The 68,464-nt window shown below is 45.2% G+C and overlaps 2 protein-coding genes across 2 annotated transcripts; one reads left to right on the forward strand and one right to left on the reverse strand.

Annotated features, from left to right (window-relative positions):
- Window positions 1-25,490: 25,490 nt before the first annotated feature.
- LOC101870259 (zinc finger protein 70-like) lies at window positions 25,491-31,265 on the forward strand. The gene is made up of 4 exons (XM_005144499.4): window positions 25,491-25,554; window positions 26,301-26,484; window positions 29,537-29,623; window positions 30,002-31,265. Exons 3-4 carry the CDS (start codon window positions 29,572-29,574, stop codon window positions 30,919-30,921), a joined length of 972 nt encoding a protein of 323 aa, XP_005144556.3. The 5' UTR covers window positions 25,491-25,554; window positions 26,301-26,484; window positions 29,537-29,571; the 3' UTR covers window positions 30,922-31,265.
- Window positions 31,266-41,934: 10,669 nt separating this feature from the next.
- Window positions 41,935-60,700, reverse strand: LOC101880691 (immunoglobulin-like domain-containing receptor 2; the record flags this gene model as incomplete). The annotated part of the gene is given in 10 exon segments (XM_034073938.1): window positions 41,935-45,333; window positions 46,147-46,837; window positions 47,744-47,936; window positions 47,939-47,953; window positions 50,057-50,135; window positions 50,137-50,177; window positions 55,268-55,361; window positions 55,363-55,445; window positions 56,184-56,330; window positions 60,644-60,700. Coding segments are annotated over 10 exon segments (1,436 nt in total), but the record flags the coding sequence as incomplete, so codon positions are not given.
- Between the last annotated feature and the right edge of the window lie 7,764 nt (window positions 60,701-68,464).

The raw sequence follows: 68,464 nt of genomic DNA on the forward strand, positions 1-68,464 counted from the left end.
CAAAACCCTTGGCTAGCTAGAAAATTCACTTCCCTTTTCTATATAAAGACATAAAGTTTCATGTGATTGTTGCAGATAGAAAACACCTTGTGAGGCTTAACAGAAACTACTAGTAGAAGGGGGGGGTGAAATAAGAAAGGCATGGTAGAGGGAGGTGATTCTGCCCCTCTACTCTGCTCTCTGAGACCCCACCTGCAGTACTGCATCCAGCTCTGGAGCCCCCAGCACAAGAGGGATGTGTTGCTGCTTGATTGAGTTCAGAGGAGGGCCACAAAGCTAGAACAGTTATCTATGGATACAGGCTGAGAGACTTAGGGTTGTTCAGCCTGAAGAAGAGACTTTATAGCAGCCTTCCAGTACCTAAAGGGGGGACTACAAGAAATCTGGAGAGGGACTTTTTACAAGGGCAAGTAGTGATAGGAGAAGGGGGAATGGCTTTAAACTGAAAGAGGGGAGGTATAGATCAGACATTAGAAAGGAATTCTTCCCTGTGAGGCCGCTGAGGTGCTGGCACAGGTGCCCAGAGAAGCTGTGGCTGCCCCATCCCTGGCAGTGTTCAAGACCAGGTTGGAAGGAGCTTTGAGTGACCTGGTATAGAGGAAGGTGGCCCTGCCCATAGCAGGGGATTGAAACTGGATAAGCTTTAAGGTCCCTTCCAATCTAATCCATTCTATATGTTTTTATAAGAACTTGTAGCTGGAAGGTGAACTAAAAATCTTTTACAGGTGAGTTGCAAGCTCACAGGATTATTTTGTTCACGTAGCCTCCAACAGCATCACAAAAGGAGAACAGAGATTCATTCCTTACATGACATGAGGCATTGATACAACACAGGAGATTGGAAAACCTGAGCTAGCAAGTAAAGCAGGAAGTGAGCTGCGAAGTATTACAGAGAAATTTGTACACACTAACTCTACACATCTTCATTTAAATAGGCTGGTGTTAGTAGCGTACCTGTTTTTACTGTAGTTAATGCATGTCAGTATTACACAGGCCTGGCTTAACATGATGAGCCAGATGCTAGAAACTCAATGTGTGGAAACAGAAAATGAGCCCACAGCTCCAGCAATGCATGGAGTCAGCTCTGCAGGCTGCTGAAGTCTCCCTGGCCCAGCACCGGCATGGCCATGGCTACACCACAGGCTGCCAGGGCAGGTACAACCTGGTTTCTGCAGCACTAGGAGGAGGGAGAGGCTTGCAGTCACGCTAACTTACCTGTCCAATCCACGCCTACAGCTATTCATGCATGAGACTGCTTTTAATTAAACATGTTTTGGGTGGCTCTGAGGAGGGTTTATCTGTGTAGCCACAACGCACGAATGGGGGTCAAGCCTTCAAGATGCTTCTGTATGGGGGCAGCAGGACCCCAGAGGCTGAACTTGCAGAGACTGATAGAGATTTATGTTCATAAGAATATGAATTTTTTGCTAAATGGAACTAGGCAGAGAGCTATTCTTGAACTCTGAACTCTTTCTTGATCAAAGAAACAGTAATAACAAGCAAAAAATAGAACAGTATACATAAAAATGTATACACTTACATGGTGATAAAGAGATTGTCAGGCACTTTTTTTCTCTAACAGTGAAGTTGGGATATTACAGTTACTTTACAGCCTACTTAGGAATCAGACACACATAATTAGAGTACTCCTGTAAATCATGCTCATGTAAATCATGTTCAGAGCAAGTTACTTTTGGACAAAATATGTTGTACTGGCATAGTAAGAAGAGTGACGAGTACTTCTGATCATAGAGGAAGGCCCTTTTGAGCCAGGGACTCTACAGCCCCACATAGATCTGTAAAATGGAAATAAACCTGCAGACTGCCAGCTACAGACAACAAGGACATGGACATAAATAGATTTTCCAGGTAGCCCCACAGTACAGGCTTGCCAAATACCATATGATCTGCACGAGACCTGCTCCACTGGCCCTTGTCTCATAAGCTGTCCTCTAGAACTTTCAGTTCATGCGTTTGTGATACAGTACCACAGCACTGCTGCCTGGGACCCAACACACCAGGAGGAGCCTGTCAGTCTGGATGTTCAGCCAGCTGCAGGTGGCTTGCATGGCCCTAGAGGGGCAGAAAAAACAAGAGGCTGCATTGCAGCTGTGGATAGACATAATTGTACCAACAGCAGTTCATTCTCCAAGCTAACCCACTTGCCACTCACCTCAATGGATGTAAACAGCACTGTCTACCGGCATGTCTGACAGAGGAGAGGCTCTTCCTCACCACAAGGACCAGAGCAGAGAGGTCTCCTGTCAAGTCTTAAGAAAACAGAAAGGCCAGACACAGGTCATGAATGTTTCTCTCTGCCTCCTGAAATCTCCTATTTGCCATGGTTTCCACAGAAAGTTGCACGTGGGGCATTTCTCCTGACCAGCTCTCACACGGATGCTGAATAAGGCAAATCAGGAAGAGAGAAGGGAACTGGATTTTTATTCTCATTCCTCTTACCTCTGCCTCAAGAGATAAACTGCAGGTAATCCCCTTGCCAGCTCAATCCATCCAACTTCCATGGCGCCAGTCATCTTCCCCAAGACACCCCACACCCACTAACCAACTGCACGACATGAGATTTAATCAGGCCACTGTGAGTGAAGGAGAGAGTGAAGGAGACACATTGCCACACTGTTTTTCCAGATTCCAGTACAAAGAGACCATAAAAAAGACTGTTCTAATTCAGATTAAAAGTTCACCTCAGCCATTAGCCTTTCTCCAAACACAGCTGATGTCAGAGCCTCAATGAGAGATGCTATCTCTGTGACAAAGACATTTAAAATAACCCACAAATTATAAAAAGCATGTTGCAGAAACGTGCTGATATCAGGGAGTGCTTCAGAAAGGCTCTGGGCCCAGGACAAAGTACCTATGGTTTCTCCAGCCTGTAGTACCTCAGGGATGGAATGATACAACACTTGCAGGAGTCAGGGCCAGGATTTCTGGAGCTCCTGTGACAGGGCCCATGGGCATGCCCTCTCTTTCTTCAGAACATCCATGGATACTTTAAGCTTTCTCTTGCCAAGAGGTGGAAGGAACATCTGAGAACCTTCAAACATGGATGAGGACACAGATGAGTTATGTTGGGGGCCTAGCAACGGGGCTGATACAAAGAAAACTTGTGTGGATACCCACTCTGATGCAGAGAAAGCAGAACCCAAGAGACCTCCCAGATGAGGTATATTGTGCCTCAGACACCTCTCTGGTGAGACACACACCACTGGTCCTCGACTCATGCTTCCTGCCCCAGCCCTTGCTTTTGCTGTGTGATGCTGAAGTTATCTGGGACCAGGTGCTGCTGTTCCCTACCTGTAGTACTGTGTTCAGCTCTGGGGCCCCCAACATAACACTGTTGAAGCAAGTCCAGTGTACAAGAATGTAAAGATCCCAGCTGTCCAGGGCAAGCATACCAATCACATACAGTTTCTGTGATATAGCTCTCCTAGCTTGGCCTATGATGACAAGAGAAAAAGAAGAGTTCATATATGGAATAACTGCTAGAAACCACACAACTTATATTTTGCACCACTGTAAAAAAAAACCAAAAAAACAAAAACCTGCCTTATTATTACAGAGCTATTCAGATTTATGGGTTAAATCATGCTGTTACCTGAACAGAGCTTAATTGAAGGACGACATCGAGGACAGCAAGCACAATGCCTACAGCCTACAGGCTTTGGCCAGGAAAATCTGCTTGTGTGAGTGGACAATGCAAGGAGAAGCCAAGTTAAGATTCAATCAGCCACAGGTTGGTGCAGGTCAACCATGCTTTTTTTGCTTTCATTTCTAATGAATGTCTCAAATTAATTTCAGCCCCAATCAGTTTCACCTCAGAGCCTGCCACTATATAAGTTTGCCACTAGTGCTCCCAGCTCACTGTCCTTGGCCTAGCCTGCTAAAACTGAGACACAAACAGACAAAATTGTCAGAGATTTTCAGCTCCTTCCAACCCGGATTTTTCTGCAGCCACCCACCCACCCAACTCCTCAAGCACCAAACCATCTTGCTCATCTTGTGGTTTCTCATTGCTGTGCCTTTGGTGAGGGAAAATCAGCTTGGAGAAATCCCCCTTGTCACAATTTAGCACTATGGACAACCTAATGTGACAATTAAAAGACTTTAAAAAGCAGCAGAAAACACGTTTCCTTTTGCTGAAGCTTTGTTACCAGAGACAAGAAACTGCAACTGCTGGTTCCTGCAGCAAATTAGAGCATTCAAGAGCTTTAAGAAGCTTCTTTTAAGGAGCACAGACATACTGTTTGATCAGGGAGAAAAGAAAAAAAACACAGTTCATCTAACTTTGTATTGCTTACTAGAAGTACTTAGCAAACACAGACTAAGGTATTCAGAAAACCAGTTGTCTTGTCAGCAGACAAGACATTCATTGTACGGGGATCATAACTCCATTAAAAAAAAGAAAATAGAGGTCCACAAACTGGAAAAGGCTGAAAAGCAGTGTTTTATAGGATCAAAAACAGAAACACAGCTTCAAAATGCCAGCTAGAACTTAAAAGGCAGGTTGAAAAGACCTTGGTCACAGCACTCTTTAACAAGTAGTGCTGGCTGAGGCCAAGGCAACAAATCAATATGGGATTTTCAGACTAAACACTTAGATACCCTGAAAATCTGAAACAAGCTTTTATTCTGTGTGTTTCTCCTATGTGTTTGACAATGCCAGAATGCTGGTAACTGTTTCTCCCACACTCAATGGGAGCAGATGTGGTCTCCTGATCTGAAGGCTCTGTTCATGGCAATAAGGATGGGGTCAGGTCTGCATGGGGGCAGAATGGAATGTCCCATTTCCAAATTAAAGGAATTATGTACAATTACAGAAATCCAACTCATCACCACCTCACCTCTTTCTGGTTGGTCCCAGGGCACTCCCCCAACAGAAACAAATGAAGTCAGCTAGTCTGTGGATCAGAACATCCCAAAGAGGCACCGGAGTTGACCAGTAGAAGAGAGGGTCCCCTCTGGGCTAAAAATTATGTTGTAAAAATTATTTGGGATATTTATCAATCAGAGAAGAAAGGGATGGGGTAAAACTACAAAAGGTTTATTTCACGATCCTAAGATGCCTCCTCCATAGAGAAGGAAGGTGTCCAAAAGAATTTTCAAGGAATTTATATACAACTTAAAATGAAGGGCTAAGCATAATCATCCAATAACACACAGACACATATTTGCCCTTTCCCATCATGTTCAGGACCTTTGAAGTACTCTCAGACATCCAATATTGTGCTGCGTCTGTCAACTGACTATTAACACAGGTGTCATGGTTTAAGCCCAGTCAGCCATGCAGCCTCCCCTCTCGCTCACTTCCCCCCTTTCCTCCCACTCACTCCTGAAGGGATGGGGAGAAGAATAGAAAGAATGTAACTCCTACAGGTTGAGATAAGAACAGTCCAGTAACTAAGGTATAACACAAAACCACTGCTGCTACCACCAATAATAATAATGATAAGGGAAATAACAAGGGAAGAGAATACAACTGTTCACCACCCACGACTGATACCCAGCCCAACTAAACAGTGATCTAACCCTTCTTGGTAACTGCCCCCAGTTTATATACTGGACATAACGTACTGTGGTATGGAATACCTCTTTGGTTAGTTTGGGTCAGGTGTCCTGTCTCTGCTTTCTCCCGGCTTCCCCTCCTCCCTGGAAGAGCATGAGACTGAGAAAGTCCTTGGTCAGAGTAAACATTACTGAGCAGCAACTAAAAACATTGGTGTTATCAGTGCTGTTCCCAGGCTGAAGGTCAAAACACAGCACTGCACCAGCTACTAAGAAGGAGAAAAATTACTGCTACTGCTGAACACAGGACAATATCCACCCCTTATTCCATACCATTCACATCATGCTCAGATCCCACATTTTCAATATACCATCACCCTTATCTCATATATATACATACATATACATCCACAGAGAGAGAGAGAGAAAGAGAGAGATCATTCCTTAGTGCATGGACTGATCCCTATGAAGCTGCTGAGTCCATCTGGTCCATGATGTTGGGCTCCATCTGTTGTAACAGTCTTTTAGAGCAGGAGAGGCTGTGTGTAGTGTTGGATCATTACCTGCTGATGCTGATTGTTCCTTTACTGCAGGACTCTTCTGGTTTCATCAAAGTTCATTCTTTATTGGGATAATGGTGGGAGGGAAGTCAGGGCCAGTTGCTGGTGACCTGAAGACATCTAGTTGGTGGGCTATAAAAGTGCTACATAGCAGGCAGCAGCATACAAATGAGTTCATTGGCTGTTTTCCCCTAAAATCAAATCCCTTTGAGATACACATCGGACTTCCCCATCTCCCCATGTTACCCAGCAAGCACATCCAGGTCCCTGAGAAAAAGCAATCCCATGAGTCGGTTTGCCTTTACCTGAAGGAGGAATAACCCAGACTGTCTTCCCCAACATATTCTTTATGTGCATCACAGGAACTTTATCCCCTTCTCCAGTATGTAAAAGTTCTGACTGGGCTGGACCAGCCCTGTTGGCAGAGCCTCTGGTGATGACCACCCAGGTGACTTTTGGTAAATGTGTACCCCAGTGTTTGAAAGTCCCACCCCCCATTGCTCTCAGTGTAGTTTTTAACAGCCCATTGCACCATTTGATTTTCCCAGAGGCTCATGCATGGTAGGGGATGTGATATACCCACTCAATGCCATGCTCTTTGGCCCAAGTGTCTATAAGGTTGTTTCGGAATTGAGTCCCATTGTCTGACTCAATTCCCTCTGGGGTGCCACGTCGCCACAAAATCTGTTTCTCAAGACTGAGGATAGTGTTTTGGGCAGTGGCATGGGGCACAGTGTACGTTTCCAGTCATCTGGTTGTTGCTTTCACCACGGTAAGCACATAGTGCCTGCCTTTGCACGTTAGTGGGAGTGTGATATAATCGATCTGCCAGGCCTCCCTGCATTTGTACTTCAGCCATTGTCCTCCATACCAAAGAGGCTTTAACTGCTTGGCTTGCTTAATTGCAGAACATGTTTCACACTCATGAGCACACACACAACCTGGGCAAAGGCTTGTTGTTTCTCAGGGCCCCATTTGAAGTCATTCTTTTTCTGGGTCACATGATAGAGAGGTCTTACAATTGAACTGTAATTTGGGATGTGCATTCTCCAGAACCCCACAGCACCCAGGAAAGCTTGTGTTTCTTTCTTACCGATTGGTGGAGACATTGCTGTTATCTTGTTGGTCACTTCTGTGGGGATCTGGTGACACCCATCTTGCCATTTTATTCACCAAAATTGAATCTCTTGTGCAGGTCCCTTGACCTTACTCCTTTTTATGGTAAAACCGCTTTCAGCAGGGTTTGGATTATTTTCCTCCTTTTCTCAAAGACTTCTTCTACTGTGTAACCCCCACGATAATGTCATCGATGTATTGCAGGTGTTCTGCAGCTTCCCCTGTTCCAGTGCAGTCTGGATCAGTCCATGGCAGATGGTAGGGCTGTGTTTCCACCCCTGGGGCAGTCGGTTCCAAGTGTGCTGGATTCCCCCCCAAGTAAAAGTGAACTGTGGCCTGCACTCTGCTGCCAAAGGAATTGAGAAAAATGCATTGGCAATATCAGTCATGGCATAGCACTTGGCTGCCTCTGATTCCAGTTCATATTGAAGTTCTAGCATGTCCAGTACGGCAGCACTCAAGGGTGGTGTGACTTCATGCAGGCCACAACAGTCTGCTGTTAGTCTCCACCCTCTGTTAGACTTTTGCACTGGCCATATGGGGCTATCAAAGGGTGAGAGGGTCCTGCTGATCACTCCTTAACTCTCCAGTCTACGGAGCAGCTTATGGATGGGAATCACGGAGTCTCGGTTGGTGTGATATTGGCAATGGTGCACTATTGTGGTCATGATTGGCACTTGCTGTTCTTGGACCTTCAGCAACCCCACAACAGAAGGATCTTCTGAGAGACCAGGCAAGGTAGACAGCTGCTCAGTTTCCTCCATCTCCAAAAGCAGCAATACCAAATGCCTATCTGTATCCTTTTCGGACTTTGAGGGACCTTCTTCTGAGGTAGTCTATGCCAAGGATTCATGGAGCCTCTGGAACATTCACAATGGGGTGTTTTTGCCATTTCCTCCCAGTCAGGCTGATTTCAGCCTCCAGTACAGTCAACTCTTGGGATCCTCCTGTCACTCCAGAAATACAAATGGGTTCCACCCCATAACAGCTTGATGGCATCAGGGTACACTATGCACTGGTATCTACTAGAGCCTTATAGTTCTGTGGGACTGATGTACCAGGTCATCTGATCCACACAGTCCAGTAAATCTGATTGTCCCCTACCTTCACCTGGCTGGAGGCAGGGCCCCTCTAATAGTCATCACAATATTGGACACTTAAGTCTTGTAGAAAAGGATTATTCTTCTTTATTACAGCAGGTGGAGTCAAATCAGCTCTTTCACTCCATCTGGGAACCTACTCACCAGAGACTGAAGCAGCAGCTTTCATGGGATGATCACCCACCAACAGATACGCCTGAACGAGCAGTGACTTAGCCCTTCGAGTAACTGCCCCCAGTTTATATGCTGGGCATGATGTGCTATGGTATAGAATACTTCTTTGGCTAGTTTGGGTCAGGTGTCCTCTCTCTGCTTCCTCCCAGCTTCCCCTCCTCCCTCGCAAAGCATGAGACTGAGAAAGTCCTTGGTCAGAGTAAACATTACTGAGCATCAACTAAAAACATCAGTGTTACCAGTGCTGTTCCCAGGCTGAAGGTCAAAACACAGCATTGCACCAGCTACTAAGGAAGAGAAAAATGACTGCTACTGCTGAGCCCAGGACAACAGGATATTCTGATGCTCCCCTTCGATTGTCGAACAAGTTATTGTGCATTACTCTTCTCCTTTTGGCAATCTCTAAATTTCCTTCTCACAAATGTTATCTGGCATGCTAAAGCTCAGCAGCTACCCCTTTAATCACAGAAACCAGCAAAAGCATCTACCCCCAGGTAGACAGAGTAGGCATATCTATGCAGGCCAGTGTGCAAGACCACCTGGACATCAACCATGAAAGAGCAATGCTCCCTGCCAAACCAAGACATAGCTTTGCTGTCCCACACCACATACCCTTGTGTGCAGCTCCAGTTGCGGGGCTGGTGTTCAGCTGTGCAAGAAAGGATGCAACCGAAGCCCTGAGGAAGTTTGCATGCTTCTTGTTGATTGCTCTTAAAAGCATGAAGAAGTCAGTTGCAAACCCAGAACATAGAACATTTTAGTGATAAACATGTAACTTTATCATTTTAGAGTAATGACACACATGAAAAGGTGAGGAATTTCAACCATTAACACTCTTTCCATCAGAGACGTGGTTTCCATTTACTTACACCAGTTGCATCCTCTTACCTGAATGATAGACACCTGTAAGCTATCCTTTCCTAATCCAAGTCACCTGGTTAGTGCAGCACACATTGTCGTGGTTTAAACCAAGTCCCCCAACTCCCGGAGAGTTAGGAAGGAGAATCCAAGGAATGTAGCCCCCACGGATTGAGATAAGAACGGTTTAATAGCTAAGGTATAACACAATAATAATGATACAGCCAATAACAAGCAAAAAGAGTACAACACCTCACCAGCCACCGACCCATAACTCACTCCACCCTGCCCGGCCGAGCACCGCGTGCTCCCTCCTCCATTTTCTTCCAGAGCTCTACCCCTCCAGCTCTCTCTCTCCCAGTATGCATCCTGGGCATCATGTGCTACGGTATGGAATACCCCATTGGCTAGCCTGGGTCAGGTGTCCTGTCTCTCTTTCCTCCCAGCCTCCCCTCCTCCACCTGGCTGGAGCACATGCTCAGAAAAGACCCTGAACAAAAACACCCCCAAAACATGCCCACCACCAAGCAACCACTCCCAGCCCAGAAGTCAAAAGCACCAGCTACAAGAAGGAGAAACATGACTGCCATGGCTGAACCCGTGACACACATCTACAGTTCCCACAGCTCAGCACTTTGTGAACTGAAGCAAATCTGTAGTAGTCAGGGATTTTACTGTTTCTCAGTCTAAGCCTATGCTCACTGAATTCTCACAGATCAACAGCACAACCAGCTTCCCCACCCCCCCATAAACTTAAACCCAATAACAGTTTAAAAAGCTCTCTCACCTTGAAGACTCATAAGCTTACGCCATAGACTAGAAGGTAAACCTGGATTTTGTCTTCAGACAGATTTTTTCCATGATAAGCCTGAATGTGAGATAGCAGGTGATTCCCTTCAATGAAACATTTCTTTTCTGAGCAAAGTAGGAGGAGCAGGAGCTATGAAGACAGGGAGTTATTACCCCGACTACTTTGAAATTCAACAAGAATATTGTGATCGGTTTAAAAAACCAAAAGAAGGATGGGACACATTGTAGACTCCACAGCAAAGCAAGAATGACCCTGCCAGAACAAGATGAGAAAGGGGCTGGGTTTGGGTTTTTTCCCAATGAGGAAGGGCCATCAGTAAGTGGGACTGTAATCACAGTCATCTGTTTGCTCTGAAGAGACATCCACAATGTGTCTTGCACACAGCAGGGTTAGAATACAAAGCCACAGATTTTACCAACAGAAAGAACATGTATTAAGATACAGTCAAACAGCAAAACAGATAACACAAACAACCCCAGTTCATAATGACATCAAGGAACACCTTTTTAGTAATAACACCAGCCTTTTATTCAACAATCTGTAAGAAAAGATATTTCATGAAACATACAAGCATCATCTTATAACCAAGATAAAGCCATCTTAAAATTACTAACACACCATTTAAGATAAAATTTAGCACAGGCATTGCAGAAAATACGTTTAATTACCAAGGCTGTTCATTAATGGCAATTACATATATTGCTATACCCACATGCTAGCAATGCTCTGTTTTCTTTACTTTTCTTTTTTCCTTCTAAAACAACAGTTCTGAAATTAAACTGCTACATGTTCCCATTCCCTAACACAGCTTGAAAGAGCTTCTACCTAAGCAACACATTCCTTTAAGCAAACAACAGAAGTAAAATCATGCTTAAACCTACCAATTTAAATGTTTTCATTCACATTAAACGTTTTATTCACATTATACGCATTAAATGAAGGGTGACACAAACTACTCATGTCCACTGAGCTGTTGTTTGCCCCATTCCCCTGTCCATTCAGTCAGATGTGTGGACCACCCAAGGAGAGGTGGGGACTAAGGCCAGAGCCCTAATCTGGCCTCCAGAAATCCATGAAGTCCTTCTCTTTACACAGTGACAACTCTTTGTGGAAGCAAAGAGAAGCCGGGGGTGAATTCTCTTCAGGGTTCCAATGTCTGCTTTCCAAGGAGTTCCTCATGGTTTCTCTTAGAAGACTTTCAGCAGAGAAAACAGAAGAGAAGGGCATCAGCTCTGGAAAACAAACTGATTCGCAGAGAGGTTTCTCTTCAGGATTCCACCAATCCTTCAAAGTGAACAAAGAGTCAGATTTATGTGAGGAACAGCAGAATTGCAATATTATCTCAAAGCCAGCTGGAGAAATGAGGAGTTCCCCCTAAGCCCCAGTCACACTCTGTCATTGTGTACACACATGTCTGGTTTACCCATGGCCAGGTCTTCAAGAGGTATATGGAAATGGGGGAGATGACAGAACAGCACCAATGGATGTGAGCGCTTGCAGCAGCTCCTCCATATCAGCCACCCCTTCCTGCCTGCACAAAGCAGGATGCGTGTAGTCACAGCAGGGCTCAAGTGCAGCAGAAGCTGCCCGCAAGACCTGCAGGACCTCCTTCAGCCCCCACCACCACCCTGGGCAGAGGGGCACAGCCCCAGCAGATGCTGGGTCTTGCTCAGAGCTTCAGAGCTCCAGAGCTCAGGGCTTTCCCACAGGTCCCAGGAAAAGATGTGGGTCTAAGTGTGAAAGACATGGTGGCATCCACAAGTACAGCCTGAGCAGCCTCTTGTAGGAAGTGGCACAACAGGGAATGCTTCTACCTGGACAGCCAAGCACTTTGGGACACCAGGGCATCACTGCCACTCTTTCTCCTCTGTGTTCAGCTGATGGGAGCAGGGCTTCAGACCAACAGTTCACTCCTGTGCTGGCATCTGCCAGGAACACTGGGAAGAACCACTCAAGCATTCTGGGTAGAGCTAAATGCAGCTTTGCATGACCAGAGGTACAGAAGGATCTGAGCTTTAGCTCCACTAGCAGCTCAGTTCCTGAGCACAGCACAGGGGAGCACAGAAGAAACACACTGCCCTAAGCCTGAGCACAGAAGCCCTGTGTGGGCAGTAGCACATCCCCAGCCTCAACCTGAACTTTGCTTCCCATTCACTGAACAACTCAATGGGGAAATCTGTTAAAGCTCTTCTTTATTGCAGGAATTTCTTCCTAATGTTTAATCTAAATCTACTCTCTTTCAGTTAATTAATGCTTTTACAGAAACTGAAATTATGAGCAAACTTCCCTTTATGTTACACAAAAACGCTGTATTGCTCTTAACATTTTAACCATCTCTAAAGTGGAAAAGATTAAATTATTATTCTCCCTCCATCCAATTCCAGCTATTAAGAGAGAGCTCCCTCCTGTGAAGCACTTCATGTTTGCACTTCCAAACACAGTACTAGGGAATCTTGGAAAAATTGCTTAATTCACTTACGACTTTAAGAGGCCCTTTGACCTGTAGTATGAAAGCAAATACATTTTTAATTGGCTGAATATAGAAATAAGGTCATGGCAGGGGGATGGAACTAGATGGTCTTTAAGGTCCCTTCCAACCCAAACCACTCTGTGATAATACAACAGTTTACTCTCACTCAGGTTTTGCTTTGTTTACTTGCTTTTGCTTCTGATTATCTTGGAATCTGGAGACAGAAAAATATGTCAGCTCGTCAGCTGTTGATGAGTTAGCTTCTTTGCTGCTTCTCAGCAGATCTTTCTTCCTTTGCTCAGTAGGGTTTGCACCACCTAGTCCCTCCACAAGATTTTAATAATTTTCTTGAAAGAAACCTCCCCCACATTTAATTGAAAACAAACTCAGAGTGTGGGCAACAACAAAGAGGGAGTTCAGATGACAGCTCCTGGGCTGACTTCTGCCTGCCTTCCTTTAGACACTTTTTAAACTATGTCCCACCTCCAGATCACAAGACTTCTCAGCAGACACACAGACAAGGAAAAGGGTAGCTGCTGGGACCTCCTAAGGCCACAAGTCCACCCTGCAGACAGACAGGACCAGCTCTGACACTCCCAGCACATGGCCTTGGCAGCAGGTAGGGCTGAAAGTCCTCACATCAATGTCAAAAAGCCTCAAGCAGTCAGTCCCTGCTGAGCCACATGCTGCCTCTGGCACTTACCACAGTGTAAAGCTGCAGCCTGCTCATCTTAACCTAACTCATAAGAGAAGCTGCACTGTCAAATACTCCCTGAAATATAAAGAACTGGATCTACATGTGACTGGCTATTTAAATAGGGTTTCTGTATTTTGAAAGTGTTGACTAGGATATCTTACCTGACCTTTCTTTGTGCTTCTGAAAACGCCATATCAGCACAATCGAGACAGTAGTAATTACAGCTCCTATTGATACTGTGAGAATATAGAACAGTACATAAACAGCATCTCTTCTGAATTCTCCTTTTGTTCTACAAGGAACATTCAGTTATAAGAAAACACTGTGCCTTCATCCTGCTGTACTATGTTAGCTTTACTGATCTTTATTTTTATAACATCCTGTAAGGAGGATGTTGTCAGAAGCCAATTTCTAAAGTTAAAGGTTGCCTCCTTCATTTTCTCTAAGGATTTTACAACCAAAGGGCCTCTTTCCATAAAGCAAATAAGAAGCCTGTAACACATGACACTGGGACAGACTTCAGCCAACAGCCTGGATCACTGGCTGCTCTTTCTGCCTCACACCAGTGAGACACTTGTAAGGTGTGACAAGAATAGGTGGTGAGATATGCTCACACATTTTAGTATCACTGTGTGATACTCAGGTACTCTTGTAAGCCTCTCTGTATTACAGAAAAATCCAAAGGGTACATCAGTCTTGGGTTCCAAGGTAGCAGCGCTCACACCATTTCACTGGGAAGCTATGATTTCACTACCCAGAGCTGCACTGGCCCATGAACACAAGAGCAGTTGCCATTAAAAGAAGAGCAAGCAGGAAATGTGACTTATTTAACTGTTTTTCTCTCTCAAATGTGGCCCATGCACAGTAAAAAGACTAATATTAGCCCAACCCCAAAAGACACCATTTGCAAGACCACCTACTGAACATACATCATCACACATGCATTGCACACTCAGACTTACTGTTCAGTTTCAGGTTAAAAGTTTCCTGATACAAACACATGCCATCCTAATCAAACACTTCTGCCACACACTCTCTCTCATCTCCCATTGCATGGGGCAATGGCTCAAGCTGCCACTGGGGAACACATGGGCTCTGCTGCAGTAGATGACAGAGACGTTTACTTCCTGTCTTATCTTGGCCACTTGCAGGTTGTCTTTCCTCCATGTGACCTTGATGTACCTGGCTGATTGCAGGCAGTTCTGATCAAAAGTAACGTAGTCACCTACAAGCCCTCTGACAAGGTGTCCTGTTGAAAGGCAGCATGTGCATTTACTTACGGGATGTACAGGATATCATATGTATTTCCTCTTTGAAATCGCTTACTACCTTGGAAGCATTTCCACACAGGCTTATGAGATATCTACCAGGAACCTACATATCACAGAATCACAGAATCCCATGTGTTGAAAGGGACCTCGAAAGATCATCTAGTCCAACCCCCCTGCAAGAGCAGGGAAACCTAGAGTACATCACACAGGAACTTGTCCAGGTGGGCCAATGTGGGAGACTCCACAACCCCCCTGGGCAACCTGTTCCAGTGCTCTGTCACTCTTACAGTAAAGAAGTTCTTCCTGATGTTAACGTGGAACCTCCTATGCTCCAGTTAAAATCCCCCATGAGGACCAAGGCATGTAGTCGCAAGGCTACTTTCAGTTGTTGCCTGTAGAAAGCCTCCTCAACTCCTTCGTCCTGATCAGGATGTCTATAATAGACCCCCACAACTGTATCACCCATACCAGTCTGTCCCTTAATTCGTACCCACAGACATTCCACTTTCTCCTCATCTGCCCCTGGACAGAACTCAATACATTCTAGTCACTCTCTCACACAAAGAGCAACTCCACCACCTCACTTTGCTGATCTATCTTTCTTAAAAAGGACATAGCCATCCATGACTACATTCCAGTCATGTGAACTGTCCCACCATGTCTCTGTAATTGCCACTAGATCACAACCTTTAGACCGCACACAGACTTCTAACTCCTCCTGTTTATTCCCCATGCTGCGTGCATTGGCATACAGGCATTTCAGGGAGTGAGCAGAGCACGCTGATGGCACCCTTGGGAGGCAGGAGGCCTTCTGGTCTTCATTTATACTAGAACAATGCCCCACTAGTTCAAACCCAGCTACAATCCCCTCACACTTTGAATCTAACCTGAAGCTCTGTGAGTCAGCTCTGCTAACTCTCACCCTAATACCCTTTTTCCCCTGCGGGACAGGGTCTAAACAACTATCCTTTCCCACAAATTAAACAATAGATTGATAGTCCTCCCTAGTCTGCCATCCTTCAAGCCCTAGCATGTTTCTCTTAGGTTTGTCCCTAACACGCCCAGTTAAATCCCCTCCCCCCTTCATATCTAGTTTAAAGCCCTGTCAATAAGCCCTGCTAACTCCTGCCCCAAAAACCTTTTCCCCCTCTGGGACTGGTGTATCCCACCTACCACCAGCAAACCAGGTATCTCATATAGCAGCCCATGACTGAAAAACCCAAAATCCTGCCTTTGGCACCAGTCACGTAGCCATACATTAATCTGCATATAGCCAGAATTTACTTTTAAGAAGGCAGATTCCTAATTAAGTCCCTGAACAGCTCCTTGAGACCCATGAGAAGGTCCACTTCTTTGTCATGCTGGGAAGCATTTTACTTGGATTTGATTTAGGAAGGGAGAATCCTACTGGAAGGCCACACAACATAGCAAGAATGTGTTAAGAATCAGCATTCATCATATATATTAATGCCTAGGAACACATCTAGAATATTGTCTTTGATGCTAACCAACCAGATAGGATGTTTTAACAGTTTCCCTACAAAACTGGATCTTGACATTTGAAACAGGTGCTGTGTCAGAAGCAGAATCAAATCCTATGTCTTTTGTCATAAGTTGAATTTGGCATGTCCAATTTAGAAAATTACTGTAGTCTGAATGAAAATAACTCCCACACAAATTATAACTGCTTGCTTCTAAAAAGCTAACTGCTTCTGGGCAAAGACTGTTTTGCCTTGACGAGCAAAGATTCTACCAATATTGAAACCACCTGCTATAACATAGTTCAGTCAACTAGTTATTTCAAAATAAGATAGGATGCATCTCAAACAGCCTAAAACCTCTTGTTTGTCCATTCTAATGGACAAGAAGGGAAAAAAAATCTTCATTTCCTACCTGACAGATGTACACTAACTAAAAGGTACAAAAAATGGGTGGCTTCAAACAGCAGTGTCATCAGAGCCTGGTTGCTATTCCATGTTCTTGTATTGCTCTGGCTCAAGTCAGAGCTGGCACGTTCAAGTCACTGAAGCACAACAGATGAAATTGTCTTCAACACTGAGGGCTCTCTAGCAAGAAGGCAAGGCAGCCAGGCAGCCAAAGTGCTTTGTTGGGTACTGATAATATCAAGGGAGCACTGTAAGGAGAAAACTCACTCTCGTCCTCTACTCCAGGCTACAAAATAAAGGAACTAGAATGAAAGGTGACAGGGGCTTATTCAGAAGAGAGAGCAAGTACTTATTTCAGTGCATGCTCTGGCAGCCATGAAACCAAAAGCAGAGGGTGGTGTTGAGAGTAAAGAAAGCAGGAAAGCAGAACAATGCATAACTCTTGACTAACCTTCTGTGCCATGGTACTCCTGAAGAACTGCAATATCTCTAGGGCTGTGATGCTCAGAACAGGGAGGAGAGTCCTCATCAGCACTGTGGGTCAGACTTCCTGAAGGATAAATCCAGCTTTCAGTAAACTTTGCTGGACTGGTTTGACTTCAATGGCTATGTTAACACAGATTCCAAAATAAAGGTTTAATTTTTCTAGCTGGTAAATTCAAGCACTAGATGAAGAGATAGAAAAAACAAGATCTGAAACTGAGTCTAAAATTAGCACCCAATAACTAAACAAGGAAGGTCAATAAGTGCTCAGCACATTTAGGAGCTTAAATGATTGGGTATAAGTCAAACTGTAACATCTTGGCTTTAAACTTGCAACACAAGTGTAGATGCTAACTGCAAGTATAACAAACCTTTAATCAAAAGTATAACCTGCAAGTGTTCTCATCTAGATCATCACATGAACTCAAAGAGAAAGGCAGAAGCTGCTAACTGTGAATACATAATCTATGCATCATAACATAATCAAGTAAATTTCTGATCCAGGCAGCCCAACACAGAAAGACAAGGACTTAAAAGTAAGAATTTACATCCACCATGCACATGTAGCTGAAATTTCCTTTGGCAGAGACAAGGCTGAAAGCTGTTGCACACTATGGCTATGTACTACCCTGTATCCTCTTCCTCAACCACGTGAAGTACCAATGTCCCATTAGGAAAGACACAAATACGCTGGCCATGCCCAGTGTTGCCATGCATCCAGCACTGCAAAGATGCATTTCACTTGTGCCAGCTGATCTGAAAAGGCTGCTCCAATTGGGGATAGTCAATGTCAAAAATAACAGTCACACACTCTCCCATCTGTTGTTGTAACATCATTGTGATCTGAAAGCACAGTGCACACAGAAAAAAGTTGTTACCAAACAGTTCAATATAATTACAGTCTTCAGGCTTCACCAGGGAGCTGCAATTTAAGAGTGAAAATCTGGATTCACTTCCAAATCCAGCAAATGAAATGTTTGGTCTCAAACTAATCACTAAACTCTTGCTTGTCCAAGTGCTATAGTTTACACAAAGGTGGTTTTGTACTTGTCTTCCTTCTGAGCAGTTTCACAAAGCTTAAGTAAGAAATATCTTTTAAACCCTGTATAAGATTTTTGATGAGATAAAGGCACAAATGTCACAACCTGATACATGTCAAAAAGTATTCCTGACAGCTAATGAATCAGCCATTTTTATTCTTTGTAAATACAAAGACACAACTCACAGCTGATGCTCAATAATATCTAATAAGCCAGCCCTGTCAAATTATATTTGTTTTATTAGTATTATCTTGCTAGAGTTTATTACAGCACTCAGTCAAACACTAAGAGGAAACTGTAAGCTTAATTAATTAATATTCCATTTTTAATAGCTTGGCTTTTTCATATTCCAAATATACTGAAGTAATTCCATTAACTGAGGTATTTTATTTTGCAGTAGAATTAATTTCAAGCAGAAGCTACTCAACAGCAGCAAGTGCAGCAAACTGAAACACTTTGGCAACATGATTTTGTTTCAGCCCAACACTCAAATGTTGTGCTGGTAATGCAGCTAATAAACCTCTAAGAATACATCTCCAGCAAAACAGATTTACCATCCCAGTTTAGCATTAGAGCATGCTACTACTAGGGAATTATGAAGCATTAACTAGATTTTCTTACCTTCAAGAATAACAAGGACATGCAATGCAGCCTGGAAGGTGAAAATAGGTAACATTTCAGAAGTGACCTTTTTTTGCTATTAGGTACACACTTCTTAATGGGCTTGTTCACCAGGAAACCTTTAAAACCCACTGAGATCCCTAGTGAATGATATGGCTTGAAGTAAGAAGGTGAGGAGAAATATTCAGCTTGGACCCAAACTCAGCAAGTACAGGGTCATAGAAGAGCATACAAGAGCCTGAAAATGAAACTAATACCAGCTGACTGTCCTGGGCTCAGCAGTAGCAGACATTTTTTCTCCTTCTTGGTAGCTGGTGCAGTGCTGTGTTTTGACTTTTGGCCTGGGAACGGTTGCTGATAGCAAGTATGTTTTGAGTTACTGCTCAAACGTTTGGTCTGGCCAAGGACTTTCTGAGCCTCATGCTCTGCCAGGGAGGAGGAGGAGCTGGGAGGAAGCAGAGACAGGACACCTGACCCAAACTAGCCAAAGAGGTATTCCATACCATAGCACATTATGCCCAGGATGTAATGGAGAGTTACCAGGAAGGGCTAGTTCTCTGGAGTTGGTTGGAGGAGGTATTGGTCAGTGCTCCATCAGGCAGGGTGGGGTGAGTTATCAGTTGGCGGGTGGTGAGGTGTTGTATTTTCTTCACTTGTTATTTCCTTTATCATTATTATTATTATTGGTAGTAGCCGTAGTGATTTGTGTTATACCTTAGTTATTAAACCGTTCTTATCTCAACCCGTGGGAGCTACATTCTTTGGATTCTCCTCCCCAGCTCTCTGGGAGTTGGGGGAGCAAGGGGAGGGGTGTGAGTTAGAGAGCTGCATGGCTGGGTTTAAACCATGACACTGACTCACACTGACTATCCAAATAACTGCTTGTTGTGGTTTGTACTTTTATAGAAATGAGAGAGATACCTCAAAGGTGATAATCTGAAAGACCTCAGCCTCACTAAAAACATGTGCTGCCATACAGTCAACAAGCCAAGCACTCGTGTGCAGACTTCACCAGAGAGCCTCTATAATCTTCATTGCTACCTTCCCTGGATATGTGTTTGACTAAAAAATATGGCTTTGTGGGTCATTTTTACTGCCTTGTTTCAGCAAATACGAAGACTATAAAAACAACAGCACTCTGAAAATAACCAACCTATGATTACACATTCTAAAGAAAAGGGAGGAAAAACTGCAAACTAGCTTCTTTCATCACAAAAAGCATTCAAATTAATAGCAAAAAACAAGCACAAAATCTAGGAAATAAGCCTAAAGCATGCACAGTCCTGCAGCAGCTCCAAATTAACAGGGTGATTTAATGAAGCTAGGTTCATAGCCAGATGTCTGTCAGTGCAGAACATCAAACATCACTCAGCATCAGAAGATCTCTGAAGGAGAGCAGCCACAACAAGGGTTACCATCTTCTGCTGTAACAAAGATGGACAGTGCATTGTCTCAGATGCACCCACTCCGGTATCAATCCTTGCATGGTGGTCTGTAGCTAGAGTGATTAAATGAGCTCCACAAATAACTGCAGTCCCCAAAGACATCATTTGACCTACTGCATATCCAGCAGTGATGGCACAGGCCCTCTTCCTGCCTGCCACATCAAACTGGTGATGGTCCTTGTTATGCAGAAAAATGGCAGCATGTTTAGTAGGTAGTAAGTGGCTGAGTCTTTACACAGCCCAGAACAGCAGCAAGGCTTGATGAATAGTGGTACTTCGTGGTTTAGCTATAGACTTATCCTGGGTTCAAAGTGGAAAGATGTTGACTTGCACCAGATCAATACAGCTCAATTTCTGGATCACCATTACCTCTGGGCAGATAAAGCATGTGCATGCAACTTCATGAACACAGTTTCACTTAGAACTCATCAGCCAATCGGTTCCAATTGAAATTGAAATCGGTGTCCCTGCCCATGGCAGGGGGGTTGGAACTAGATGATCTTGAGGTCCTTTCCTATCCTAACTATTCTATGATTCTATGAAATGAAGCTGCAATGGGACTGGAGGCTGCTCACTGTTACTTTGCATAACACAGTTAACCTGATAAAGCTGATAAAATACACATTTAATCAAATAACCACATCAATATAGCTCAATTTCTGGATCAACCATCCCCTAAAATGAAGTAAAATGAAGTAATTCAACAAGCCTGGGGAAAAACATGGGGAAAGACTGACCCCTTCAGTACACAAATATCTTATTCCCCAAGTATAGGAGAGCAAAATCTAGAAGACACATATGATTTAAACAGTTTGCTAGTTAAACAGTCTAAATCTTTTAATTTCCCTGTGCAGCCTGTTATATCACAGAAAGGGAGAATGCCTTTCGCAAGATGGTGGCAGGCAGATACTTCTTTGTGCTGATAGAGTGGCGCCAAGGACTCATTTGACCCTTTGAGCCACCATTTCATGGCTGTGGCCAGTTCTGTGCTCTTTTGCTTAGTCTTCCCTTAATATATCTGTAATTGAAGGACAGGGAGTAATTGATGACCCCTCCGACCCCTGTATCTGGGAATAACAGAGAATTTCCAAGTTGGTAGTACAAAGGACATCTCAAGAGCCGTTAGCCACACAACTTGGTCATGTGTTTGCAATAGCTCTGATGGCTGTTTTAGTCCCAGTCAGGTGTTCTTGAGTATCCTGGCAGAAAGCTCTTCTTTCTGCATCCATCTTTAAGGCTGCTCACAGACTTGATTCAATGCAAGGAGCTCAAAGCAGCAGTTACTAATGAGACACCAATATGAATATCGTAAGCTGGAATCCTCCCTGAGAACTGGCAAATATAGTAGTCTGCCGAATCCTTAAACACAATGAAGTTGCCCTGAACTACTGAAAAATGGAACAGGACAGAATGATGTTGCTAAGCTGCTTAGCAGTTTGCTTGTTTTTGCCATAAGCACATGCCTAGACTGGGGCAGATGCATTTTAGCGTTGATACAGCAACTGCTTGCTTTCCAGTTTTTCAATCAATCTAGTGTTAGTTTGCCTGCTTTCACTTTTTTTTCCCCTGAAATGTAATGGAGACATGGAGATACTCAGAACCTGACTATTCATAGCCCCGGTCAGCCTGCTCTGGCTGACCCTGCTTGAACAGCGGGTTGGACTAGATGATATCCCAGAATGCCTTCCGACTTCAACCACTCTATGATTCTGTAATTCACATATCAGAAACTATTGGGGGGAGAGGTGGGAAAGTGTTTCAATACCTCACATTAAATCCAAGGGCTGTCAGTATCTTCTTGGAAAGCACTGCACTTAACTGTGCAGTGTAAACAAGCAATCTTATCTAGGCTACAGAAGACTGTGTTGATAGAGCTGAAATACTTGGAACAGAGTTTCCTGTCAAATGGGCTTGAAAAACAGTAAGACATCAAACTATACTCTATTTCTGTTTTAGCAGCTGTGTGGCATGTCAGTGCTCTACATAGGAGTGATTCATCTATCACTCTGCACCAAAAGCTCTTTCAGTGCAAGTAATCAATGGTTGATCAATACGGAAGTTTAAGAAAAAATCTTCAGTGGGCAGCCACAATCCTTCAACTGGAGTAAACTTCCTTCCATTCAGGTGGCACTTCTGCTGAGTGTAAATGAATTACTGTAAAGGCTATTGGGTAGGCATGGCATTCCTTTTGGCACAAAAGTCCCAAAATACCTGTAAAGCTGAAAGTTAAGCATTGTGGGCTTTTTTAAAGACAGGATAATTTTAACATTAAAAGCACAGAACCTTTTAAAAACTGATACATTGGCTTTGCGAAAACAAAAACTTCAGCTAGGTGAAGTTCTGAGTTATCAAACACTGAGATTGCTCTGAAGTAGTAAAAAACTGGAGCCAAAGCCTGACATGGTGGTGTTTCTGAATTAATGCAGCTATTTTGAAATGCAAGAACTTTGTTAATAATATCTATCTAGATTCAGACAGTTGTATTTGAATAGTGATCCAGTTGGCTTACCACTGTTATCAACCCGGAGACATTTTGTTTCTTCCCATTTTTCCTGAAATAAGGTCACGAGCCATTTTGTGCACTTTCTTACTTTGTGCATTTTTAAGATAGCCAAACTCTTTTCTGAAGATTTCTCCCAGATTACCAATTTTCAACTATTGAATTGTCCCACAGTTACCCACATCTTCGTCACACAACCACAGAGATGCCAATTGGAAGAGGCCTCTGGAGTCCAGCCTCCTCCTCAGAGAATGACTATTGCAGCAGCAGATCAGGTCACCCACAGCTTTGCCTCACCACTCTTCAAAAACCTGCAAGGATGGAGATCCAGCAAGGAGGGTTACTTTCCTCTTTCAGTCTTCTGTATACATTTGTTCTTTGGTTGTGAACATAACTGATCTTCAACCCACCACACTTCTAAGAAAATGCTGTCTGCTACAGGCATGACAAGGACACAGCAACGTGCCTCTCAGTTGTGCCCTTTCATGCCCATCTTACTTTGTGGAAGACCATTTCTCCATCTGTCCACAGCCAGTGAAATTACAGACTGACAATGTAATGAGCCTGTAGCAGTCATCAGTTCTCCAGAAGAGTCTTTAATGCCAGTTGATGCTTAAACCTACAAACAAAGCCTCAGCATCGCACATCAAACCCCCTTCATTTCTCTTACTGCAATTCCCATTCCCTTTAGGACAGTCACTAAGGTTTCTGACTAACACTAATCACTTGTGCCTTGCTAATGATGGCTTTAAGTGGAAAGAGAATCAGGTGGCTCTGAGGGCATTTTTCCACTTTGTTAGCAGGAAAGATTTCTAGGTTCCTGGAAACCCACTCCTTTCTGTGCCCTCACTGAGTCCTGATCTCACAGCCAGACTGTTTTGTACCACTACTAAGCACATACTATGTTTGGGTGTTTTAGCTCCTAGAAAAGCTGTGTAACTTATATTATCACCTTGGAGTAAGTGGTGGTGTGGAAAAAAAAACACCACCAAAAAAGGCAGTGCATCTATCAGTTGGGACACAGGGGCTAAGGTGAAAAGCTGGTTGGGATCTGTGGCCTTGTGCAGCATTACCTGCTGTCTCCTCCCTGCATCTGTAACCACACGGCTTCTCTGTGTTCAAACCCACTCCCATCAGTTCCCTGTTAAGGCGGCAGGAAAACACAGATGTCACCATGATGAGAAAACAGCAAACATCCAGGTCCCCTACTGCATAGGAAGAAATATCAGTGAGGGAAGAACTCATTTACACACCTGAGGTCTCACATTTCCTAACATGTTTCATGAAAACACATGTACTCATCTACCTCCTTCCCTCCAGGTATCAATTACATGGAGAAATTAAGGGGAACAGGCATCACATTGTAAAGCACCAGGTACATATCTTTCCCCTAGGGAAACTCCAAATGAGGGAGTAATTCCAAAACAAAGTGACTTCCTATCTCCTCTCCCATCTTGCACAGACAGCATGATGTCCTCACATGGAGCTGCTCCAGGCCCTGTTTCCTACCAAAGACAAGCCCTACACATCCCATTTCATCTGCTTTCCTTCTGCCCTATAAGTTAAGCTTGACAATGTGATGTCAAAGAACCTTACTGCATATGGAATCATAGAATAGTTAGGGTTGGAAAGGACCTGAAGATCATCCAGTTCCAACCCCCCTTCCATGGGCAGGGACACCTCACACTAAACCATATCACCCAAGGCTTCATCCAACCTGGCCTTGAACACTGCCAGAGACGGAGCATTCACAACCTCCCTGGGCAACCCATTCCAGTACCTCACCACCCTAACAGGAATGAATTTCTTCCTTATATCCAATCTAAACCTCTGCTCTTTAAGTTTCAACCCATTATTCCTTGTCCTATCACTACAGTCCCTAAGGAATAGTCCCTCACCAGCATCCTTATAGGCCCCCTTCAGATACTGGAAGGCTGCTATGAGGTCTCCACGCAGCCTTCTCTTCTCCAGGCTGAACAGACCCAACTTTCTCAGCCTGTCTTCATATGGGAGGTGCTCCAGTCCTCTGATCATCCTCGTGGCCCTCCTCTGGACTTGTTCCAACAGTTCCATGTCCTTTTTATGTTGAGGACACCAGAACTGCACACAATACTCCAAGTGAGGTCTCACAAGAGCAGAGTAGAAGGGCAGGATCACCTCCTTTGACCTGCTGGTCACGCTTCTTTTGATGCAGCCCAGGATATGGTTGGCTTCTTGGGCTGTAAGCGCACACTGAAGCTGGCTCATGTTCATTTTCTCATCGACCAACACTCCCAAGTCCTTCTCTGCAGGGCTGCACTGAATTTCCTTTTTGCCCAACCTGTAGCTGTTCCTGGGATTGCTCCAACCCCAGGTGTAGGACCTTGCACTTGGCATGGTTAAACTTCATGAGGTTGGCATCAGCCCACCTCACAAGTGTGTCAAGGTCCCTCTGGATGGCATTCCTTTCCTCCAGCGTGTCAACCGAACCACACAGCTTGGTGTCATCGGCAAACTTGCTGAGGGTGCACTCACAGAACAATTTGGTTTAGAAGGAACCTTAAAAAGATCAGCGAGTTCCAACCCCTGCCACAGGCAGGTACACCTTCCACTAGAGCAGGGTGATTAAAGCCCCCACCAACCTGGCCACCTGATCTAGGTTAACCTAAATAGGGACCACAGAACAACTCCGCTGTTTGAAAACCCTGCGGCGGACGAGAATTCACTTCTGGACAACATCTTGCTGTGAGCTACTGGATATTAGGCTTCGGAGAGGTTGTAACGGCGAGTAAGTCACGCCTCCTCCTGCCAGGCCTCGTTTCCCCGGGAAAGCAGGATCGGGACATCCCGACAAGCGGCCCATGGCAGTGCAGCCCTCCTCCGCGCAGAGCAGGACACTGTACCAGCGGCGCTGCGGCTGCCTCCTCAGTCCCGGCACCGCCCGCCCCGCCCAGGAAGCGCCCTTTGCCCGCGGAGCAGGAAGCCGCTGCCGGCGCACGGCGGGCGGGAGCGGGCGGCTGCAGGTAGGCACGGTACGGCGGGGCTGGGACGTGGCCGGCTCTCCCGGTACCCGCTGCGCTGGGGGACGGTGCGGAACCGGTGAGCCGGGATGAGGTGCCCCAGCCCACGTGGGGCTGTGCCGCACAGCTCCCGGGGGGAGGCCAGCCGCACCGGGAGCCGGGAGTGAGGCCCGCGTCAGTCCTTGTCTCTGTGCAGGAAGGAGATAGCCAGTGGAGAAGCAAAAATGCAGCTCGAAGAAGGGCCGGCCCGCCCCTGTCTCAGGGGGGCGCTGATGTAGCGGCCACCCTTGTCTGCTCGCTTCCCTTACCTGTTATGCAGCTCCTCCTCTCCATCCTCCTGCCAGCGAGCAAACGCCGGTCCCTCCCTATTTTCCACCCAGTGCTTTTTATGGCAGACAGGAAGCTTTACACCCCTGCCACTGCCTTGTTCCCCGAAAACTACACCATACTTGCTCTCCACACACCGTTGGGGGTGCCCCAGCAGTGCACCCCCCAGAGGCGCTCCCCTGTCTGTGCTTCAGCACCCCTGGCTATGCTCAGGGCTGAGCAGGCACAGGCAAGCACTGCAGGTTATGAGTACGTCTGATGGTACAGGGAAGGGGGCTCTAGTCAAACCCAAAAGAAATGCAGGCAGCTACATGAGTAACTGTTGTCTGTGATGATATCTTCACTTTTTGCTTTTTACTGCAAGCACATCCCAGATAATAGCTGGAAAGAGAAAGATCTGAACACCTTATTCTGGATTGCAGGTTTCTGCTGTCATGCCTGGAGTGACTGTGTGGAGAGTGCGTAGCCACCGAGAGCACTGCAGGAGCATGAGAAGCTGAAAGTACGGAGATCTGCACCAGGATGAGTCCCATAACCTCCACAGCTTGGTACAGCCATGGGAGGAATGTAGAGCTGAGTGGTCACAAGGGAAAATAAGTAGGCAAGGTAAAGAACATAAATTGTATGAGCCAGCTATAAAATCTAGGTAATAATATTGCAGTACTAAAGCCAAGGGAGCAGGAACAGCACAGGGGATTTGCAGTTTCCTTGCTGGAGGCCCAAATTAGATACCCTTCTGATCCTGTTTTAGTAAAGCAGTGGATGGTGCCTGCAAGAGCCCCACACACCCACATACACAGACGTTCTTCCCATCTTGGTACCCACATTCAAGCAGAAATGCAGTACACCCAGAGATATGCTCCTGCTAATAAAGGATGAAATCCCTGAAAGAAGAATGTTCCATTTGTTGATAAGATTTGTCCTTCCTTCCACAGGGACATGACTGTTCATGGGAAAGGACAAAACTTCCTTGCTCCATACCAGCTTGTTAATTGTATTTGGGGTTATCTGCTTTCTGCTAAGCTGCTGTAGCAAACCTGAGCATAGCAGCAACCCAAGCCAGGAAATCTTTCCAGGGTCACAAAGGAACTCTTCTTCTTACCTTGTCTGCTTGCTTAGATGTTTCCCTGGGTGGCAGATGTTGGGCATTTGTTAGATCTTGGAATGCTGAGGGCTTTGGGTTCCCGAAGTTCAGGTTTGCTGCCAGCTTTTGGAAGGAAGCTCTGCTCTTTGAGGTCAGGTGCCTGGAGGGAAAGTCTGTGTGTGGAGATGGTTTTGACTCCTCCAGCTTTGGAGTGAGGCTGTCTTGGTACATATCACATAAGACAGCTTGGTCTGGCTTCTAGTGCCGGGCTGTTGGAGCAAGGAGTCTTGATAGTGGCAAAGTCCCGAGAGCTGTAGGGCTGCAGAAAGCAGTCTCCTTTCAGGTATTGGCTTGGAACTGCTGGAAGTGATCCATCTGCAGGGGTGGTCCACTCAGCATTCAGCAGATATTTACAGTAGGAACTTAGATTATTAACTTTTAATAAGGTTTTAAGAAGGCCTCTCTTCTTTAGCTAAGGCTTCATTTTTGTGTGTCTGATTTTTTATTTTTTTGCTTTATGGTTCTTCAGTTCAAGATTGCAGTCTTTCTCTTTTGCTTGGTCCCTTTCTTTCTGTTCAGCTTTGCCACATAGAATAAAAGACTTAAAGAGTGGTGGTTTTGTAATTGTAGGCATCCAAGGTCTCAAACTGTTCCCTTCATCTGAGTTGTCTCCTTGATTCTGGCACTATCTAATCCCTTATCACTCACTACCTATTGTAAAGTAGCTGTTGGTGAAGGTCCAGGAGCAGGTACCCATCAGTTTGCACCAGTGGCCATCTGTCCAGTTAGTCCATCTTGTCTGGAGCTTGACTAGCTGTCCAGAGATACCAGTTGTCCAGACAGATTGGTAGCTTGAAGCAGAGTTCAGGGATTGTGCTTTTGACGTGATGCAAACTAGTAAGAACCTATAAAGACTAAAAGGGGTGGGGGAAAGGAGTATCTTTAATGCTTTAAAAATATTCCCATAAGTGATCTCAGCTTTAGCTGTGATGCTGTCGGCCTCTGGTCCTAGATACACCCACATGGTATCCTTTCCGTGCCATCTTTGATTCCTACCTCTTAATAGAAAATTACTATTTTCTCTGTTCTTCTGCATTTTTTTTCCTGCAGCAACTGCTAATGCCTGTCCTCTTGATACTAACTGCTGTTGCTTACTGTTTGGCTGGCTTTGGCCTTAAAATAGGAAATCATGAAGGGAAAGTTCTCATCTTTGGTGCTGACAGTGTTTGTAAGAGCACCCTGCCCAACAGTTGCAACCATGGCAGTTGCTGGAGCTCAGTAGGGATGCCAGGCTGGGAATCAACAGAATCATAGAACCATAGAATAGTTAAGGTTGGAAAGGACCTGAAGATCATCCAGTTCCAACCCCCCTGCCATGGGCAGGGACACCTCACACTAAACCATATCACCCAAGGCTTCATCCAGCCTGGCCTTGAACACTGCCAGAGACGGAGCATTCACAACCTCCCTGGGCAACCCATTCCAGTACCTCACCACCCTAACAGTAAAGAATTTCTTCCTTATATCCAACCTAAACCTCTGCTCTTTAAGTTTGAACCTGTTACCCCTTGTCCTATCACTACAGTCCCTAAGGAATAGTCCCTCACCAGCATCCTTATAGGCCCCCTTCAGATACTGGAAGGCTGCTATGAGGTCTCCATGCAGCCTTCTCTTATCCAGGCTGAACAGCCCCAACTTTCTCAGCCTGTCTTTATATGGGAGCTGCTCCAGCCCTCTGATCATCCTCGTGGCCCTCCTCTGGACTTGTTCTAACAGTTCCATGTCCTTTTTATGTTGAGGACACCAGAACTGCACACAGTACTCCAAGTGAGTTCTCCCAAGAGCAGAGTAGAGGGGCAGGATCACCTCCTTTGACCTGCTGGTCACGCTTCTTTTGAAGTATCCTGAAGCCCAGAATACAGTTGGCTTTCTGGACTGTAAGTGCACACTGAAGCCAGCTCATGTTCATTTTCTCATCAACCAACACCCCCAAGTCCTTCTCTGCAGGGCTGCACTGAATTTCCTTTTTGCCCAGTCTGTGCCTGGGATAAATCCAGCTAGAGTAGACAAGACGTCATATTGCCATCATGTTTTGTTGGGTTTTGCTGCCTCAGCCTGAGAGTCTTGAAACAGAAGAAAGAGATGAGGTAGCAAGGAAGAAAATCAGGTTCTGGTGACTAAAGAAATTTAAAAAGTTCCATTTAAAATAATCTTAGTAATGAGTCTTTTGGCTATCATTAAAGAACTGTAAGTATGGCTTAGTTGGGTTTTGCTCATTGCTTACACTGGTACCTAGCATGGCTGTCAACCAGTTCCGAGTCCAGCACGTCTGGTCTATGTCCTAACGCTTATGATAAGAGAAGGCAACCTTGAATCTCCTCTAAGGCAAGTCTCTAACTCTGGGTACCTTAGTAGCTTACAGAATGTCCATAAATGTTGTTGCTCAGTTGACTTAATTCTTTCAGGCAACCCCTCTGCTTGCTCTCCATATTCAGCAGGGGCAGTAGATTTTCAGACACATGAAAAGCTCTTGCTGAATATTCAACTAAGATTACTTTTGTTTGCTTTTGTAAGGATTCCTGGTTGCTGAACCTGATGTAACTGCACAGATGGACCAAGGAGAAGAACAACATCATGAGGCCTCAAAGGAGACACACATGGGTGAGGAATAACTTAAATAAAATTATAAAGACAAAGCAGGCAAAATGCTTTTTGAATTGCTTCAGCAGCTATTTTATTTCATGCAGCTCATAGTGAGACCTCTTTTCCCCTCAGAGCAGGCAGACAGCCTTTGACAGTCTGCTGTTAAGAGTATGTATAGGAAGACAGAGTATTAGGAAGCCAAGATGTGAAGATTTCTTGGGGGCAAGGAGACACCTGTAGCCTAGCCTTTGGCTCTACTGTTTGTGTCACATCAGTTTTCCTTTTACTGCTCCTTCTACACAGTTCAGATCATGCTTCCTGGGGTAATAGCTTGCCTGTACTCTGCTGTGCCATTCCCCACCAAGAATCACAGTTACAGTTATACTTTTTTTCCAGATGATGAGCTAGGTCCCCTTCCAAATCACCTTGCAAGCACAGATCTGCAGGATATGTTGGCAGCAGGATCCAGAGGAGGAGAGGAACAGTTGGGGAACAACCATGGAAGTCAGCAAGATTCCTCAAGGGCTCAGCAAGGTGGCTGTGAGGAAGAAGGGGTGACTAAGCCGCCTTGTTCTAATATCATCCTGGTAAAAAGACAGGACAGAAGGACATCAGCAGCCTCACAGCGCACTGCTTGTGCAGGGAGACCCACCATCTGCTCTGAGTGTGGAAAGGGCTTCAGTCGGAGCATCCATCTCACCCAGCACCAGCGAATGCACACTGGGGAGCGCCCCTTCCTATGTGGAGATTGTGGCAAGGGCTTCAGCCAGAGTTCCCATCTCATCCAGCACCAGCGGGTCCACACAGGCCAGAAACCCTACACCTGTGTTGAGTGTGGGAAGAGCTTCAGCCAGAGCTCTAACCTCCTCAAGCACCAGCGCATCCACACCGGGCTCAAGCCCTACATGTGCAGTGAGTGTGGCAAGATCTTCAGTGACAGCTCCACCTGCATCAAGCACCAGCGAATGCACACAGGCGAGCGGCCCTACAAGTGCCCAGCCTGTGGGAAAAGCTTCAGCCAACACTCCCACCTCCTTCAGCACCAGCGAACCCATGATGGCATCCGGCCTTATGCCTGTGGGCAGTGTGGCAAACATTTTGGGCAGAGCTCTGACCTCCTTAACCACACTCGTACCCACACTGGTGAGAAGCCTTACAAATGCAGCCAGTGTGGCCAGGGCTTCAGTGGCAACTCCAACCTCATCAAGCATATCCGTATCCACACTGGGGAGCAGCCGTACCACTGCACCCAGTGTGGGGAGAGTTTTCGTTTCCAGCCCCAGCTGGTGCGCCACCAGAAGCACCACATGGACTAGCTGGTGGAGTGGAGAAGGCTTTGTGGACCATAGGCAGCTACCTCGTGTTGGGAAGATGCACAACTGCTCCCTGGACACCTCATATGGGACATGAGTTTTGCGGAAGGGAGCCCTCAGAGCCTTGTCCTGTTGTGTTCTGGGTAACTCTGAGCACTGTCTGGGCAGTTGAGCAGAGGGAGTCTGCTGCAAAACAAGCTATGTTCACTGTGATGCAGTGGTTGTTCTGAGCCCCTCTTTCGGGGATAGGAAGAGGAAAGGTGCTTATATGGTACAGTATATTCAAGGCCAGAGAAGAGAACATAGGACCGGTGTCTTTCTCTGTTATTTCTACCAGGGAATGGTTTTTATCCAGTAAAAAAGAGCTAAAATCTGTACCTGTTTGCTGTACAAGGTTTGCTGTAGAAGCTGCCTGGGTTTTACCACATGATAAGGCCAGAGCCTGGGATGATCACTCCCTTTAGAATCCGCATTTCCCACTTGCCTGGTCTTGGGTTTGGATGACGTTAGTACCTATTTATTTTAAAGCCCCACAAGACTGCTGCATGCCTCGGCATACATGTGCTTTCTTGGGATGTCATCTATGGAGCAGTAGTTTTGCTGGTTGTATGGTTGTTAAATTGACAGTTCCACAAATGACAGCTTACTCCTCAGCAGTAATTAAGTAAATTAACATCCTTATGGGTATTTCTCTCAGATTCTTGTTTAGGTGCTTTTGTGGGTGGCACTTTATGAATGCTTTTTATAAGGCTCCTAAAAGTATTTAGGATTACTTTTTTAATTGTTGTGGTCTAATTGTCAGTTGATGAGCAGAAGGATGACATTTGAAAAATAAGCTATGTCAAACTTTGATTTTATATTAAATGTTAAACATTTTTTCCTGCATTGAACTTTTAAACTCGAATGCTATGGTTTTGTGTTGTTACTGATTATGAGGAGGTAATTATGACACTGATTTCTAGAATTCACGTGATAGTTTTGCTAGTGGTTTCAACATCTTCAAATAATGACTTTCTAAGAAATCTGGGAAAGGCAGGATTCTGAGAAAGCAGAAGGAACTGATTTCTGAAGAGATTTTCACTTGGAGAAGGAGAATACTACTACTGGGAGTCTGTCCTTAAAAGAAATCCTCTCTGAGGCAACTGCTTGGTATGGGGGAGGAGAGGGCTGGCAGTAATAACAAAGATGTTAATATATCTAGCACGGAAGAACTCTGCGTAATGAACATGGCAGTGTGTGCTGAAATGCCTGTTCCACCCACAGAGCCAAACGGAAGAAATTACAGTATACTTTAGGCAAGAAAATGAAGTGATCAAATATGTTGTGCTGTGGAGTTCCTGGTTTTGGCATCCCATATGTGCCTAATGATAACAATGAGCTTTCACATGGAGGTGAGCTCCCAGATAGGGAATATCACTAAGGGCAAAAAGAACACCAGCTCAAAGAGCACAAGATTCCTTCAAGCAAGCTGTGAACAGAAGGAATGTGACTGGAATGACTGGCTGAGTAATGTGGATACAGCCATATGTTCCTTAGCCACCAGCTGATGTCACAGAGGGCACAGCTTCATGCTCCATTGGCAGTAGATCTGGTTTAAGTCATTTGCTCTCACTCTACTCCGACCTTCTCCCCTAGAGCCTGAATTAATACAACTGTGCTAAGTAACTTGACACAGCTGTGCCCTAGGTCTGATCTGTAAGATGATCTACTTTTTTAAAATGGCAGGCTTTGGAGAGTTCATTTTAAGCTTTATTCATCCAGTCCTAGGCCCCAGCCTCACAAGCAGCCCAGTAGACACATACCTCTTGCAGGTCCTGGTGACCAGAATTGTTCAACTGGTCGTCCTTCCGGAGCAATCAGACTTACTGAATGTGGGCTGTTGCAAATGATTTTACTATAGAATATAGTACGCTAATACGTTTTGCAGAGCAGATGATCAGGGATCGAGCACCCAGGTTAAATCCTGGGGCTTATATTATGTACTAGTGTAGGCATAACCTAAGGGTACCAGTCAGCTGAGTGAGATGAGCAATATTCATACACCATTTCTGTCTTGACATTTCACATGCTGAAGCACACCAGCATGTCCCCCTTCACTTTGCTCCTGTGCTTGAATTTAGTTCTTATCTCCAGGCAGCCGTTTTCTCCTCCAGGCTCTCACTACCAGCTGCTTCACAAAAACAGTGTCCTCCCTCATTACCTTAAACAGTTTGCCCAATATTTTGACCATGGCTTCTCTCTGGTTTTCCCATGAATCAGTGTCATTGAAGTACTCAAACAGGAAATCAGTTAAGATCAGATGTAAGGGCTGCTTCTGAATTGGTTTGTCTGCAAGTTGTGACACATCCAGAAGTGGGTGGATTTCTGGTCTTTCCAGAAATACTGGGACACTACCCATTCTCTTCCTTTCAGAGGTCTTTGCAGTAGGACAAGATTTGGCTAGTGCTCTTCAAACACATTTTGAAATGCATGCTGCACATGCTTGAGCATTGAACTTTTAGACTGGAATTAATTTGAAATCCTTCAAAACCCCTTGTTGTTGGGGACTCTGTAACTCCGGACTCAGTGATCTGATGAGGAAAGTAGGGAGAGTTAGGAATTGTTTCAGCTACAATGCAGCATATTTGCTTACTTAAGAAGTGTGTCTCATCAGGATAACAGGCTTTCCATGGAGACATCCTGATTATTGAGCCCCGTAGCAGTAACTTGCCTTCTATAACTATTCGTAAGAACCAGCATAAGTTGCATATCACTGAAACTGGGCAATGAAATTTTCCACTCAGATACCAGACTGGTGAACAGCAGGAAGCCTCAGATCTCTCCTGACAAGTGAAGATGAAAATTACTATATATAAATATATATTTCTAGTATATAAAAAAAAAAAAAACAGAACAACAAAACACGCCACCAACAAACAAATGGCATTTCACTCCCCCGGTGCTACCTGAAACATACCTTAGGCTCCAGTTCTGCTACCCACACAAGTTCTGTCGCTGGTTGTCAGGTAAAGCCCTGTTTGTGTGTGGGACCAGGTGCTCTCCTGGTCTCAGCAACGCAGTTCAGCAAGAGATACAGATTCCAAAGTGTGTTGGTGGGTTCTGGCTGCCAGGCTGCACCTGGATGTGAGTGTGCTGGTGACTTTTTGATTTGAATAGTTTTACTTTCCCAGCAGTCCTGACCGTTGTGCTGATAGTTTCAGCTGAAGGTGCTGGGGCTTTGAGTTCTGAAGAAAAATGTTCCAGGTACCAGGCATACATATCTTCTCTGCACACGTTTGTGATAGCAGCTAAGTCCATGCATAAAGATTTTTTAGGACCTGCATTTTAGGCAGGTATGCCTCAAACTTTTACTGTGCAGGACTTACCCTTTCAAGTCTAAGATTGCCAAAAACTTGAAAAAGAAATGCAAGAAGAGCTTATATACCTAAAGTAGCCCCCATGTTAGCAACCTCACCCTTCTTGCAGAATCTTACTGACCTGAAGATGAGAGAGGATTTCCAGTTCTTGTTGGTAACACTGACAAGAATGCAGCTTCCCACAGCCAGCAGCTCCAAGCTGTGCTGGGCTATGCGCTCCTCAACAGAGTGCAATCCCACAGTGTTGTCAGACTTGGGACAGTTCTCCTTTGGCTGACTTGCTTTAAATCCACATCCTCCAGTTGGAAGTCCACCTGTATGGACAAGTGTCTTTTCTGTGATTGTACGCAAATTTAACGATGACACATAGATGCAGTGGTCCTTACATAGCACATGGTAATGTATCTATAAGAGATAAAGCTTTCAGCTTACTATGCTACAATTTTACCTGATCCTGCACCTTACAGTATGTTAAGTCCCTGCCAAAGCTTGCAGTTGCAAGGTGGGCAGGACTGAGGCCTGTAGAAACACGCATTCTGGCTTTGCCAGAAAGCAGAGAACTTTAAATACATTAATAATTTAGGCAGGCTGTTGACTGTAAAATGCATCCAGTTTGAGCTGAAACTCCCACCACCCTGGAGTACCTATTCAGAGACAAGTGTGCTGACTAATCTGCTTCTCAAGGAGAAAATGTGATAGGCCGGGACACAATCACCAACTCTAAAGGGGCTGATGCAAACGTACTTGAAGGATTTCTATCCACAGAGAGGACTAACTGAAAGCACTACGCCTCCTGCAGTAAGTGGTCCTGTGCCACTTCAGGTAATTTTTTTCAGGCTCCTTTCTCTAATTCAGAAATGATAGACCTGTATCTGTAGGCAAGAGTTCTGGGCCAACTGGGTCTGGACACAGAATAGCCTCACCTGTAATGAGAGGCAAGCAAAATTACTGTGGGGGCTGAGGTGCACCCCTGGCTTCTACCTTGCTAGCATAAACATTTCCCCAACCAGAAGCAACTTCCCAGGGAACTGGGTGACCACCCAGTATTTCTGATGTCATGTCTTCCCACACCTATTTGACTTCAAGGTATGCTCACCCTTCCTTCTTGTAGGTTTGGAGATTTCTTCACTGTGGAGGGAGTTGTGGGAGGGAGAGGAATGAAGAGGCCAAAAGAGACAGTGTGCCATCACACATGAGAAGAAAAGGATTAAGCATAAAATCATAGAATGGTTTGGGCTGGAAGGGACCTTAAATATAACTTAGTTTCAACTACACCAGGTTGCTCCAAGCCCCATCCAATCTGTCCTTGAGCACTGCCAGGGATGGGGCAGCCACACTTGTCTGGGCACCCTGTGCCAGCGCCTCAGCAGCCTTGCAGGGAAGAATTCCTTCCTAATGTCTGACCTAAGTCTCCCCTCTTTCAGTTTAAAGCCATTCACCCTTCTCTTGTTACTACATGCCCTTGTAAAAACCCCCTCTCCAGATTTTATGTAGGCACCTTTAGGTAAGGCTGCAGTAGGGTCTCCTCAGAGCCTTCTCCAGGCTGAACAAGCCCAGCTCTCTCAGCCTGTCTTCACAAGAGATGTGTTCCAGCCCTCTGCCATCTCCATGGCCTTCCTCACTTGAGCAGGGTCCACATCCCTCTTGTGTGGGGGCCTCAGAGCTGAACACCAGTACTGCAGGTGAGGTCTTTACAGAACAGAGGGGGAGGATCATCTCCTTCAACCTGCTGGTCACGCTTCTTCTGATTCCGCCCAGTGCGAGCACACATTGGAGCCAGCTCATGTTCAGTTTCTCTTTAATCAACACCCCCAAGTCCTTCTCAGCAGGGCTTCTCCACAGGGCTTCTCTGCAGGGCATACACTCTGCCCAACCTGTAGCTGTGCCTGGGATTGCTCTGACCCAGGTGTAGGACCTTGCACTTGTCATGGTTAAACTTCATGAGGTTGGCATCAGCCCACCTCACAAGCATGTCAAGGTCCCTCTGAATGGCATTCCTTCCCTCCAGCGTGTCAACCGAACCACACAGCTTGGTGTCATCGGCAAACTTGCTGAGGGCGCACTTAATTCCATTGTCCATGTCACCAACAAAGATGTTGAACAAGACCGGTCCCAACACCGATCCCTGAGGGACACCACTCGTTAACAGTTTGCACTGGATGTTGAGCTGTTTACAATTAACAATTTTCAGAGCCGGGTGTTACAGATCCTTACCACCACACTCCATTCGGCCGTTGCGGACCGCGCGGCATCATGGCTGGCCGCCAGGGGGGCGCAGCGCCACACCCTGTGGTGGGGCGGTTGAATCCCCTCAGCGGTGGGGAGCGGCCGAGCTCGGGCGCTCCTGTGGGAAAGCTGGCAGAGGCTCCCCAACCTTCTCGTCAGCACCGAAGGGCACAGGGGTATCATTTTCGGTTACGGGGGTGCGGGGGGTTTTCTCTCTTTAACGTTCGTGTCTGGATCCATATTTACCAGTCGAGTAAGTTCTAATGCATCCCTGAGGAGTTTGGAGCAGGGCTGAGCAGGCTGGGGCTTGACCAGCATTCCTGTAGGAAACAGGTGACCCTGCGTTGCTTCCCTTTCCACAGGGAGGAAGCTGAGGAGCCAAGGCACGACGCGCCCTGGGAAAGAGTGGGGAGCTGCCTGTGGCTTTTCTGTGCCTGGCTGGATAACGCCTGGCAAATACGGGTTTAAACATGTAAATGCCTTTCAGATTACGTCTGCAAACAGTGTGAGAGCCCACATGCATTGTTTATAACATGGAGACAAGATCTAAATGAAGTTGCTTGTTTATGAAGGACAAAAAAACATTGGTCCAGAGCTCAGCAGACATAAGGATGAAAGAGTCAGACTGCCAGAAGGAAAGAATGTGTCTGTAGGAAGATTGTTTCCCAATAAAATCCACAAGGAAAAAGTTTTTAGGTCTTCAAAATCAGTTTATCCTTTATGTAAAGTAGTGTGGCTCCATGGAGTACTTACAGGTGTTTCTTGTATGAAAGTAGGATGGGCAGAACATGCTTGTATATGTTACCCTGTGAGCTTGGTATGAAATTCATGCAGGGGTCTGCTGCTCCACTAGAAAATGTTTGGTTTATCATACATTAATCAAAAAAGAGTTGTAAACCACTCATTTCTTAGCAAAAAGTGGACGAATTATTTTCCTGCAGGGTAATAAAAAGGCAGATTGGCAGTAGTTTTTCCTGCTTTTATCCTCCATGCTGACATCTCAAAAACAACAACTTTGAAACTGCAAGCATCCTGCAGTTTGAGGATGTGTCCCAAAAAGGTATAAAAGTGTTGTATTTTCATTATACAGGGTATTGTTATGTCCTCCCCCCTCCCCCTTGAAAATAATTCATTACAGGAGAGAAGGACAATCTAACTAAAATAACAACTAAGTACAGCAAGAAAACTACTCACTCACTGCATAATGGGTGGAAATGGCTGTTCCAGGTAACAGCAGCAGGAAAAAGAACCCCAGAGTTCACTGATAAACAGCAAGAGGACTATACCCTGGGCCAAGGCCTTCAAACAGGGTCTATGAAAAGGTAGCAGCAGTGGAAACCATGCTCCCACCTTGAGTCTCCGGGGTGTGTGGCTTGTACAAACAGAACTGAAGGTGACCCTGTTGGGATGCACCATCAGGACATTGGTGCTCTGCGGACAGCCTGGGACAGAAGTGCATGATAGGCTTCCTTCACCTCCAAGTTCATTTTGGTGCTTGGGGCACAGAGGATGCGTTGTTCTCAAAAGCAGTAGAGGCTTTGCAGAAATAAAGATGTATTTTTTCTATGTGAAGTGAGCAGGTGTGGTAGAGATAGATGGTAGATAATGCCACCACCAGGCATTAGAGAATTAAAACCTTGCCATTTCATTGAACTGAATGATGCTTCTCAAATGAGCTTGTCAACTTTTGGTTTATACTTTCAAACTCAAATGTAACTAATAGCACCCTGGCATTCCATGTGCCTTCTTTCTGTGACTCATGAAATGCTGCTTCTCTCTGCTGCTGCTCTCACCAAGGACAATGAAAACTTAATGTATTTGCTCCTGTTGTTTGCACTCCAGAGCTCTGACTGCAGCAGCCCTGGGCTTGAAAACAATACTTAATTGTTTTGAAATTATGTTCAGCTTTAATTTTGAAAATGTTTCCAGTAACACCCCCATTGGGCTTCAAAGAATATCCAGAAGGCTTGGGGGGGTCACTTTGTGTATTCTCTGATTTTTGCTTTATAGGTGGTAAAAATGTCTTTTTACAAAATACCACTCACTCTACATCTGAGTTGCCCAGAACCCCTGGGTGCAACACTGAAGGTAATTGGTAACAGCCAAGAACAAGGGGATAGAGAGTGATTACAAGCCTGACAAAAATATTACAGGCAGAAAGGGAGGGAGAAAGTCTTTCCTGTCAAAGGCCTCTATGCAGGCAGGTGTGGATGTCAAAAGCACCCATAAAAGTCACAAGAGAATTCATATGGGAATCATGGCAGATGCATTCCTTTAGTATTAGCTAACTTTATTCTTAAGATTTTTACTTTTCTAATGCTGGTAATCCAGCTGGCATTTTTAAGATCATATCAAAATGATAGCTTTGTCACCTTATGTAATAGATCTCTCTTTTGATCTTGCAGGCAATGGGAAAAGGACTTTAAGAGCCCCAAGTGACAGTGAAGATGGTTTCAATGTCACAGCTGCTGTACAAAGCAGGAATGGCCAGTACAACACAATGGGAGATGCTGTATCACAGAGTTTTCCAAAGTGTCCACAGGGTCACATCTACAGCACCCAGCTTATTGCAAAGGTTTCTTTGCTCCTCAACCCATTCAAGAAGTGAGCTAAAGCCTCTTTGTGTCCCAAAACCCTGTACCTACCTGCACAGAACAAATCCTCACCCACATCTTTGTGTGAAAGCCTCCTGAAGAAAAAGAAACATAGCTCAAAGCAGTTTCTCAGATAAACAATCTCCATAACATTGAAACTATTTCAGAATAGCCAGAGCATGATAAACACTGTGGTGTTGTGTTTATCTACCTGTAACAGTCTGTGGCAAGGTTTGGCTTCCTGAATGTTATTTGATGGCTGCATCTCAGGGATCTGTATTTGTACAGATACAGAGGCTGTCTTGCCTCTCTTCAGTCAGGGAAGCAGCTTTGGGAGGGGCCTTGGTGCAAAAGAGGCAGGAGTCCTCTTCAAGCATGTGGAGAGTAGGCAGTTACTTTGCTCAAGATAACCTGGAACTGTAAGAGAAAACTGGCAACTTGATCAAGCACAGCTCTTCTGTGCAGCATCAGATCACTCTGATGGCAGAGGAAGCTGGTCACAGCCCAGTGGTGGCACCTATGTGTGGTTACCCATACTGAAATCCCCTGAAGAAAAATGCTCCAAGAATGGCCCTTCTCTCCTCCCTGCAAAGGTCAGTTACAATGCCTGATCCTTTCTTTGCTACTCCCTCCCACGAATTTTCTCTGGCCAGTTTTAGGTAGCTCCCAGAGGATCAGCATATGAAAACCTCTTTGGGTGATTGCAAAACCATTTATCTTACATTGCAGGTAAACTGGTATTGCCCATTTAGAAGGGGGTGGTTGTAAAAGGTCAGGAAATGGGTGTGCAACTGCTGATCCATAGGCAACAGGCACCCAAAGTCACAATCCAGAATGAAAACCCCAATTCAGTGAGCTACAAGGGGAGATCCAGACATCATAGAATCATGGAATCATAGAACAGTTAGGATTGGAAAGGACCTCAAGATCATCTAGTTCCAACCCCCCTGCCATGGGCAGGGAAACCTCACACTAAACCAGATCACCCAAGGCTTCATCCAGCCTGGTCTTGAACACTGCCAGGGATGGAGCATTCACAGCCTCCCTGGGCAACCCATTCCAGTACCTCACCACCCTAAAAGTAAAGAATTCCTTCCTTATATCCAATCTAAACCTCTGCTGTTTAAGTTTCAACCCGTTACCCCTTGTCCTATCACTACAGTCCCTAATGAATAGTCCCTCGCCAGCATCCCTGTAGTCCCCCTTCAGACACTGGAAGGCTGCTATGAGGTCTCCACTCAGCCTTCTCTTCTCCAGGCTGAACAGTCCCCAACTTTCTCAGCCTGTCTTCATACGGGAGGTGCTCCAGTCCCCTGATCATCCTTGTGGCCCTCCTCTGGACTTGTTCCAACAGTTCCATGTCCTTTTTATGTGAGGACATCAGAACCACACACAATACTCCAAGTGAGGTCTCACAAGGAGCAGAGTAGAGGGACAGGATCACCTCCTTTGACCTGCTGGTCATGCTTCTCTTGATGCAGCCCAGGATATGGTTGGCTTTCTGGGCTGTGAGTGCACACTGCTGGCTCATGTTCATCAGGGCAGGAGCCCAGGGAATTCTGGCACCCACTGCTGCCAGTGCTGGCTGTGGGGAAGGGGAGGTGGCCCTCACTGACCTAATTGTTCTAATGAAGGCTGGGACGCTTACAGTTTCAGTCCTCTATATTGTATGCCAGCACAAGGGCCTGAATAATTCTAGCTGGCTGAGATGGTAGATGCTGCAGTTTCTCAACATTTTGAAGTATTCATAGTTCTGTTAATTTTCCACTGAAGCCACACACTGGAATTTTTACAATGTACTTCAAAGGAATAATGGAATTGCTGGGGAGTCATTACCATCGGTATTTATCTTCCCATCCTATTACGTCAAAACTTTTTCAGTAGGCCAGATCCCACTTTTGACAGCAAGCCAAAACTTAGGGCTGATGCTTTATCCTGCTGTTGCTCCAAGGGCTTTTTTCTTCTTTACGGGATTCACTCATCATCTCAGTTGTCTTAGTAGGAAAATCACTGTTGTGATGCTTCATTTTAAGGCCACAAAACCATTTATATCCTTGACATGACCCAGACATCCATATCCTGTATGAAAAGGGGTTTGATTTTAGGCCAGCTATAAAATTTATCACTGGAAAATTTATCATCTGAGTTCCCATAATAACCAGGCCTCATTAGCTTCCAGTGCCAGCACTCTTGCAAATGTTCTGAACCATATGGAACAAGCACAAACCATCACTTCTTGTCTGAAACAAGAGGCTCCTCTCAGGATCTCCGTCAGCCTCTGGACCTCTGGCTCCCCTCCGCTGCAAGTCACACAGCTCATTAGGGTTGTGTAGCTATAGAGGTGGAAGCCAAGCTCTACCTTAGCCCTCGTTTTTTATTTGGTCCATACAGTGCTGCTGCAGGTGCACTTCTAGTAAGAAAAATAAAGATGGGCCTGAGGAGACACTGAAAAGTAACTGAAAAGGCCTTCAGATTTGCACAGAGAAATAAGAAATCCATGATGTTAGAGCAAGGTGCAGCCAACTAATGGGTGCTGCCCCACATCTGACTTCAAGGAATTAAGAACCTGCTCTTTTTTTTTTTTTTTTGAAGGCTGAAATTTTTAGCACCTGGTAAAACTCATCACAAAATCTTCAATACTTTTTCAGGTACTTGGATTTAAAGGAAATGTCAGAAAGTTCCTATGAACACTTGGTTCTACAACTAAAATAGTTTTCTGAAGGGAATTAGCTTGCAACAACTTATTTATAAGCTAAATACATAAATGGCAACTTCTAAAGCACAGTGTACACAATGTCCCGAAGTACCAGCATTGAGCAAACAAAACTGATTCAAAAAACTGAGAAAGCTTGTATTTTTAATACACACAACTCATTCCTGAGGGCTTGATCAAATAAACTACAGTGACTGAGATATGGGACAGACATAACTGAAATGAGGAGATTGTGACGCTCTGGCTTTCAGTGTGATTTAAAAGATACAGGTATTTAGAGACTGTTAAATCATCATTCTGGCCCCTACTGACACAGTCATTGTTGTAGATGCACTTTCAAATTTCTGTGTAAAATGTCTCCTGGGTCTGCTGGATATCTGATGGAAAAGACAGCACACTAAGCTCCTTTGAAATTCATGGCATAGGGTTCCCAAGGTTTTCAGACTAACAAAACACCATCATTTCTTTCTGCTAGTATCATCATATGTCTGGGATGAAGTGTTTAATTTAAAATAGTGTGTAGTGTAGCTCTGTAGGTTTCTCAAGGCCACGGGGACCTCAGATGGCAACTATCTCTTTTTAACTGTGCTGGGATTGTCCTAGGAACATGTATCAAAGATGAGAAAAGATGAAATACTTAAGATTTAGTCTCTCCAGACAAAATACAAATAGATATATCTGGCTTGTACTGGCAAATGTAGCTGCTAAGCCATTCTCAGGCAGTCAGGCCCACAGTGCCTGGAAAAAGGAAAACTTCACACCCATTTTTAAAAAGAACAGAAAGGAGGACCCTGGAATCTACAGACTGATCAGCTTCACCTTCATGTTCAGTACAATCATACAACAGATCCTACTGGAAGCTATGTCAAGGCATGTGGGTGGCAGGGAAGCAATCAGAGACAGTCCTTCACAAAGGACAAATAGTGCCTATCTGGAAGCCTTCTACAACAGAGTGACTGCACTGGTGGATAAGGAAAGAACAACTGATGTCATCTAGCTTGACTTCTGTAAGGCCTCTGGCACAGTCCCACACAACATCCTTGTCTGTAAACTGGAGAAAGATGGGTTTGATGAATGGATTATTTGATGGATTAGGAATTGGCTGAATGGCCACACCCAGAGAATTGCAGTTAATGGCAAGGTCCCTCAAGGGGGACCTGTATTAAGACTGGTACTGTTCAGTCTCTGTTAATGAGTGCACCCTCAGCAAGTCTACAAGTGACACCCCACTGAGCAGTGCAGCTGATTCACTGCAGGGAAGGGATGCCATTCAGAGGAAGCCTGACAGCCCCATGAGGTTCAACAAGGCCAAGTGCAATATCCTGCACCTTGGTCAGGGCAACCCCCCATATCAGTGCAGTCTAGGGAATGAAGGGATTGAGAGGAGCACTATGGAGAAGGACTTGTGGGTACCATTGAATGAAAACTGGACATGAACTGGCAATATGCACTTGCACCCCAGAAAGTCAACCATGTCCTGGGCTGCACCAAAAGGACTGTGGTGGGTAGAGGGAGGTGAATTGCCCCTTCTACTCTGCTCTTGTGAAACCCCACCTGCAGTACTGTGTGCAGTTCTGGTGTCCTCAACACAAGGCAGAAATGGACCTGCCTGAGCAGGTCCAGAGGATGCGAAGAAATCAATCAGAGGGCTAGAGCACCTCCTCTATGGAGACAGGAGTTGGGTTTGCTGAGAGTGTTGGGCTTGTTCAACCTAGAAAGAAGGCAGCTCTGGGAAGACCATACAGTAGCTATCTATATTTAAAGGGGACTTCTAGTCCTGTGGCCTGTAAGTCCCAGGACTAGGATTTCCAAAATTACAGTCATCACTGTAATTGGATGCACATCACAATTACATCACTGCAACTGGATGTAAAGAGGAGCACAGGACAAGCAAGCCAGTTTTTCATCACTTTCTAGCACGAAGACTGCACTGTCATCAACTCTATGAAGATTAGTCTTCCTTTCCCCTGACTGTTCCTGGTGAACTGATCTGGCAACAGAGTAATACAGAAATTAACAGAGAATTGCAGCAATGTTTGTAGATCTTATGTTCAAACCAGTGTTGCCAGAATGAGCACCTGAGGCTAGACAGCTCACCAGATTTCCACAGTAAGAACAGAAATGGCATTTCGTAGGCTGACAATGTTCGTAACACAGCAGAACACTAAGTTGTTTCTAGATATAATAGGGATCAAGATACTGGACCTTAAAATATTCCCATCATCTTCCTTCATGTTATGATGTTAGCAGCTAAAAATTAATGAAATGGCTGCAGTATACCTAATGTAAATCAGAACATCAGGCTTCCAATCTGAAGTACTTCACTTTGAAATTAAGCTGCTCCTGAGACAACAGCCACTAAAAACATCTCAGTCACAACCGAGGTAAATGAAATGTCTGTAAGTGAAAAAGGTGACTCTTTAAGCTTGTGTTCATCCACAGGGTTAGTTCTTTTTTCACTGCTGTTACTACTATTTTCAGTGTCTCAGAACAATGACTAGAGAAGAGTAATACTGGTAGGACAGAATGGAGACCGCTGCCCTCTGAGACTTTCTCCTTTTAGCTTCTTTAAAACAAAAAGGCCCTTTAAAACAAAAGGTTGCTATGCAGAGATGTCTTGTGGTGCTGGAAGCAGAGTGCCAGCAAGCCTGGAGCACTGCTTATGGTATGGTGGAGTAGATATTCTAGCTTGAAGCTCTACAGGTCATAGCTTGACTGCAAAGAAATGTAACAGTATCAAAACAAAACGAAGTTGGGGGTGAGGGGAAAAACACATCATGCTCTCACAATAAAAGCTATTTTGATCCACTTTCAAAATAATACATCAATCTCACCTGCACCTTTCGTCACACAACGAACAGAACTAAACATATTGAACTAACCAGTCCATAATTGTCTCTCTCTCTCTGTTCAGCCCTTGCCAAAGTAACATCTCACCAGTCCTTTTCTATAGTGTCTGGAATTATATAGACAAGCTGGAGGCGGCCTGCAGTTCTAAGAACAAAGCTTTCTCCCGGCATGGGGATGATACAGAAAAGGCTCTAACTGCAAGTATGGAGACAACTTTGATCCAAACAGAGAACTGAGGAGACAGAGAGAGCAAGAGCTAAGCGCAAAGGCTTCTCTCTGCACACAGGACAGGGCAGGAGGCACGCAGGCAGCCTCACTTGTAGTTAGGGCTGCAGGGACAGTGGGGATGCAGCTACCTTCCAGCACAAAATGGAGCGCACTGGAAAACCTGGTGCCAAAGACAGCCCTGGCCTCATATCCCTGGCAGACTCACAGAGCCTCTGAGACCGAGTACTGTTCATGGGAGTCTGTCTCTTGTGAAAGCCTCTACTTCCCTGATGAGATAAACAGTAGAAACAGAGTCCATGGCCAATGGCTGCACAGATTCACGGGAGGTTTGTCTTGCTTGTTGCTCTCTCTCTTTTCCATTGCAGTCACCTCATAGTATCCAGCCCATCAACATGACATGTCCACAACAACTTCAAACCACAAGGGACATCCTTGTTGGGAAATCGTTCTGAGAGGAAAAACAGAAGACTAAAGTCAGCAGGAAAGCACCCATGGAACACAAAGAGACAGACGTAGCTTTGACAAAGACACAACAGAAGAACAACAGCTTTGTTCTCTCACACCCCTTTCCTCTCTTACACGTCACTTAAGCTGAGGCCTAACAACCAAGCTGCTCTAGCAACAAGGTCTCACTCATGGAGCAGACTTTGGACAGCTCCCCTTCCCCAAAAACCATGAACTCATCAGTCCTCACTAGTGTGGGCTATGGCAGGATGTCCTGCTGGTATCCTGAGCGAGGAACGCCTTCAGCAAGCATGGCCCCTACACATGCCCATGGGTATGCACCCACAGGAGTCTGCCATCTCACCCCTTTCAGAAAGACAAGGTCTCTTACACCATGCCTTGCTATTAGCCCTGTCCCAGTCCAGACTAAGAGAGGCTCTCAACTCTTCCTTAATAAGGATCAAGGCCAAAGCAATGCCCTGTGATTTCTGTAAGCCCCAAGTAAGTCCCCTTCCCTACCGTGATTCTCCTAAACACTAGATGAACTCCCACTTCCTTGGATCACCAGGCCTTAAATACCAAAAACATCCCTTACCTCCCCATACCTAGGCAATCTGTCTCTCCCCTCCATCATGAAGTCCTGTGTAGGGCTCCTACACCCACAGTGATAGCCTGCTTAACACAGCGACGACCCTCAATTGGGATTTCCCACACTCAGACTACAGAACCCTCTTGCCCATAAACTCTGATTAGTGACTCCTGCCTGGTGGCTCCCTGCTCAGCCTATTTGGATCAGGAGCACCAGACACGGCCTCACTGTTTTCTTGGGGTCCTTTTTCCTCTTCTTGTCAGAGGCGTTGAGGTAGGCCTGCTCCCTGGCCCTACATGAAGGGCCTCGGCTCAGCTCCCTCTCACTGTATGGGGGCAGGGTGTCCTCTTCATCCTCCTGCTCAGGCGATGATGGCGGCTGCTGTGACTGCTGCTGTGATTTCTCGGCTTTGTAGGTAGAAGGTGGTGACCAGGCATAGTATGTTCCCCCTCCTCTCTGGCTGGGCTGCAAGCTCAGCTTCGAGGGAGTTTCACTATGGTCACCGCTCTCATCATAGCTCCGAGATTTCCTCTCCAACACGCTGCTGAGGTAGGAGTGATCGTATTTCTGGCTCCCTCCAGGCGTTCGGCTCACCAGCCTGGGCAGGTGCTTCTCCTCATGGGCACGTCTCCGGGGTGGGCTGTATGACCAGCCCTGATCCGAGTCTGTCAGCGGCTCCCGGTTCCCTCTGCTGCGCTTGGTGTAGTATTCTTCAATGGAGCCATCCTGGTGGGGCAGCCCTCCGCTGCGGCTGCCATGCGACTCTGAGCGCTCGAAGCGTCGTGTTTCCTGGCTGTCTGCTCGCCGCATCCGCTGGCTGTACGACTCTGCAAAGGCTGCCAGCTCATCCATGGAGACAGCCGGCACTCCCACAGAGAAACTCTTACGGGACAACATCTCAGACTTGGATCTCTGCTGGCTGGAAGAGAGAAGAGATAGTGTTAGAGGGAAGGATTCAGCTGCGCTCATCTTATCAGCTGCCTTCACAGGCAATGGAGAGAAACAAGCATTCCTGGAGCATGAATCATCTGACCTGTTTTCATCATCTTCTGTAGGGAGAGATGCATCACATCCTCAAAATCCCTGCTTCTCTCTGCTGTCAAAGCAGCTTGGTACTGTACATGTCTAAAGTTACCCAAGATTAACCTCAGAGTGCATCTCCCTGTCCTCCAATATGTAGGGGGTTAGACTTGTTTCTCCTTGGCCCCAAAGCTTGTAGGTCTATGTCCTGCTGGGAAAACCCATGAGCCCAGCTACAGAAGCTCATAGCAGAGTGATTTTGAAGCAGGTTTAAGAAACCAAACTAGCAAAATAGTCCAGTACTTAGGGAAGGAAATCCCTGACACTTTGTTCAGGAGACTGGGCTGCTGGTATGTGAGGGAAGGATGTGGTATCTCTTCCAAGCATCAGAGTGCCAGTCTTTCAGGCCTGGTGTACAGGTCCTGCTGCACCAAAGCACCAGGGTGTGACACCCAATCAGCGCATCAGCACTAGAATGTGCTGGAAGGATCAGGAACGAATCTCAAGAAAGCATTTTTGGGGAAGGGTGGTTTGGTTTTCCTACTGATCTCACTTTTATGTCACTGGAATGGGGTTGGTACCTAGCTTTGCCCAGCTAGGTAGGTCTTCCAGTCAGTTTTGTGAGAATCAAGATTTATTCTGACCTCATCTAGTGACAACTCCCAGATTTCATGTTTCTCTCTAACCCTCTGTCCTGCTGAGCAGAACCACAGCAGCAGGAAATTGAGAAGAGCTATCAGTCCATCTGTCCCTTCTCCATTTTACTTAGCCAGATATAGCTGCTTCCCAACACGGCACTCCTCACCTGTGCCAGAAAGTGTCCCGCTCATCTCTGTAATCAGAGACAGCCTGTGATCTGGATGTGCTACCCCCACCCATCACTCCAGCCCAGTATTCAGCATCGCCATCCAGGTCCCCAGCAGGAGGCAGAGGTTTCCTTCGTGACTGACGGTAGGGCTGACGGAAGTTCAGGTCCTCTTCATGCAAAGAGCTGAGTCAGAGATGGTGTTGTTATCTGTAGGGGATGTTACAGAAAATAAATTAGACAGGTATTACCTTATAACATGTGCAAGAAGGGAGGGAAGGACAGGACAGGAATGCTGTGGTAAGCCCAGGTGCAGCTTTTTCAGAAAGAAGCTGAGCTGTCCTCTGTTAGAAAGAAATCAAAATGGAATCCCAGACCCTCCTCCACACCCTTGACTGTTCCTGCCCAAGATTGCTGTGGCTCAGTTTTGACACAGAGCTGCTGTTAGACCTACAGGTCTTCTAAATTGTAGCTGGCAACCAGGTGGGATATTCTAAGATCATCACATCACATCAGATGGCTGTGTTACAGATAACAGTCCAACCTTCATGTAGAAAATCACTCCTTAGCCCTGCTTCACTAATACATGAGAGCTGTGCTGCCTTGTGAGGTGGGCACTGAGCTTGGTGAAATACCATCACTGCAGTTGTGCCACCTCTCCCTTTCCTGGTATGAAACAGGCTGGCTCTGGATTTGGCCTGACTTGCCCAGCTAAAAGAAAACCAACCCCCTCAAAAAAAGATGAACAAAAAAGTAAGAGACTGTCTGAATCACTGTCAGTCTGTACCCTGTCAAGCACATTGACATCTGGAGGCTTGACATACCAATCTGGAGAGGTCTTTTTATAGTAGATCTTGTGGGTGCAGAATACAGTGTGCTCAGCAGTGACTGTTTTAGAAGTATACATAATTGTTAGTTATGCCTAATCTGTACTATAGCTTTGATGTAGTGTCATTCCCTAACACACTTTCATTGATTTGCAGGATCTCACACGTGTTTTAAATGAGCTGCTACCAGTGCCTAATGTTGGTTAGCTCTGCATGAGTCGGATGCTGCTGGGGCAACTGAGCCCCCAGCCTGTTCCTCCAGCAGAACAGCTAGAGGATAACAATCAGCATTGTAAGCCCTCCTCATGCACACACCTTGTCCTACCACTGCACCTCTGCCTCCTAATGTGGAAAGATCCTCACTTGGGTTTGTATTCTGACACCCCATTCAGAGCAGCCTCAGCCATTCTTTAGGGGGAAATAAAGCTTGCAAAGGCTATCAGGAGAGAGTGAGGAGCTCCACACAGAAGTTCTGAGTTTGTATCATGTCCCTATTCACCACTGTCCTGCCCTTCACCAGCAGCTGTCCGACTGCCAAGCTGTCATAATGATGTGTGTGCCACCTCTGATTTTATGTTGACCCAGTGTCACAAAATCTGATGAACCCCTAGTTTCTCAGATCTTTCTTGTAGTGGCTGCTCCTTCTGCAGGGCAATAGCCACTTGAAAACCACCTTTCTCTGCATCTTCCCAACCACACCATGGTTATTTGCAGCCCACAAAAGATGCTTTTAACAAAATCATCCATCTCTTATTTTGTCACACTGGGAATTTACAGGCACCACACTGTAAGGGATATAGAAATTGTGAAGACAATACCCCAGCTATTATCACACCACAGGATATGCAGAAGGCATATGCAGATTTGGTGATGATCCAAAAGTTTAATTATCCATGTAGACATTTTCATTAGAATCTTGGTATTTCTCACCTTATTTGTTCTGTGATGATTGGGTAAGCAGCAAAATCTTTAAAATCAGAACACAGAACCATAGAATCATAGAATAGTTAGGGTTGGAAAGGACCTTAAGATCATCTAGTTCCAACCCCCTGCCATGGGCAGAGACACATCACACTAAACCATGCCAACCCAAGGCTCTATCCAACCTGGCCTTGAACACCACCAGGAAATGGAGAATTCCACAACTTGCCTGAGCAACCCACTCCAGTGCCTCACCGCGCCGTAACAGTAATATCTGATCTAAACTTCCCCTGTTTAAGTTTTAACCCGTTACCCTTGTCCTATCACTACAGTCCCTAATGAATAGTCCATCCCCAGCATCCCCTATATACCCCCCTTCAGATACTGGACTTGTAGATGCCTGAATCTATTCAGGCATTTATTCAACTGCCCCAAGTACCATATCCTGGGCATCATATCCTAGAGGATGGCTCTAAGGCAAAGCCAGTGAACTTTTAACTATGAGCATGCAGACTTTTTCAGGTCAGTGAGAAAAAACAAATAATTAACCATGCTTGTTCCTCACATCGTTCTCGCATCGTTCTCCTAGCTGGTCAAACTGAGCCAGTTCTTTCTCCCACATAGTAAAGCACCTTCATGGAGTCCCCTTTCCTTGTCAGCCTGGATCCTGTACCCCTTGCACACTGCTAGAGAATAAAGAAACAGCATTAGTGGAAAATATGGTTAAGTCCAAGGAGACTTTCTGACAATATTGCTTCTACAGTTGAGCTCATGCCTGCAGGCAGGTAGGCTGCGTCTTCCAAAACCATGACTGAGTCAGTCTTTGCTTCAGAAGAAATCTGTCTGTAACGTGGGATGTGTAGCTGTGAGCAGCTGCATCATTTATAAAGCTTGCAGTAACAGCAAAAATTATTTGGAAATGCCCAATCTGTACAACCAAATGCATCAAGTGGTGTCACTTGCCACAGAGTGATTCCATCCCCCCCAGAGGATGGCAGAAAGGAAAAGCACTCATTTCCCCTTCCTCAGCACTCCAGAAAGGATTCGTCATGGTATGGGAGAAGCAGTCCCAGAAGATGAGGCTTCCTCTATGCAGCAGGGCTGTAAGCTCTCAGTCCGCAGGGAAGCAGGTGGCTGAGCATTTGGGAGCTGTCACTTGGCAGACCACTCCTCCCATCCCTATGAATTCTGCTCACGCAGGTTGAAGAGCATGTGGTAGGAGAAGCTCCAGATAATACAGAAGGAAACACAGGAAGTCCCACAAAGTACATCACAGTGCTTTGAGATGTATACTGAACCTAATGATGGGGCCGAAACCAGACCACTGGTAACTGAAGCTGCCTACTCTGGTGTTCTTTACATGCTTGATTTATAGAAAACATATGTTTTACACATACATTAAGTACCTGACCCCTGAGATTACTCCGTTTGCAGGGAAGTCTGGGCAGCTCTTTTGGTTATCCCACATTCCTGAGTGTAGAAAAGAAGCTCCTACACACCTGAAGCCACAGCAGCTCTTTCTTACTCCAACAGGCTGGCTCCATGCACACTTTGCCTGCTAATCCTATGAAGAGCCTGATTTACTCAAGGCAGGTCTATAGTCAGCAAGCACAGAACCCACCTATCAGAACTTTGAAGAAAATAAGGCTTTTATAGCAGATTAATTAAGAAAAATCTCAGCCTGAGGCAGTTTCAAGACTGACAGAAATACAGGTCTAAGTACAAACCAGTACGACAAGCCTCAAATTCAGCCTCATTAAAAACACTGTCTGAGGACAATCCACTTAGCACTACGAAATGGAGCCCGTCTGCCCTGCATAGGGTTATAATGTTCCTTGTGTAAATACTGCAGTGTTGCACAAGTGCTTCTCTTGTGGCACGATTTAAATACTTGGACGGTGGTTTTGAACCAACCTGTTTCTTCTGGTTTATCCCACACTCCCAATACTTTGAGCTACTAACATATGGGTTTGATGGTACGTTGCATAGTATGCACTGTGTGGGCTGAACAAGAACTTGGCAGAGGTATTTTTAGGCACCTTCTGTATGAAACTGCTGTGCATGTGTCTGTGTGCTATTAAATAACCATGCCCTGCTTCAGAAATGGCTGTGCCATGAAATGGATGGAATGATTCCTGCAATAATCCCACAGATTGCTTCAGGAGGAAATTGCATTACTGTGGGTTTTGTTTGTGCACATGTAAGGTACATAACTACATCCTGAAATATTACCTTGTCTATGTGTATTTGGGAAAGGTATTAGATGTTAAAACATGAGTCTATCGGGGGTCCTGCTTTCAACGTGTCTCCAGGCAGCTTAACTGACAGCAGTCTGAGTTTTGCTATGTTTTATTATCCCCACAAATGTGTGCACAATGACTGCAAATGCACACAGTGATTGACAGAACACAAGGAACCAAAGCAGAAGACCATCATGTCTCTTGGGAGTGAGGTTGCTGCTATGAAGAGGGGCTGGACTGACTAGCCTCAGAAGTGATGACTCCAGCTTCACTGTGCAAGCAATAGCACCTCACCGTCACTGTTGACCTGTCTGCTACTTTGCTAGGAAGGAGGTCTCCCAATATCCTTTCTTTAATGTGTCTACTAGGAGCTCACCCAGGCTAACACCCCATTTATACACAGGGGTACAAACAAGCACCAGCTGGGAAATTACTCTGACCTACTAACAACCTTTGGGAACTTGAACAGGCAGCTTCCAAACTCTATCTCCCCAGAGCCACTACTCATGCTGAGGCTGTGCCAGGTATCTACTGGGCAGCATCTATAGCTCCTGGAACTGATGGAGATTTCTCTAATTAGCTAGGTTTCATACTAGCTTCATGCTCAACTTGCTATTGCAGCTGTGGTATCAAGGGCAAGTAAATTATTGGTTAATTCTGCAAGCATCTAGAAATTAACTGAATTTAAATCTGCAAAGATAACCACAACAGCTCATAGAAAGTATTTTCCATGACAGATGAAGGATATTTTGTGTCCATGTTTATTTATTACTTTGCACAACTGAATGTTCAACTTCTCAAATCTCTTTATTATTCCTTATGTGAGAACCAAAGATATTATTGCCTCCTCCTCACATCCTTCTTCATCTGTAAATTGTCAGAACCCTTTAATAAGGTCTGAATATTTTTAGGCCCATCTTAATTATACGGGAATAAAGATGCAGAGAATATTAACCACTTGTCCAGAACTATTCACTGAAGTCAAAGGGAATGGGAACATTTTTCCCTGTTAGACCATATTTTCTTCTCCTGAACACTTCACAAATTTCTAATGCCTAATTTCTCTTAACTAGACATTTTCTTTATTATTCTGTGGGTGGAACCAAGTCAGCCAAAACTGTGAGCTGCTTCCCTCCCCAGAGAGGACAGCATTGCTATTTTTTTCAGACAAGTGTGATTAGGAAGTAAATGATGTCTCATCCTTATACGCCTTTCATATGAAAGATCTGGAGTCCACCTCTTGGGATCAAAAGCTTCCCCATGTGCATGTTTCAAGGAGTCTACGCAAGAGTCTTCAGGGGACTACTGCATTTACAATAGACAGAGCATACATCCTAGCTTATGTGTTGCCACCACTCTTCTAAAGAAAGATGAAAGTTTTTGGTTCTTTTTATCCTGTTCAGCCCTAAATTTAGGATAGAGTTCCTAGGCTTCACTGGAGCTTTGTCACATGGGTTTTATATAACCCTAGGACAAATCTTCTAAATATCCTCATGCCTATGTTTGCTCACTGTATCACTGCAAAGGGGTCATTTGTAAGCACAGAAACTATCTAGGGCAAAGGCTGTACTTTGTAGCCTGGCAGTCAGCATTGGAGAATCATCCAGTCTCTGTCCTTCAGCACTTCTGACCCCATTTTTTTTAAATAAACTTGACAGAAAGGTTGAAGTGTCAAAGATGCCAAATTTCAAATCAGACCTACACATGGCTGTGTGGGGGGACACAGAAACCATAATTAGTGCTCTTCCTGAGAAAAAGGCCTTTATTATAAACCCAATCATTACCTGCTTTGTTTAGCTTCCTGTCTGGCCAACTAGCAAATAAATAGCTTGGAAAAGCCACATAATGCTTTCTCTCCTACAGCCTATAATTAGGGGATATTCTGGCGTTGTAAAGGACCTTAAGAAGGGTATCAAACTTCTTCAGCTCTGCAGCTCAAGGAAAACCTTAAAACAATATATGCATGATCCGTAAGTGTTTGTCCATAATACGCAAAAAACTATTAATTAAAATAAAAAGCTGAAGAACATCTGATGTCTTGCCACAAGAAACAGAGCTTTTATAATACTGGTTTTCTTTGCAATATATAGTATTTCCTCTCAGGTCCTGAGCTGAGTGAATTAAAGCCCAGCCAGCTGATGTGGACTATATAATTAAGTGCATATATCTGTGTAATGGGAACAGGATGCTGAGAGCCATTCCATTTGGTTACAAACATATCCAGTTTCTTACTCTGCATTTGTGCTCTGCTAGTAACAGTACAGCACAGACAAGACTGGGGCTCTGATCTGACTCTTAAAAAATCCCTGGAGTTCCATGGCTAACCCATGCTCTACATGCAGCGAGACTTTTCACAGGAGAAAAAAAGAAAAGCACCGGGCTGTCATTTATCATCTTCCAACAAAGGTTTTTGAGTTGGATATGCTGTGCTTTGTATCAGTGATTGACTTATTTCCTATTTCAAAATGCTCCATTCCACAGCTCTGTTTTGATTTCAAGTGTGGGGGGGAAAGTATGACTATTAAAGGAAAATAATATTTGCAATTCCAGAAGGTTCATATACTGTATACATAATACATAGGGTTGTTCCAAAGCTTAATTATTTGATTATGCTACTTGATTTTGTCTTTTCAGAAGTATCTTATCACACTGTCATAAGAAAATTTAACAAACTATATTTACTGTAGTGCTTTGAAACCAAGCATGTGGCTGGACGAATGGCAACATACTGTTGTCAGTATGGTGACTGCATCGGTGAGAGTCACTTTCCGCTGCAGCATTTTTGGAATTTATATAGCCACTCTGATCCTGAAATGCTAGTGTTAAAAGACCTAGCATGTGGCTAAACAGCTACCCTGGTTTTCCTTGATGAGAAGTGACCCTCACCAAGAGGGTCATCATACTTAACATTCTGTGTCTGCCATTGATACACAACTCCTTACTAGTTAGAAGCCTTTTATCACTCAAATTTTCTAAATACAAAGGCTGAACAAAAAGTGACCTATTGACTTCTGTAAGACAGAGTAGGGATCCAGTGCAAAAATTCTTGGGCAGAAAACAGAGGGAGCACATCCCTGTGCCCAAAATGCCATGGGGGACATTAAAGCACATTGCAGCTAGATCTGCTGCCAGAGGGCAAGCAGAGTAGGAAGAACAGATTACCAAAAGAAAGCAGCCTGCAAAGCATTCTCTCTAAGGAGAAACAGCCACTGCCTCTGCTCCCCTGAAACTGTTTTCTGTCCTCCACAAGTAAACGTTTACAGGAGTAATGAGAGGGGTTCCAGTCACAAACTTGAGCCTCCCATTCCCTGCTGACCTAAAGAGGCACCCACAAACTGACACTGTCCTGATGGCACTAGAAAAGTTGGACTGTGTGGCCCTAAGAAATACAGATGTCATTGTGATAAGCAGGATTAAAATGCAGTTTTTTCCGTGTTCTCCTGTTCACACCACTCTGTCAATGACAATCATTCCTCCCTTTCCCAGCCCCAATCCCGGTAAGAAGACTGAATATTGTGCCTTGCACTGCAAATTACCATTTTGGCTTCCTCCACTGGTGTCACCTGGGGCTAAGGGAGGAGGGTGGGACTTATCCATCAGCACAGCAGGCGACGGGACACCAGTCACAGGAAACACTGGGGATGTAGTATGCACCTGGCATGGAAGAGACTGGAGGAGGGTACCCAGCTTTTGCTGCTTTGCCTGCTACATACACTGAAAAAAGAAAGAGAAGAGTAGTCAGCACCACATTGGCCTACACAGGACCAAACAGCATATGGCTTGAAACCTGCACATCACCAACACTGGTGACAGCCCAGCAGGAGACAACTGGACACATGAAATGACAAGGACCAATTTGAAACTCTCTAAGCCTCAAAAGGTACTGAGTTTAAAAAATGCACACAGCAGGTCAGATGAGCCCTGCAAGATGCCCAGCAATTGAAAGAAACTCAGGGTGTTAGAGCTGGCATCACCACTGCTATGATTTAGTGGCAGTTCAGCTTTAAAAACAACTGATGACTCAAGCAACAGGATGAAGCTCATGAAACTTGACAGATCTGCCTGAGCCTGACCAGAAACCTTGCTGGGTCATCTGGATTTTGCACTGTTCTAGAGGGCAGCTGCTTTGCATTGCTGTGAAGAAACCTCTCAGGATGCTTTTAGCTCTGACCTGCAACATAACTGACACAACTCTGGAAGAAGAGCATGACACTTTGGAGAAACAGGCACAGCTGGCAAGGCAGAGAGGGCTTGGGGAATTAACATTTGTAATTAACTTTGAGCGCTCAACAATCAAGCAATAGGTCAGATGCTTCTCTCCCTAAAAACTAGTTCTTCAGTCAAGTGCTCAGGGCAAATGAAGTAATATGAAGCAGATTCTCCTCCTGTTCTGCCAGGGAGCAGAAGTAGCACAGGAGAAGATTGGCACCAGGCTTGGACAGGGTCACTCACAGGCCCGGGGACAGCAGCAGGACTCGGGACAGCAGGGGCAGCGGACGTAACAGCAGCAGCTGTGTGGGCAGCACTGGCACCAGCAGATCCCCACCAGGAGGAAGAACAGGAATGCCCCCAGGATCACCAGGCCCACAAAGACCCACTCTGGAAAATAAGGGGAGAAATAGAGATACTTACAGAATTGCACACTGCTGTGAAAGGGAACATCAGCAACATCCTGGCAGGGGAGAGCATAGGTGCAAAACAGTGTGAATAACAGAAGCTGACTCCCTGTGGGTCTAGGACTACATCCTCCTCTGTGTTAAAGCAGAAACGGCACACTATAGTGAGAAATGGAGCTACAGAATGGTCCCTTGCAATGTCTCTTGGCTGCCTGGGAGGCAGGAGCTCTGCTCTTTCACAGCACAGACACCTTTCACCCCACAGCAGACCTGTACAAATGCTGCAGGATATGCTCCATTACTAAAACACTACGAACACTAATAGACAAGATCCATTAGTGTTTAGAATCTCATCAAAGCCTCTTTCTTCCTTGCCATGTTCATGCCCTGCTTGTGTGTTTGTTCCTTACCCACATCCTAGTTTTAATGGGACAAACATTGGTGCAAAGCACACTGTAAACAGGCCAATAAATGAGGCAAGCCTGCCCCTTTGCAACTGGGCTCATATAGGCAATTATTCTTTTCAATATGCCAAACGAACAACCTATTCAGGTGCTGCAGCCAGCCAGCAAACCTAACAACCATGTTTTCTATCCCCTGAAGCCTCAGATGTTATCTGCCAGGCCCCAAAAGGGAGCAGGCGAAAAAACATTCAACAAGTGAAACCACAGAAGAGCCAGTCCATGAAAAACAGGATGGGGTTGAATGGGAAGGGGCAGCAGCTGTAGTGGGAGCAGATAAGGCTGCTGGGGAAGCTCCCAGCCCTGCACATGGCTGCCCCACCACACTTGGCAGGAGATGGTATGCACAGAGCTGTGCCTAGTGCCATGTGGGAATTCCATGCATTAGGGAAGTGGTTGGTGAACACATCCCGGCAAAGGAACTTCAAGACTTGGAACATACAGGAGGCCAAGAGTTGGTTTTAAACACATTTAGAGAGATGCACCAACCTATCTAGAAGTTAGAGGGCTGGTAGGGAAAAACTCCAGATGTACCCAGGTTAGAAACCATCCACGGAAAGATGGTGAGGAAAGCAAAGAAAGAAGTAGTGGGGCTGCCTTGAACTGGAGTAGGGTTTATCCCCACACCCACCCCAGTGGGAAGAACACAGCAGACCACTGATACCAAACAGAAGTCTAGCATTCACTAAGGGGTCTCCTGGTACATTATCATTAGATGAAGACGTATTGATACAAGGATTACAATGTGAGTATAGAATCACGCTGGAAGAATAGTGCACCTCTCACTTGCATCGCTAAGCTGAAAAGCCATGAAAAAATGTTTCACTTGGAACAATCAAACCAGATTCCTTTTCTAGTTCTTAGTAAAACACAAAAATAATACATGTCAATTTTGATTAATCCACAGCATTCTGTTTGAATGAAAGTAAAATTCTTTGCTTTTTTGGAGTTTTCCTTAACTCTTTTACAAACAACTCCCCTTTTTAAATGCCATTTTAAATCCAGAACTTAAAATTCCCTTTAAAAAATGACAGTGAGAGAGCTGGCATTCACAAATCAAAATACTTCGGAAAAGTCAAGTGAAATGTTTTATATTTTTTGAATATTTTATTTCTTTTTTGGGCTGAAAACAGATGAATTTCATTTAAACTTACAAATAATTTTGGACCTTGTGGAGTAATTTTTTTGGGTGAAATTACTATATATTGAGAAAAGTTCAGCTAATGAATAAGGAAATGGCTGGAGGGAAGCATTCATGAATGGAAAAGGAAAAGCTGAGAGGAGACTGCTTATACAGTTCCTCAAGTGATGGTTCTAGGTGCTATCTTAATATCTTCATGAATGACTTTGACACTGAAAATAAGAATGTATCAATGTATCTTGAGGGTAAGTGGCAGCGAAGCATTGTCATTAAAGATGAAGACTGGGATATGTTACAGAAAGAGACAGCTGTCCTTAGGCCTACAATAAGAAACATGAAATGCAGCAATATATTGAATCTGAAGTTATACAGCAATACTTTCAAGGTCACATGTTCAAAGATTAAGAACAATTTGTGTTCTGAACAGGGTTCTGTTAGTTGGAAGTAAACAAAAAACCAAATTACCCAGTGTCCATCATAGGACAAGTTGTAACCACTTAGGCAATACAGCCACAGAAACAGCAAATGTACTTCCTACACGCAACAGAGGAGGGATTTCCAGAAGCATTAAGGAAATACTATGCCCTCATACAAGGCCCCTGTGTAACTTCATCTGAAGTTACTGATGTTATTATACATCTCTTTGGACAAGAAAAGATGAATTCAGGTTGGACATGTTGCAAGGCAGGGATTTGAGAGGATAAAGTGATTTGATAGCCTGCCTTGCAGCAGGAGAGCTGAAGCTTGCTTTGTTAGTCCTAATTAAAAAGAGGGCTGAGAGCAAGTGTAGCTGACCGCCTGTTAATATGCTAGGAGGATGAACACCAGGAGGAAAACCAGGTATTAAAAATCTTACATAAATGGGCATAAACAGGCTACGAGTAACATAGGTGGAAGCTACAAGAAGCACATCAAAGCAAGTGATCCAATGCCAAAGCCAAACTACCCTTAAGCTTACTAAGCTTATGGAAAGGATAAATTTAATGACACTCAGGATAGTAATCAAGATTAGCGAGCCATATTATTCCGTACTGCGCTTCCTAATATATACCAATCTGAGCAGGGCAACAGCTCAGTGGCTTTTTGGTCATGTTCTCATCTTGTTTTCTAAAACCATCACTGATACAAAGAAGTGTGGTGAAAAACAGTATCGCATGACAGAAGTGGCCAGCCACAGCTATGTAATGAAGCTCAGATGTCAGATCTCCAGAACTGTTAGTGAACAGTTCACAACCACTCCATAAAGGATGAAAGCCTGGCAGAGTTAAAAACACAAACAGCAAGTCCATTGTAACTGTGATCTCTCTGAAAACGCTCTAGGAGTACAAAAGGTCAGGAGAGTATGTACACTGTGCATTGCCAGATACTTGCTCAGCACTGCAGTGGATGTTTGAAATCAAGTGTCCCACTCATAAGGACCTATGAATCAGGAAGGATTTTGCTTCACAGGAAATTAGACCATTGGCTTCTCTGGCGAGCTTAAGAAAACAGCAAATGAGCCTGCTGGCTCTCACAAAACTGAGATCCAACCAGCTCCAGAAAGAACTGTGTAACCCTGAGATTCAGATGATGATCAAACTGAAATGCTAACTGTCCTCGCTGTTTTGCTGCTGCCTTTTCCACTTTCTTGTTGTCTATACCCATGCAGTGAGAGTACCAGAAAGCTACCTGGTCAACAGCATGAATTTTATACCCATTCAATAAAATTGTAAATAGTGGAGGGGAAAAAAAAATAAAGTATTAGGCAACGGATAATCAACTTCTGCCTATGGTGGAAAGACCAACCCTTCTCCTACCATGCTGGAATTCCAGGGAGCTTTGGGTTATACTGGAGGTGGGTGAATGTCTGCTTTCTCTCCATTTGTATCTCAGGACAGACTTGAAAATAGCTTCACACATTTATGTGGAGTTGCATTTTTGCACAAACCTGTGAAAGAAGCACTCTCTGGGCACTGTCAGGGGATGATTTGATGACTCAAGGGCTAAATGTTCTCACAGCTTTTCCCCTTCAAGGACATTATTTCCTTTTAAGTAAAATCACTGTTTCCTCTGCAAAGAGCACCAGAACTGGTGGCTCTCATTAGTTTGGCTAGCAAGGGATTTATCATGGCCACAGAGCTTTCATGGCTTGGTCCAACCACTTAGTGTTACCTAGATGACGCTCTGGCCATACAGCACAGGAGGGACTATGTCAGTGATGGGCTGCTCTATTTCTACACCTCCTGTGCTACCATCTGTGGTGATGGCTGTAGCAGTGCCTGCAGGATAGGGTCTGGTGAGAAGGTATCACTGCAAGGAGCAGCTCATGTACAAAGCCATACAGGCACATAAGGCTGCCGAGACCTTGCGGGCTGGAGCAGCATTACCCTTGTGCTAGCAGGGAAGAGCAGAGAGCTTGATGTAAAACCTCTCCTCAACTGCCCTGGTATTTCTGCTCTCACACTGATCCTGGCATGACATCAGCCATCTCTGTATGTTGGATCCCAGCATGGACATTCCTCCCCCAAGTGCCAGCATCAGCTCTCTCAGATCTAAACCCAACACACTTTCCCAGTAAGCAATAAGCTTTTATCTTTTTCTCCCCAGATAAAACACATGTAAGAGTGAAATGTACACCATATAAAGATGCTGCAGAGGGCTAGACAGACAAGATGACAGATAATTGGGTGATTGGAGGGTGAAATGATTGAATACCTGGCATAATATCCACAGCAAAACTGGGCAAGAGATCAGCAAGCAGCCCTGTCCTGCCTAGAAAAGACAGGAGGAGAACAAGGAGATAGGTTACTGCAAGAAATACACACTCCCCAGCCCCTGTTTTAGCCTCCAGTCCCCTTCCTCATCAGCCCACTTCCACTTTAAGTGTGCATCCTATCAACCACAGATGTCATCCTGCTTGATGCCTGGTTTCTGCCATTTCTGTGTCCTTGCATTTTATCTTTATCAGCAGAGCTGGGGGAAAAGAATCTTGAACAGAGCTTCTTCAATCTAGACACAAAATGACAAGAAGAGGAGGTCTCCTTAGCACAATTACACGGTAACATCTTTCTGGAGTTACACTGTACACATGCAAAAAGCTCCTGGAAATGCACAACAGCCCTCAAACCGAAGGATTTAGTTTACTTTTTAAATGAACTGATGCAGTTTGGATGGGTGTGAAACATCATTAACCCAAAGCTCTTGACAAGTCAACCACACGCATACAACACCTGTGGGTGGTGCTCTCCACATGGGGCTCTGCAACTGCAGAAACACCTCCAGGAAAGGGGTCTTGAAGCATGACTATGAGTATGTGCTACTGATTTCGAGATGCACAAGCAACCTGGTGAGAATGTGTGATATAAAGTTAATTCTCAAGCTGTCCTGGGTTCAGCTGTAACAATTATTCTTCCGCTTCCTAGTAGCTGGTGCCATGCTGTGTTTTGGCTTTACTGATGTGTGGTGCTGAGTTGCTGGCTTGGCTTAAACCATGCCACAAGCGAAGCAAATCAACCAGGGAAGGATCCATGTGGAAATTTGTGGAATAGCTTTGCAAAATCTAATTTATAACTAAACACAAACAAAATGCAAGCCCAAAGGCAGCTTGGTGCCTGTTCCTTTTGGCACTGTCTGAGATATTTCTAATATACAGCAAATGTCCTGCACAGTGTTCAGGTGTGTATCAGCAGAACAGCCCTATGTACATATATAGCACATACAGCATCAGGATCATGCTAGGTTTTTACAAAGATATGCAAAAGGCAGGAGAACTGTGCTTTTAAGAGAGACATACATTGTGGATATAACATAACAAAAGCAGTTAAGGGTAAGCCAGTGCAGAAGTGGTCAAGTGCTACCTTTAACCTCCCCACATGCCCTTCAGGTCCTGCACTAAGCAGCAATGATGAACTGGATCCCAAGCTCCTTGGCATCTAGTCTGATCCTGAAGCATACTATAATCAAATTCCTACTGTCCTTTTTGAACTCAGTGCTTCAGCAGAGCTTCTGTAGAGATCAAAAATCCACAAGGATGTCCACTGGAACCATAATAAACATCCTCTGAATGCAGGGAGTGCTCTGCAACTGATCGCAACTCATCAAATCTGTCCAGTACTCCCAGAAACACCATCATGATGAGGTGCTCCCAAAGCCTTAGCAAAAGATACAGTGGTGATCCTTGAGATAATTGTTCCTCATTTCCTACTCTGAAGGAGGACTTTTGCCATCAGTCTACTACAACATTTTTATCTACATATATGAAGAGTTTCATGATATTCTTTGCAGTCTATTTTCTGGAAACATCAAGTGTCCAAACTGCTCACAACCAGCTTGGGAAAATGCTTACGTATGTTTTCTGCCCTCAAGATATAGGCACATATGTGGCTTGTCTCAGGTGCCACAAGCGGGCTCCAAACACATGCACCAAACGTATGCCTTGTGTCACAGAATCCTAGATTTAAGTTATATTCCATGCATGTATTAAACATATTCCTTACTTTCCAAGCATGCACAAACAAACATGCGATTTTTCACAGGCCTCTGTGTACATGCTAACAGTGTACACATGAACCACACTCATGCAGACACAAGACACACAGCTTGACTCCAGTGGATAAATATCTGGAGGTATATAGCTAATTTAGGGTGGGAATTGTGGTACGAGAGGTAAGGGTGTGACACCTATAAAGAGCAGAAACTACCTCATGAGTCCAATTATGTGCCTCCTTTATTTTCAGTTCACCTAAAAAGCTTCAACCCTTGCTAGTGGTGGATCTTAGGAACCCCATCTTAAGGGCAAAGGAGTACCCCTCAAAAAATAACAGTGCTTGAGAACTTGGTAACTCATTACAAAAGACATCCAAAGTAGCTTTACTGTGGTACCTTAGAGCAGTCAAGTACTTCCCAGCTTATGCATCCTCACTCAGCTCTGCTGCGTATCTGCCTGGGGAATTTGCTCCCCCTGCCCCATCAGAGGGGCTCAAGCAGCACTGGGGAGCCCACTTGCAGGGGATGCACAAAGCCCAGGAGGGCCTTTGGCAAGAATAAACCCCACCATGGCTCAGCCACCTCGGCTAGCCCAGCCAACAGCCAACAAGCACAAAGCCTGCCCCTGCACTGGCATGCCCCTAGCAGCTTTCAACATAGAACCATAGAATAGTTAGGGTTGGAAAGGACCTGAAGATCATCTAGTTCCAACCCCCCTGCCATGGGCAGGGACACCTCACACTAAACCAGATCACCCAAGGCTTCATCCAACCTAATCTTGAACACCGCCAGGGATGGAGCATTCACAACCTCCCTGGGCAACCCATTCCAGTACCTCACCACCCTAACAGTAAAGAATTTCTTCCTTAGATCCAATCTAAACCTCTGCTCTTTAAGTTTGAACCTGTTACCCCTTGTCCTATCACTACAGTCCCTAAGGAATAGTCCCTCACCAGCATCCTTATAGGCCCCCTTCAGATACTGGAAGGCTGCTATGAGGTCTCCACGCAGCCTTCTCTTATCCAGGCTGAACAGCCCCAACTTTCTCAGCCTGTCTTTATATGGGAGGTGCTCCAGTCCCCTGATCATCCTCGTGGCCTCCTCTGGACTTGTTCCAACAGTTCCATGTCTTTTTTATGTTGAGGACCAGAACTGCACACAATACTCCAAGTGAGGTCTCACGAGAGCAGAGTAGAAGAGCAGGATCACCTCCTTTGACCTGCTGGTCACACTTCTTTTGATGCAGCCCAGAATACGGTTGGCTTTCTGGGCTGTAAGCGCACACTGAAGCTGGCTCATGTTCATTTTCTCATCGACCAACAACCCCAAGTCCTTCTCTGCAGGACTGCCATGAATTTCCTTTTTGACACACCCCAGCTCTCCCCCTCCCCATTCTGGCCTCAATTAATTCACTAACCCTTCCCGACACCCTTAGTGGGTAAAGACAACAGGCTGCAGACACACTGCCAGGGCTACCCTGTGGTTGTCACAGCAACAGGAGGCTTCCAACAGTGACACTCATTGAAGGTGACCTTCTTGCCGCTGCTGCTGCCAGCAACAAGTGGAGCAAAAGCACCCGGTCCGCCTGCAGCAGATGCAGGGCAGGGCAGCTCTGGGGACACAAGAGTTGCTGCTGCCCTGTTCAAGCCCGTCCTGGGCATGGCACACCCCAAAGCCAGGAAGCAGCCAGTGGAGTGAAGCAGAGCATGGCACCATGGCGGGTCACACAGTGCCTGAAGCTGTGGCAGAGGGCAGGGTTTCAGTGAGCATGGCCTCCTCTTGGAGCCATGGCTGAAACGCCACCAGTGCACATGGCCAGAGTCCTACCAGTGGCTCTCTATACTCAGGCTGCTTGCTCCCTGCATGGGCATTAAGCTTACCAGACTTTTATTTTTTTAAGGAAACTTTAAGGTGGAGGGCTGAGGTTAGACAGTATTTGGTGGGAGAAAACAAGTTAGGAAAACGTCCTGCCAAGAGACCACCACACCCACCTCAGCACAGTGGCCCTGCCCACCTGAGAAAGAGGACTGCAAGCACCCAAGATATGGCTGGGCACAGGCTGCAGCTCTGTGCTCCCACCTGCAAGGGCTACATTTCCTCTGTGAGAGCTCACACACCCCAGGAGAAAGACAGAATAGACAACAGCACCATTCACCAGAGCTATCCCGGCACCTCTGTTAGCACTAGGGGCTTTTCCTCATTCCATCATGGATCTAGGACATGCTCCAATTTCTATTCCTACCATGCCACTCTGGGGCTTTACCCATCCACAGTGGCCTCTCACTGGGCACCCAAAGCACACCCCAAGCCCTGGCCAGCCTTGAAGTTCAAGGGAGACTGCTAGCCCCCAGTCTGCCCGGCAGAGAGCAGCAGCAGAGGGCTGGAGGAAGAATGGAAAGGGAAAGCTATGGGGTGCAGAGCACCATGAGGAGGTGCAGAGATACAGAAGAGGCACTGAGGACAGGAATTAATACACAGGAGGCGGGTGGGTGAGAGAGTGAGAACCAAATAGCAGATGAAGGGAGAACCTGGAGTCAAACAGACAATTAGCAGAAAGTCTGTAGAGAAGAGACATAAAAATAATCAGGGTAAGTAAGTGGTGCCGCTGAAAAGAAACGGTGGCATGAATAAAGATGGCACAGGTACAGTCACAAACACAGCAACTGGGCAAATACAGGAGCATGGTGAACACTGGCAATTGCGGAAATTAGATAAATACTGCGTTAAGATGGGACTAACTACTGAATTGGGTTCTCTACCCAGGGCTGCCTCCACAGCCCTTCCAGCAGCACTGGCACCTCAGGAGGCAGCAGCTATAAAGAGAACTATTTCTTCCTCAGTGGTGGAAAAAATTGCCAGCTGTGACACAGCAAGAGGCCCCAGCACATGACGCTGCCCTGGGGGAAGGCTGGAAGGCACAGCAGAGGAATTGTATCTCTTGTAAATCAATACTTTTTCTAGAAAGCTGCTGTGAGATTTATTGGGAGAGCACAGCTTTCCAATGAGTTCCTCTGTGCTCTCTCTGCTTGGAGTAAACTTTATCCTTTCTTCCCATACATCTCTTCAATTGGAGGGAGAAACAGCAGCAGGCCCTCTTGGAGATCAAAGTTTTAGCAGGCAACAAAGACCTCCGAGGAGGCTGTTGCCATGGCTACCTTGGTAATGGAAGTCTTTTAATCATGCCAGTCTCCTTTGTGAGCAGCATGCAGCTGCTGCCGGCAAATAAGGAGGAAAAGAGGGGTAAAAAAACTTTGGCAACAAGTAGCACTCCTAAATGGCGTGAAATAAGTAACTAGGAATAGGCTGGGCCAGGAAAAGGGGGATTGGGCCTGGATTACAAAACCGGCAGCACAGTGGCCCTGGGCAGAGCAGCCATGCAGAGTGATGACAGGATTGCAGTTTGAGGATGGGAGGACACAAAAACCTTCCCTGGATTTTTAAGTGGAGGGCTCCCATGCCACTTCCATCACTTGCTGGCACTACCTGCCCTTGGTGACAAAGGCACAGCCCAAGGCTGGAGAGCCCTCACTGTGAAGTTGCTTACAGACACCTTGCTGGCATGACCAACAGCACTGACATCCCTGGCAAATGCTGTGACCAAAACAGAGCAAAATCCTAAAACCTCTTATGAGGGAAAATTCTGCCAAGGACTTTTCCATTTCCAAAACCACATCAACTTTTATGATACAGACTCTCCTGGCACACAAGAGACTCCAAACCTGGCTATTTTTATGACTATTGAGTCACTTTGCTGAGTAAGAACTGCCTTATTAGCATTGCACACCATACACACATGTCCCAGTAGAGATTTATCCTCTCTGAAAGCCAACACACATCTCTATTAGTACATTAATTACTGTGTAATATGCTGTGTATGTATCTACATTCTTTTCTACCTATGGGTGTTAGACTTAACAGATTTTGGGTTTAGCCTCCGTGGATATTGGCTGGTAATACAGACTACCAAAGATGTGAGTTTGCAAAGGTTAAGTGCTAGCTGACTTCAGAAGTTAACAAAAGCCTCAAGTGTTAACTGCTGTTATTTAAAGCCTGACACAGGCAGAAGCTGAAGCTTCTAAAAGATTAATTATTAAATAATATTTAATTAATATATAATTTATGTAGTATTAGCTGCCAAATTGGATGGAAAAAACAAGCAGGCAACAGCCATCTAGTAAAGCACGTATATCCCTAACCAAAGTATCAAACCAACAACTGGGATTAGCAGATCAGTTTCCTGCTTCTTCCAGGTATTTGATATGTCCTTGGGAATGAAGCCCGTTTCACAACGCATGTCTAAGCTGTGTAAAATCTCATAATGCCAACCCTGCACGGACCTATGCACTTCCGGATACTCAGCTGTGCCTACCTATCCCTTACAGCCACTGCCCTGTAGCTATACCAGCTTGCAAAGGAGCAGTATAGCTACTTTCACAGGACCCTCACCTGATTAGTACATTCTGGCCCTCGGGAAGGCTTACTGGGTTATACAAAATCCCATGCAAGTAAAATAGTCTGCTTCCTGATGTGAGCTGGATCACATGAAGCTAGAATGGGGTATCCACTGACCTGTACTTCTGATTCTGAGGTTACTCCAGGCACGCAGCATCCACTGCACTGGTGCCCTTGCAGTTCCCTTCAACAAAGGCTGCAATGAACAACTTTACTGAAGCTCACTGACGTTCTCAGATAAAAAGCAGTAACACAGGGGCTGTGAAAACAATTTGGTTAATAGCACTGTGTTTCAAGAAGCATGACACACAGCCGCTAGCTACTAAGATGTAAATGTAGACTTCCTTAAAAATAAGATTCAGCCTTTTTGATTCAATTGATTAAGTTTTAAAAAATAAAAATTAATAAAACTTCAAATGGATTCATTGGCCCAGTTGTCAGTAAAGGGTTCTGCATTTCTAGTAGAACACACAAATGCAGAGAGCATCACTTGACTCTTGCTGTGGAATTGTGAAGCTCTGTACTAGTCTAGTCCTGCTGCAGCAGAAGCAGAGTTCTTATCAGTCATGCTAGACCCTGTTTGGAGATTCCAAATACCACCAAAATACAACTATTTTATAAAAGTGTGATAACAGTTTTTAGTTTTTTTCCTTACTCTGCAGGAGACTCACTACCAGCCAACCTCCTTCTGTGCTTCTGAGGCACAGAGGTTACCACCCGTCTTCCCCTACCTTCACTGATTCCATTAGAGAGGGTTAAAATCCCTGACTAAGCAAAACCTGCTAAATGGTCTTTTCAGCAAAACACATAAGCACATGCTTAACATCAGGTATGCCTTATAAATCTTATCAGCCTTGCTGTGCACAAATGGATATAAATAAATGCTTATATGTTTTTCGGAAATAGGCCTGAAATGAAGACAGCACATGGGATTCTGATGTTGTCCAACTGCTTTGTGTGTCAACACCACATAACCAGGTGACAAAACTCAACATGCAATCCCATTGTGACCCAGGCCAGCTTAAGTGAACGACACTAAAGACAGCACTAGAAATCTCTGTGATTGCTTCCCTTGGAAAAAAAAAATACTGTATTTTTTGTGGTTTAGATTTTGCCTCAAGTTTGTGATAAAGCAACTTTTGATCAATTTTAACAGTGTAATTCACTGTATAAAGCAGGATCTTCCATTTCTAGGTAAACAAATTTCCACTAATTTGTTAATGCTATTAGGTATCTACCATTTTTGCTTCTCAGACCTCTCAAGGTTTCTAATACACGATACTAAACTGCCCTGTCCAACAGGATCTTTTCTAACCTAAACACACCTTTCAACTTGGCATTAATATGAAACCACTAGAAGGGATGCTTTCCTATTTCCTTTTCTGCTCTGACTTTCCTGTGTTCCTCCATTGATAGTATGAACCTCTGCTCGATTCAATGTTCTAATCTATGCTTAAGTCATGCAGTAGCTCCAAAACAAGCAATGTCAATTATATTCGAAGACCACTGTCAGCAGGGAACAAACAGCAATGTGCTGGGGGAATCATAGTGTATCTTGGCAGTGTATCTTGCAGACACTATCCTTCCACTGCTCCAACT

The sequence above is a fragment of the Melopsittacus undulatus genome, unplaced genomic scaffold, assembly GCF_012275295.1.
Source record: "Melopsittacus undulatus isolate bMelUnd1 unplaced genomic scaffold, bMelUnd1.mat.Z mat_scaffold_263_arrow_ctg1, whole genome shotgun sequence".
Classification (NCBI taxonomy): Eukaryota; Metazoa; Chordata; class Aves; order Psittaciformes; family Psittaculidae; genus Melopsittacus; species Melopsittacus undulatus.

What these genes read in the sequence shown, in the direction of transcription:
- LOC101870259 (XM_005144499.4), top strand. Translation starts at nt 29,572, where the DNA reads ATGGACCAAGGAGAAGAACAACATCATGAGGCCTCAAAGGAGACACAC. An exon ending in CTCAAAGGAGACACACATGG is followed by an intron (nt 29,624 to 30,001) that starts GTGAGGAATAAC and finishes CTTTTTTTCCAG; the next exon opens with ATGATGAGCTAGGTCCCCTT.